Source organism: Poecile atricapillus, chromosome Z (genome assembly GCF_030490865.1).
Source record: "Poecile atricapillus isolate bPoeAtr1 chromosome Z, bPoeAtr1.hap1, whole genome shotgun sequence".
NCBI lineage: Eukaryota > Metazoa > Chordata > Aves > Passeriformes > Paridae > Poecile > Poecile atricapillus.
In genome coordinates this window covers 110596759-110668847 of record NC_081289.1, presented here as the reverse complement: position 1 = coordinate 110668847, position 72089 = coordinate 110596759, and the positions used below count along the sequence as shown (strand labels likewise).

The 72089-nt window shown below is 37.9% G+C and overlaps 2 protein-coding genes and 1 long non-coding RNA gene across 9 annotated transcripts in view; all 3 read left to right on the top strand.

Annotated features, from left to right (window-relative positions):
• Window positions 1-10977, top strand: part of CEP78 (centrosomal protein 78) — a 23571-nt gene extending 12594 nt beyond the window's left edge. For 5 of the 6 annotated variants that reach the window (XM_058827674.1, XM_058827673.1, XM_058827675.1 and 2 more), the window contains 5 exons: window positions 773-916; window positions 5462-5539; window positions 7240-7406; window positions 8748-8901; window positions 10149-10977. In XM_058827674.1, the coding sequence (XP_058683657.1) occupies window positions 773-916; window positions 5462-5539; window positions 7240-7406; window positions 8748-8901; window positions 10149-10676 (1071 nt within the window). In that variant the 3' untranslated portion in view covers window positions 10677-10977. The remainder of the gene's footprint in view (window positions 1-772; window positions 917-5461; window positions 5540-7239; window positions 7407-8747; window positions 8902-10148) is intronic. The other variant, XM_058827676.1, reaches the window with a different exon arrangement.
• Window positions 10978-15411: 4434 nt separating this feature from the next.
• PSAT1 (phosphoserine aminotransferase 1) lies at window positions 15412-31549 on the top strand. The gene is made up of 9 exons (XM_058826638.1): window positions 15412-15563; window positions 17781-17841; window positions 18691-18760; window positions 19859-20064; window positions 21511-21683; window positions 22705-22874; window positions 26507-26635; window positions 29132-29269; window positions 29886-31549. Exons 1-9 carry the CDS (start codon window positions 15504-15506, stop codon window positions 29989-29991), a joined length of 1113 nt encoding a protein of 370 aa, XP_058682621.1. The 5' UTR covers window positions 15412-15503; the 3' UTR covers window positions 29992-31549.
• Window positions 31550-39902: 8353 nt separating this feature from the next.
• On the top strand, window positions 39903-47022 carry LOC131573805 (uncharacterized). 2 transcript variants are annotated; one of them, XR_009276262.1, is made up of 4 exons: window positions 39903-42142; window positions 44177-44277; window positions 46244-46318; window positions 46826-47022. It is a non-coding gene; the product is annotated as an uncharacterized LOC131573805 (long non-coding RNA). The 2 variants fall into 2 exon arrangements; XR_009276261.1 differs by lacking the exon at window positions 46826-47022 and having other exon boundaries at window positions 46244-46623.
• The last annotated feature ends 25067 nt before the right edge of the window (window positions 47023-72089 follow it).

Genomic DNA, 72089 nt, shown 5'->3' with positions numbered 1-72089 from the left:
TCTATCTCTGGATCTTTTGGTTTCCCAGTTCTGTGCACTAGCTGAGTTGGAGTGTAGGCACAATCCCTCCATAGGCATTCAAAATAGCTAAAAGCATTTTTCTCTGAAGGCTTTGTACCATCTTTTCTGTCTTGGATTTGGATTATATATACTTGTTTTTGTACCTGCGAGCTGCTGTAGTAAACCTACCAGGAGAAGAAAACCCCATCTTTCTTCCTTCTCCTTTGGATTTTGTTTCTAACACAGAAGGATCTGATGGCTGCAGAAGCCACCAATTATCCTCTGCTTGGTGTAGGCTTCCCATTGACTGCAGTCCTTTGGGAAAATATGGGCTGGCACAGGATGCTCGTGGGCAGCAGCTCCTTTGACCCATCCCTCAGCTCTGACACAGGTCTTCCTTGGCTGGAATGAGGGTATTGGCACCTCTTCCTGCTCCATGGTTTTGCCTCCACTTTTTCTCACTCTTTTTGTTCCTGCTTCTTTTGTCTGTCTGTCTTGCATGGGGAAAGCCTGGCTGTACCTTGCAGGGGCTGACTCTACTGATAAATCCTCACCACAAATACTCAAGATAGGCACACACAGGATTGGATTTTTACTGTTTTATACAAATTTATTTCAAAGTTGTATGGCTGGGAAATGTGTATACATGGTAAGGGACTCTGGGAAACAACTGTATTTAAATTAAGCTTTTGATATTATTTAATCTTTGATTTTTGCTTTTGATTTTTGCAATGCTATGAGTGGACATATTTTTCTTTTCTGTTGTAACTAGGGAGGAGTTCCTGTGAAAGTGACATTAGAAAGTACCTCCACATCTGAAACTGAAGACACAGAAGATTTGGAGTATGTTATTCAGCGGCCTGATTTGGCAGAATCATTAGATAAGACAGATATAGCACAGTATCAACAGTTACAGGTAAGGTTCAGTGCTTTAGACTTGATTAAGGCAAATTACATCAATTAAACCATGTTTTGTTCAGAAACTTGTAATTTAACAAATAACCAGTTTTGAAGAAGGATTTCAGAATAACTTAATGCAACTGCAGTATGTATAATTACTCTATTCCAATCTTGAGTCATGGTGTGCAGATCTTTTAATCGGTGGTATTGCTTGTAGTATTTTTTTCAAGTACTTCCTTTAAAAAAGTAATTTAATGTTATGTCTAGTAGCTAAAATATAGTAATGACTGTTATGTAAAAATATCTGAAAGTGTTTGAGTTCCATTTTATATTTGAGCCCAGTAAATTTTTTCATTTGCTTTTTATTATTCTACTTCTTTGATACTTAAGGAACTTAAGAGTAGTGAAACAGACTATTTCTACTAAGGTCTTGACTGAGAATGTTCTTAGAAAAGAAAGGGGTGGAAAAAAAGATATGTATCAGTGGCTCAGTAATGTTGCTGAGGTAATCTAGCACTATTACAAGGTAACACCCTCAGGCAGAATAACTGAGTTGTTTCTGAAGTGTTAAGATTTGAATTCTGTTTGGAGAAACGATAGATTACTTCTGTAAGTAAGATCTACAGTCAGTCTGGGTTTGCTGGTTGTTGTCAGAGCACCCTAGTGGGTGAATGTGCTGTTTACATGTGTAAATATTGGACTGTGTACCTGTCTTTGTGTAAGAGGAGTGAAGTTAAGCTTTAACTTGCTAGGTATAGCAGTATTTGGAATGTTTAGGGTGGGATAGAGTTGTGGAAAGCAAAAGGACTGTACAAATACTTCATAAATAACTACCAGCCTTTTCATCTAGGTTCAGGAAGATTTCAAGGTTTTCACATGCTGGAACTTAAAGTTTTGTAGCAACTTTTGATGTTAGTGTGCAGTGTATTGACATTGCACTGTGTCATGGCTTCAACGCTTACCAAGAGCATTGTGTCTGAAGTCATAGAATTCTGTATCATGTGCAAATTGCTCCAAAAACCTCTATGTAGGAACTACTGTGCTTGCAGAAATCTTTTGATGTATTTATTTTTGGTGTTTGGAGAAGGAAGAATATTGTATTTAGGACACACGGCAGAGGCAGGCCATGTGCTTTGTGCTTTGGGGAAGGGTTGTAATATTGACTTAATATGTCAGTATTAGCTGTAGTACTACATGTGGGGCAGCTGTAAGGAAGGGACAATTTGTGATTAAGTTGAACTTCCTTGGAGGAAACGTATAAATTCTGGAAACCTACCCAAAAATTTTGATTTTTCTGTGCTTGTAAAGGTTCAGATTTTTCTGACTTCCTGAATTTGAAGACCAAAATACTTTTATAGGCAATGGTTGCTTATAAGATAGTACCATTTAAGCAATTTACACCTGATTTTGTGCCTCACTCATTGTTCCTGTTAGCCCAACACAAAGCAGGTTTCACATTATAGCAGAATCAAACTATCAAATTGGCACCACTGAATTGTCTATTTCCCCTCTGTCAATTATTGCCATTTCATTTGTTGCTTCAGTTTTTTTCTCTTATGCCTTTTTTCAGGGTTCTCTGATCATAAGACTGTCATTAAACAGCTGTTACTGCACAGCAGCTTGTGAAGGGAGGTGCTTGGAGGAGCTGATCCAACTGAAAAGTAGTCCAGTATATTTGGTGGTAGCAAATACTTTCAGTAAATGGTAGTGCTAGAATAATCATGGGAATGCAGAGTGGGAATAAACAGTAAGAGGTGGGAATTCCTTAAACTGCTTTGTCAAAAAAAGCTGTCCAAATGTCTCTTGATGTGACTGAATGAACAGACTTTCACCTAAGTATGCACATCTTTGAGAATTTCTCTACGTCCTTCTGCTCAAAAAGGGGCTTTAAGCATACTACTTACTGAAACAAGTACTTGAGTTGTCATAAAAAAAAAGACTTAGCTAGTGAAAGCCTAATTTTTGCTTAAATGAAAAATAAGAACTGATAAATATTCTTTCCTTCCACTAGAGGGAATCAAATGTCACAGTTGGTTTTGATGAAGTGTGTAGTTGAGGTTACTCCCATACTTTTAAATTTTAACTAGGAGTTTAAATGGAGAACTTCACCTTTAATCTAGTTAACAGGGCAACTCTTTCTACATCTCACTACTTTGCGAATTACAAAGAAGTAGAGATTGCACTATAACTGTTCTTTTTAAGTGTCATGCAGTCAAGTAGAAAAACATAGCTGATTAGTTACTAAATTTTTAAAATATAATTTAATTTTTTAAACTTCAGTTTTATACCTCTGTCTAGTGTTGAACAGATATAGTGCTTATGGTAATTCTGAGGACTAGCTATATTTTTAGTATTTAGTTTAGTCGCAAAAGTCTATCAGTGCTGTCTTTCTGTGCTATAATACTTGAAGGCTTAGTCTTGTAGCTTGGATGTACATTTTTTTAACTCTGATATATTTTAATAACTTTCTCTGCTAGAGAGCACTGGGGCATTGTGTCAACTAGAGAATTTCTTGAAAGCAAATCAAAGATTAAAGTGTACATATACTTCTAATATAATGGCTGGCTTTGATACTGCTTATGAGAAGATGCAACCGCAGTCTTCAGTTTTGTTATGAACTCAGCCTGTAACCATGAAATACTATGTACATCTTGAGTGTGAAAAGTCAAGTTTAAACAATACTGCAAAACATCTAAATTTCTATTTAAGAAATCATGATCATTTGGTTACTGTCTAAGCCATTGACCTTTGACGTTGCAAACCAGCAATTTGAAGAAAAAGGTCAGTGCTTTCATCTTTAAAATTATGTAAAACCTGTCCACAACAGAAATACTATGGTTTCTAAAGTAGAGTTCCTACTAGAGTTCCTACATCCCAGAAACTTCAAAATAGAAATAATAATATGTATGCACCTGCAGTATAAACGGAAGGGTAAGAATTCTACGAAGACTGTGGTAGCTGTTACTGTTCTTCAAAGCTTCAAAGCTAGGTTGGCAGATTTCAGGTTGCATGTCAAGTTGTCAGTGTGGAACATTATGGTTTCTACTTTCTGTGCTGTGCTTCTGTGTCTGTTAGAGGTTTTATAGATCCCAATGACTTCCACATGTTAAAAGGTAGATGGCAGTAAGATTGTGGTATTTATGGATGATTCTTCTTAGATTTTTGGCTCACCATCCTGTGCCTGCAGGTTAGATAGTGCTAAATCTGTTTTGATGCTCAAATGTGAGTACGATGAAGATATGACTAGCTTTCTATTTGAAGCGTTTGCTTGGTTGAGGCTAGTCTAGGGATTTTAGGAGTGGGCTTTACTGGAGTAGTGACAGATCCATAATCATCAGTTTGAGTGATTGTTGCTAGGAAGGGTATGTATAGAGAGTGTTCTAGAACCTGCATCTTGGATTCAGTTGCAACAGTACTTCACAATTTACAACATCTTTGCATTTGTAGAAGGTTTCTTTTTACTATATATTTATGTATGTATTCTATAGCACACCAGTCTTCTTAGCTGATTGCTTATATGAAGTGCAGTAGTATGCACTTGAATAAGCTTTTGCTAGTAAACAAACTATTTCAAACTATTTGAATCTTTGATTCTCTTTAGAAGTGGTTGATACAGTATGTACAAAAAGTGGTGTCCTTTTACAGGTATGTGCTTGTATACAAAGCAAAAAGGAGAAGTTTTTTATACTGTTTATTTGTATAGTCTAACCTGTGGAAAATAGAATAGCCTGATAATTTGAACAGTTTTGACCTTTTGAACCAGAAGATTATTAAGGTGTGCAAGAAAAAAAATTCGTGTTTGTCTTTCTGGTTCAGATGCTGTAATTAAAGATGATAATGCTCTATTAGGATGCAAGAAAGTGTGGTGTTGCTAATCCTGACTACTCTTACTGAAACTGAGCTTTACTACTTAGACCAAATAATTAAAATACAAGTTTAGGCATCTCATTAATAAGACTCAAATATATTTATTAGGTGTTTTGGGTTAATTTTTATTCTTAGTTCAACACTAAACTTGGAATTGTGAAAAACTTCTTACTGAGAAACTAATGAAGCTGATTAGAAAGTGTACAGTTCTTACCTTCAGAATTTTGTATTCTTACTTTTGAGAGTAAAGTTCTTCAGAATTTTGTATTCATACAGCTGTAAGAAGGAATAAAATCCTGGATAAAGAGTATACTTGGAAAACCTAGATATGGGTGTTAGGGATTTCTTATTAGAGCCAAAATTGAGCTTTTGATAATATATTTGGTTAAAAATGATGCTTGAAAAAGTGAAGGGAAATAGAAAAGAGCATACATTCTTGATGGTTATGTCATAGGATAAAGAGGTTTGGGCTGTAATTTCATGTGATCTATTGCAATCCTACAAATCTGTTAAGTGAATCACCCTTACTTCTACTCTGTCTTAATATTTTGCATCCTAGAGTTATGTACTGATAGACCTCTGTCTTGTATTTTTGAAGAATATATTTGGAATGCTGTTTGCTAGATGGCTTTTTTTTATTGCATGTTAGTCTGACATTTTGAGATAAATCACTGTAATTTACCTGTTTTGATAGTTGGAGCTGGAAGAATGCATGGAAAAACTAAAGGAAGAACAGAAAGCTAGAGTAAAGGTTGAGGAACGATTACTAGAGGTAAAGATACTTAACTATTAATGGTCTTTACTTTTAAAGGAGGCACTTGCTCAGAGAATCCACTTGCTTAATTAGGAGTAATTTTCAATGACCACTAATGTGGTAGCTTCCAGAATTTCAGTTCAAAGTCATGTGGATCGTTTACTGGTCTTAAGGGCAGTGATGAAATCTGTGTTTAGTAATGTTTGTTCTACTGATACTGTTCCAGAGCCTTGAACTCCAGCTCAAGCTACTCTTTCAATGTGTTTTATTCCTTTTCTGAAACACTTATGATCTGGGGCACCCTGATACTCATTTTTCTCAAAGTGATTAAATCTGTTTGCAGTGTGTACACATAGATAGTTCTTTGTCTCCCGACTCACCATGACTTGTGCTGAAGAGCTGTATGTTGCAACTGTTGTTCAATTGGATTTATTCTGTACCTTTGATTTTTATGTTTTGTTTCTGCAGGCAATAACCATATTGGATGGTTTTCTGCATGTCAGTTGTTGTAAAGTGCAGTTCAGCTTTGACAAAACTGAACAACTTATAACAGTTAAATTGCAAGTTCTTATTTCCCTCTGCTGTTTCTGACTTAAAAATATTCTTCTGCATGAATAAGCTGAATTTCTTGTACCATAGTTGTGTTTAAGGTAGCACATAGATTTGATCCTTACATGTGATTTGGAGGGGAGTGAAAGTGGTGATACCCTTTGAAATACGAGCTGCAACTGATATCCCACAGTAGAGGGAGTACAGTAGATATTCACAGAGGACTCTGCACTTCTCAAAGACAGATTGTAGCTCTTTTGTGTGACTATCCCCATTTTCCTCCAATGTGATGTGCACCAGTGGGCTCTGCTGGGTTAGATCCTTAAATGCTTTTTAGGCTAAACACCCCCTACAGGGTATCTTTCTCTATCAGGCTAGGCTGGTTGGATTTAGACCTTGTCCCAGGAGGTGGAATAAACCAAATAGCATTAATCTCTAATTAGTTGCTTATTTATCACCTATGGTGCATTACACAATCTGTAGTTTTTTTGTCCTCATGTAAAAAATACAAGACAGAAAGCCTGTGGTAGTACTTGACTGCGTAGTTGTAGCCTTAAATGAGTGAGTTAATGCTTGCACAAAACCTTGTATATGCTGCAGTTATCATGCAGTTTTCAGTTTCATTGTTGATTTGATTAATGGTCTATGTCAAGAAAAATTGAATCATCTTAAACTTTCAGTTTTGGGATGCACAGTGCAAGGGAGAGATAAGAGTAGTATGCATTCCTGCAATACAGAGGGGTGAATATAAGGAGGACATTGACATTCATTAAGGTTTTTCTACTAGTAAAATAAATTCTTTGGTGTTAACATGTCATATAATACATGCAAAGTAAAAGGATAAGAAAGCTAAATTTTTCTGCTTGTAGTTGCTCTGTAACATCCTGTGCATCGCTGACAGTACTGAGCCAGTGGTCTTGAATGGCTGCAGGAATATCTATGGTAGCATAGAAGTGTATCTGTGGATAAGCAGACCTGCACACAGCTCATGCAACAGTGCTCTGAAAATGTGTGGTACAGCAAACTCTGCATCTTGTTCTATCAGTTATTTCAGATATTCTTCTTTTTGATGCTGCTGTTTAGGCACACAGAGGTGAGGTTTGATATTCTGGCGTCTTTTAAACTGAAAATGAAAGACATTTCTTTTTTTTTTTTTTTCCCTTGCATAGCTGGAAATTGAAAATGCAAGATTAAGGAGTCTAAATATCTCCCTATCCAAGGTTCTTCATTCACAGTCAGTAACCAGCATGATTTTGGAAGATGAAGGTGTTCTAGGCAGCATTGAGAGCTCTTTCCAAAAGTTTCATGCTTTTTTAGACCTCCTTAAAGATGCTGGGTAGGTTGTCACTTTAAATGTTGCTATTTTTCCTAAGATCTTTCCAAAATTATCCTCACAATGAAGTGTGCTACCTGCTACCCCGCCAGATTTCTAGGTCTGTACTTTCAGAGAGCAAAGAAAAATAAATTAGCTGTGTACCTATTGTTTAGTCTTTTCCTAGTGGCAAAAGCATGATCTATGTGCTGTTCAGCTGAGTTCATGCATCTGTCTTTGGGAAAGGCTTTCAAGAAGCCTTTTCCAAAAGAGTAGAAAGCTCCTATTAAAGCATGTTTCCAAGTCCTTAGTGAATCACCTTTGGCTCTGAGCATTCCCACAATATGAAAGGCTCAAAATGGAGTTGAATTCCCTTCAGAAAGTGTCCTGTTACCTTATGCCCTCCATTCACTAATTGAAGTATGAAAATACAGATGGATGAATCTCCAGCCTCCAGGAGGTGGTGAAATGGCCATCCCTGGAAGTGTCCAGAAAACATCTGGATGTTGGTGCTTAGGGGACATGATTCAGTGATGAACTTAGCAGTGTTAGATTAATGGCAGGACTTGATGATCTTAAGAGGTCTTTTTCAACCTTAATGATTCCATGACTCAATGATTCTAACTTACTGTAAAGTTCACCCTGAGGCTGTTTTCTAATTTTGCAATGATCAGTTTGTAGAGTTGCCATTACTACAGGAGTTTCAAACTTCTCAGGAAGGGAAAAATGCATTTTCACTATATGAAAAAAATTTCTTCATATGGGACCTATATCTATTCGTAGCAATAAGAAGCTGCTCTGAAAGTTACAGAATCCTAATCAAGAAGAATGCTTTCTCAGTAAGCTTCTATATATCATATGCTGTGCTATTAGTTAATGACTGCAACTTCTCTCTTTTTACTGAGGCTTAAAACCCACATGTGATTGGTTTGGCCAACTTCCAAGCTGACAGGTGACCCAACATAATAGTATTTGTGAAGCTTGTCATCGACATGTTAGAGATTATGCAATTCGGAGATGTACACCAATTTCTGCTTGAATGACAGAGTTTTAATCTTTGTTCTGCCTGACATGGAGTCTCATAGTCAATATGCTGCCCTGACTTCTGTGCTAACTAAGAGAGCTTCATTCTCAGCCTTATAACACTTGTTTTGAATCTGTAGGCTAATTTGTGCAAAAACAAGAAAATACTTTCAGATGAAAAGTACTTGTTTTCATCTTGGTTAAAATACTTTGAGCTTCACATAAAATAACAGGAAACTATGTTCAAAGCTTTAAATAAATTCTACTTCTGATTTTGAATGTTCAGTCTTTCAAAGAGTAAGAATAGTTTGTGTGATTTTCTATTAAACGTTTATTTTGCAGGCTTGGACAGCTTGCTGTAGTAGCTGGGATAGACCAATCAGATTTTGGTATTTTGGGGCATCCACAAATGAATTCTACTCTCAGTAAGCCTGTGAACATGGTAATGGAGAAGTCTTTTGAAGAGGAAAGACAGGAACATACTGAGAATAGCAAAGTAAGTCTTTAGAAGGAATGCTAGAGGCAATTTTACTTGATACTCTTTAATGTATTTTTCAGCTGTTAATCGCCCTCTGTAAATGTGGTAAAATGAGAATTTTACCACAACTCTTTGCTATGGCTGCATTTATACAGATCATAATAGTTCAGTGATTAATGTAATCTTCTAAAGTGTTTACCCCTTGTAGCACAAACTGCAGTATATTATAATGTGTTAAACTTTGATGGTAATTGTGTTGTTTCCTAGTCTGAAATAGGAAGTTCCAATAGTGGTATGCATCTATTCGAATTGGAAAATACCATGATCAGGTTTTTCAGAAACATTTAATAATGAAACATAGTGTTTCTAAGAAACTTCATCTTACAAGAGAGGCTTATACAATGTACCTTCTGGAAACCATAAATTATGTTGTAAATAATTGCAGTGTTTATGTCCAGTCCTGATAGATTTTTCTGTAGCCATGACATTAGTTTCAGGCAACTACAATTTTGTAATTGTAATTTCTAAATATTTCATAAGTAAACCACCCGGATTTTTCAAAGGAGATATTAAAGCTCCTGTAACAAAGGAAAAAACACAGGCTTTTTTAAAGGCTGTTAAAAATTTAGATACTGGCAGCCTATAGCTATGTCCAAGTTGAATAAAACTGTACTAAGAATCACTCTGCATTCCAGTGTGTGTTTCTTATATCCAATGTCTTCTCCTGTAACTGTTCCAATTTCCTCAAGAGCACATGAGCTCTTTAAATATAATGATAAAAATTTGGGGATTGTTTTAGCACTGTGGAGAGAATTTTCAGTTTTGCAGTTTGAAGACTCTCATTTTTACCTCCTAGTATTGGTGGTTAGCTTGGATTCTTGTAGCAGCTAGATGATGTGGTATAGAGTGTTGAGACTACACTTCTGTGAATTGCTAGTAAACATAAAGAATTGCAGGTGTTTCAGAATGATAGATGTGATTTAAGTTTTGGGTGCTTTTATGTAACTGACATATCCCTGTAGTATAAATTTCAAGCTAGATGTGAAACTGGTATGTGTGTGCCCTGTGTCATTATCACCCTAGTTATCTTCAGAAGCCTGTTCTGAAAGGTGATAAAGATCATGCAATTGCTTTTACCTCTGCATCTTACCTACATTAGGTAAAGACTGTTTTTCTCTGCAGACCCCGGTGTATTTGGCATTTGCAAAACTCCTTTTTTTTTCCTCTAGTTCTCTCAGTTTCTTCATTGGAATCTTCTGTTTCAGAACAGAGCTGGAGATGTCCAACTTCCTCCTTCTGGCATGTTTCAATCCCAGATGGTTGTGAATAATGCCTTTTCATCACTTAGAGAAATAAGAAAAGTTCAAGCTGCTGGACAGCCGTATCAACCAGGTTCATGGAAGGAAAATGAAGCTCAAATGATTAACCAAAATAAAGAAGATAAGCCTAGAAGTACTACTCCAGTACTATCTGAGAGGAGAGTCAAACAAAACGAGCAAGCAAAAGGACATCACTCAGCAAGACAGTTGACTACCAGTCTGCATTCATTTTCTGATTCCAGTGTACAAATCAAAAGTGATGATAGCAGAATATCCAGCGGTATTCCTGGTGAAAAAAGCCAAAATTATTCCTCTAAGAAATACATCTCTGTAGCAAATGAAACAGCAACTCCAAGTAAGGGAATGAGAGGAGACAAAAGTAGACTGCAGGTAGTAAATTTTAACTCTGGAACAGATACTGTAGGATCTGGGTCTGAAATACAGGAAAGTATACAGAGTGTTGCCAGCATTTGAAATGGTTCTAAAATGTTTGAACTGTTTTTTACACTTGCAGGATTAGGTTTTGGGTGTCTCAGTATAATGAGTAAGTTTTTTGTAAAGTTTTATAGACTTAATGACTTTTTAAAGCATTGCATACTGCTCAGTATTCCTGTTTCATGTTTCTATTCCTTGTCACTAGATTTTTGGTTTTGAAAACACGTGATACACCTAAAATGGTACCCATCAGTTTGTAAAACATATAAGGCATTCTTGACGTACGGATTTCATTATCACAGATTTTTTTTTGAGCTAATAAAAGTTAATTTGAGTACAATCTTTTTCTAGTGTTTATTTTCAGTGTATTCCAGTGGGAGTGCAGAAGTGATTTTGGGGCAAACATCAATTCCTGCCTAGTGTGTGGGTATGACATTCTGAAAATTAGTGTAAGTTTCAGGGTCAAAAATGAGCCCAGAAGCATCTGTATAATACACCTTTAATACTACCATCGTTAGTGCTATGACTGCAGATCGTAGAATAGCACATGTTGGAAGGAGCCTCTGGAGGATAGACTAACTTGTTGCCCTCAGGACCTAGGGAAATGTAAGAATGTAAAACTAAGAGAATTACAATTGTTTTAAGACTCATGGTATTTACCTCTGGCATCTTGTTCTTGTCCTTGTGCTCAGGCAGCTGGTTTAAAGCTTCTGAGGTAGAATATACTTAATACAGACAGAAACTAGGCAGGATGATTTAGACTGATCTGGGGGAAAAAACAGCCTCTATTTTTTACTCAGTCATCTGCTATGTGATTTCTGGAACACACAGGATCTGTAGAAATTCCTGACTCTGGTTGCTTGACAAATACCAAAAAAAAACTCATGAATCCTCAAATTCAATCCTGCAGAGCAAATAGCACAAGATTACCTTAGCTATTGCAATATTGCACAAGTAATTGCACAATGAAGTATGTTCTTTGTACAGACTTCGTCACTTCAGAATATTAGAAGGTAATACATTAATCTGTTATTTTTTATATATTTTCCCAATTGCTTGTCTAATTCCTCATTCAGTCTTTGTGATTTTGGTTTGACTGAACAATTACATGCAATCTGTATATTCATTCTGTATATTCTCACTGAGAAATGCTTGATAAAAGTATAAATTCAGAATTGGTTTATTTGTGATGTTAGGAGTTAGGAATCTGTTACTTGGTGCTAAAAATACCATGAAGAACTTAGAACAATTTATGTATTACATGCCCAAAAGCAGGTGATACTAAGTACCTTGCATGTTAAATACTTGCTTTTCAATATTTGCATTAAGAGTATGAATTAGGTCAGAAATCATCTTTGAAAGCAAAATTGACCAGGCAGTTTGCAATTTAGGTGGGCATACTTTTTTTCAGTGAGTTAATACTTAACCTTTTTTTTTCTCCTGTTAAATTAGAAACATGAAGGATTCTTCATGTTACTGGTGCTATGATATTTCACTCTGTGAGAATCTGTAGTGCATAACTATATATATTTTATATATAGTTAGATCCTAGGGGGAGAGGTATTCTTTTTAAGGCTATCATGAATACATCAGAAGTTTCAAGGTTTTTTCCTAATGATTTAAAAACTCATTTGCAAAAAGTATTTTACACTTATAAATGTATATTTTCTATATATACTTAACAGTATTCTAATAAAAAAATAAAAATATTTTTATTTTAAATTACTAAAAAAATAATTTCTACTCTGACTATAAACTGTTTTATTCTGTTACTGTTAATATTTTATATAATTGTCTGTGTTCTTGTTTGACATAAAAGCCTGAAATCAATAGGCCAGCTATTTGCTAGAGAACATGCTACTGTTTATTCGTAAAGCTCAATAATTTTTTCTCTTTTCACTTAGTCTTCCCAAGACCTATTCTTCACAGTTCAGAACTTCCATCTCTGAAAAACAAAATAGCCCCAAACCCTTATTTGAACCACCCAAGTGTAATGTTTCACCAAAATTTGCTTATCTCATTAGTTTGCTGGCCCAGACATCCCAAGCTGCCTCCTGAAATGCTTGCCAGGTTGCTGTGTAGTCAGCATTATTTGTCTTCTAATAATGACGTTCATTTGTCAGCCGTGGTACCAGACAGAGAACTTGTGTACACGTGCTCTCCTTGAGTGAGCTGATTCTTTTCCAGCAGTAGTCGATCATGGTTTTGCTGTCCAGCATAACCTGAAGTCAAAATGAACCGAATAAAACTTCACTGAAAACTCTGAAACTTCACTTACACTTTTAATTTTTTTTTCCCATATGTGCATCATAGTAAATACAGCTCTCTTTGCTTTTATGTTGATTACGCAAATCCATGTTCACCTGCAGGGACTGATTTGTGGCAATTGAAGGGTCCAAATCTCTGTCAAATTGTAGAACTCAGAAGCATTCCTGGAAATCATGGTTTTGAAAGCTTACATTGGGTGACCATGAATTGATAAGATTCTATGATGGAATTAATGTTTTTTGATGTAATTAAAACATTAAATCACAATTGATGCTAGCAAAATACTAAAATAGGAGAAATCTCAATCCAGTACAGACAAAACTGTAACACGACCTATACTATTTCTCTTTATTCTTTTCATCTGCAAAAGCATAATGATCCCTTGTCCGCAGCAAAAAAATTCATGTTTATACATTTTTTCCAGTTTTATATACTTACCATCAAAGCACAGTATGAAGAGGATTTTCTAAAGCTTCTAGGTGACAAGGCTTCCAGCAGAGTTGTCCTCTGATCTTGTGGGAGCTGCTATTTTTCACTTTTCTGGTCAGGATGAGACTTCTGTGAACTAAAAACTCCAGTACCTGGTATTTACACCAGTGCTCTGAGCTGATACCAGCACCAGCTTGCCTCATTTCTATTTTTGTTCTCTAGTTCTTCATGCCAGCATTTGAAATACTTTTTTAACTCCGAAGTTTTAATTTCCCTTGTGGTTCATGCCACACAATTAGGATTCAAGATTGACCCTGGTTGGATGTTGAAGCATGTTTTGTAGTAGTGGGCAGGCTTCCTGACCCAATTCCCCAACCTGCGCTATTTCTGACTGCTTCTACCAGACTGGAGTTGGAAGTTGCCTCTCTGGGCCTATATAGGTGCTTTAGATTTAATACTGGAAAAAGCCCATATGAGTAGCTTGTATCTTTTGATCTTACTTCTGCTTGAGACATGAGTGAAAATTATTTCTTAGTCACATCTATGTTGCTACTAAGCATTTCAGTAGAGGTTTCTATTTAATGATAACTAATTTTAATAACCAGAAGTAACATAGTTGTTGTGGGTGTTGTGGTGTGAGACATACTTTAAAGATACCTTTGTGTTCTGAAACTAATGCATCCAGCCTGTGATGTCTGTGAAGTTTGCTATCTCTTAAAAACTGAGGCAGTTTCTGGTGTCTGAAAGCAAGTTTGGTAGGTTTTTCTTAAGCTGTAGCAATCATTGAAATGAAAGTTATCTTTGCTCTAACATCAACATCTCTGTTCACAATTTTTTAAACAAAATAACTTCCATAAGATGAAAATCTTTCAACTAAATACCAGATCAGGCTGTGTCTGTAAATTCTTTTTGTGGTTCCAGGTATTGGCTGGCTTGACAGAAAAAGGAACAAATTCAAGGTGCCAGTATTTCTTCAGCTGAAACAGTTGGTAATGAAAGATGGCATTTTATACCCATCTCAGTATTCACAAAATAATGGACATCAATAATGTCTTTTAAAAATCCAGATTTCTGTACAGATGATTAATGTTGATGATAAACTTGGTGAACATCCATGAGACTAACATAGGGTCAGATTACAGGAAACACTGGGCAATCTAGTGTGTTCAAGAGCTGTGCTTTACACAGCTACATATGAAAATTGTGAATCTTGTCCAAGGTACCTGGAAATTATGGGACTCTGTAATGGCCATCTGTTTTCAGTTATACATCATGGCAACTTCTGGGAACTGACTTGAGCAAAATGTTTTGCCCTGAAACAATCATAAAAAAGTGAAAGAGCTAAAGTCTCTTTCAATTACAACAGTTTTGGTGTAATACCTTTGTTTTCAATTAACCAAAGTACCTGTGGAAGGAATGCTTTAGTATTCAGGGATATTAAAAAGTACTTAAATGTAGTATTTTAATATTTAATGAAAGAGTGGGTTGTTTTTGGGGTTTTTTTTGTAACTAATACCTAAAAATAATCTTAAGACACCTAAGTATAACTTTTGCACAAATTACTTTAGATTTAATGAAGAACTGTTGGATTTCATGAAAAGTAAAAAGATACCATGGAGCACATTAAAAGAGTGAAAGAGTGTATCAAGCAGTTGTGTCTGTGCACGTGTGTGCGCGTTTGTGTCTTCCTAGGTGTGCCTGTGTGTGTGCCTCTGACGCCCACCCCCGCCGAGTCGCGTGCGCTGCACCCGCCAGGGCTCGCTGCGCCCCCGGCGCGGGGCGCGCCGCTGTGGGGACCCCGCGGAGCGCCGCGGCCCGGCCACCCCCTCACACCGCCCGGCCACCCCCCACACACCGCCCGGCCCTCCACTCACACTGCCCGGCTACCCCCCCCACACCGCCCGGCCACCCCCCACACACCGCCCGGCCACCCCCCACACACCGCCCGGCCACCCCGCTAACGCCGCCAGGCCCTCCCCTCATGCCTCCCTCCACTCACACCGCCCGGCCCTCCCCTCACACCGCCTCCCCTCACACCGCCTCCCCGCGGCCACGCTGCCAATGGGCGGCCGGGACGAGGGTGGAAGGTGCCGGGCCCCGGCGGCCGCGGGTTTATAGCGGAGGGGTTGACGGTGTGGCCGCAGCAGAAGTGGTAGCATCGGTGGAGCAATGGAGGGCGGACGGCAGGTTGCGAACTTCGGCGCCGGGCCGGCGAAGCTGCCGCGCTCCGTGAGTAGGGGCCGGGCTGGGGCACGGCGAGCCTGGGTGTCCTCGTCCCCCCGGCTCCCCGCGGGATTCCGACTGCAAAGCGAAGGCTGGGGAAACTAGTAAATAGTAATTACAGAAGTTTACCCGCACAGCGCCGAAACCTCGTGTCTTCTCCTCCGGCGAACTGCAACAATAAGCTTGTATTTTTGGTAGCGAGCTCGAGTATAGTTCTCGGAATACTCTATAGGTTTTTTTTTGTTTATTTACTTTTTTTTTCTTTCCCCCTGTTGGATGATATGGCACCTATATCATTAGTTATCATTAGTTTTGGGATGGGAAGTAGGACCTAAGCGCACACTCTGTGGAGTGTGAGATTTGTCAGTTGATAAATAGCATGGTAATTCCCTGAGACGCCTTTTTATAAGGAGTTATAGTGAGTGAATGTGGTGTACACTCAACCTTCTGGAAAGTTGCATCAGCAGCTATGGATTATCCAGTTACATATGGAGAGGGGTGGTTTCTGCCGAACTGTACGTATCTGACTTTCATTTTAAGGGTTATCTGCTGTGGAAGTTTTGGGTTTTTTTTGGTTTGTTTTGTTTTGTTTTTTTTTTTGTTGTTGTTGTTGTTGTTGTTGTTGTTTTCTTCGTTCCCTTCATAGTATTCTTCGTTATTTTTATGTGTTAACTTCTTTAAAAAAAATCTTTAGATGAACAGATTTGTTGCGGAGCAACTTTCTTTTTTTTTATTTGTTTGGGTTTCTTTCCCCTTCTGTCTCTTTTCTCGAGGAAATATCCTTTGTGGATAAGGTTGCAAAGAAATTTGTTGCAATGAAATTTCTTGTTCTGTGTCGGGCTCTAGATTCCAAAAGGGGCTCTCACAGGCACTGTCGCACTACTCAGCTCTCTGACAAGAGACGGCTTAAAACTGGATTTAAGATTTGAGGAGTGCAGGTGGGCACAGCTGAGCTCGCTATTATTAATCTGTTTACCCTCTTGAAAATGCAGTGCTCTTGTGTGGACTGGTGTATCACCTCGATGGTTTGTTTCTCTTGATTGTGGGCTGGTGCTGCCCATAAAGCATTCAGACTCCGTGTGGCAAGAAGATGGAGCAATTCATAGATTATAATGGGTGTCATAGAAGTCTTTTGTGAGGCATGTGCAGATTTTCTAATGAAGAATGTTACTAACAGGATTGGATTTTATCAAGCAGTTTAGCAAGCATTACTCTAAACAGTCTGTGTGTTCACCCATACTTTTTTTGCCTCTTTCTCTGACATGGATAAGTTCACTTATAAAATGTGGTGGTTAAAGCTTCACAAATCTTAGTTGACCTTTTGGTAGCCAGCTGTTACAGTTGACAGGCCATGCAGACACCTTGTCAGCAAGGCAGATTTCTCGTTCTCGAAATTGCCCAGAGAGTGCAGTTTCTTGTCAGATCCTAGGGTTCATGCACACAGCATTGGTTTGGTGACTGTTGTACTGGGGCTCCCTCTTCTCCTGCTTCTTCAGGAACAGCCAAGAGTGTTCTGGCTCTCAGACAAGAATTTACCAAAATCAGAAGCTGCAGATCCAGTGGTTAGAATCTCATGCTACTTTGTTGATATTCAAGAGCTAGGGGAGAAGGCAGAAAAAAAATGGATGTCTGAAGCACTACTTGGCTAGGATTTTAGTTACCTGTTTTTTTTGGTTGTCTCGAAATTTTCCTTATTTCTTAACTCTCATCTTCCAAAAGTGTGGAAATTAATTTTTTGAAACTAGTCATTGTCATGTTTGCTCAGTTTAAGGTATGCAATTCCCTTTCTTGTTATGTTTTCTTCAATACTTTGGTTGTCCTATTTGTACAAGTCAAGTGAAAGGACACAGAATGAAGTGGTGGAGTGGGTATTTAGAATGCTTGCTTAAAAAGTGTATGTATACAAACATTAGATGTTCAGTAAGGGTTTAGAGTTCCATTCAATGCCTAGAAGTTGTTCAGAAATCTGGAAATGTAGCATTTGAAATAATAACTTAAAACATGGTTTCCACAACAAGCATATGATATAAGTTTGCTATTTTATGAAAAGCCTTAAGCTTCTAGATATAACAAAATTGTGTTAGTGACTATACTTCTGTTATTCTCACTTAACAAATGTCAAGTTATTGCAATTGGGGCAGCTGGCATAGGCATGATGCATCAGAAACCCCACAGAGTGGAAAGTTCCCTTAATTTATTTCTGGATTTTTTTTCTATTGATAGGTATTATTAGAAGCACAGAAAGAATTGGTGGACTACAAAGGACTTGGTATAAGTGTTCTTGGTAAGACTTAAAAAAAAAAAAAATCTACATTTTTCATGATTTTGATGTTTAACTGAATTGTTTAATAAGACTTTCTGATCTTGGTATTTTACCTCCATTTCTAGTACCCATGTGTCTGTATAGATGTGTATAGATACCATACAGATATATAGCATCCTTCCTAGTAGGAAGGCAGTGCTCTCCTGTGATAAGGAGGAAGTGTCTTCTGTGCCAAATGGGTAGCTCCCTGGCTTTTCAGCCCCAGTTGCACAAAAGATTTATGCACCAAGACAGCGAGCATTTTATTAGCCTACAAAACTGATTAGTTGCTAAAAGTAGAACATGCAGCTGTCTCTTCACAATTCAGATTAATGTTTAAATTGTACATTTAGACATGGAAGACAGCCTAGGATTTAAAAGGAATTACTGTGTAATTGTCCTTAATGTTTAATTAGCTTTGCTGTGTGAAGAAGCCTTGCTAAAGGTAAGAGAACAAAACAGACTCCTTTGCTTTATTATATACTTCTTACAGCATAAGCAGCAGAGATGGTTCTTAGCATGAGGAAAAATGAAACCTTTCTAAAGACTATTTTTTTGCCCGCAAATGTGGTTGTTCCTAGTTGTAATAAGGTTATATGGGTGCCAAATGTCAGTGAACAGTATTTGCCTGTATCTGGACAAGACTGCAGGTATAAGTCTTCTGTGGGTATTTAGGAGTATTTCTGTACTTAAAGAGGAGTAGGAACTGGGAACAACAGCCTTCAGGCATTTTGGGTCTGTAGTGTAAAAGGTTTACAGCTTAACACAATTTTAAAATCAAATTAATGTATTACCACCTTGTTTCATGTTCTTGTCTCTATTCCACTGAAGAAATGAGCCATCGGTCCTCAGATTTCACAAAAATTTTAAATACAACTGAAAACCTCATGCGTGAATTGCTGTAAGTGAATTACTTTCTGCTTATTTTTGTTATATGTGTGCTAGTTGCATCAGTAATGTCTAATGTGGAGATCTTTCCCTGAAAGCACCTCTTTGATGGTGTTTTTCATGCATGAAAGCTGTGTATCCTAGAGTAATAACCTTGGGGAGGACACTGATCTTCTGTTTGATTCTTATATTTTTGAATGTGACAAAGGGTTCTTATTGGGTTAAAATTTATGTTTTTTATATATCTAGCTGAGTTTGTTTTGCAGTTTTGATTTTTGTCACACCTTCATAGAATTCATGAAGGACCTATAAGAAATAAGTGCAAACAATAAAAGTAAGTTCTCTAGTGGTATAAATGTGATCTGCATGTTGTCCATAAGTCCTATTTTATTAACAAAAGCTCTGTGGGTCAGTGTTAGAATCACTGATCAAGAGACCTTTTCCTATTTGTAGAATGACACATTTTAAAAATTTTGAAATAAGTATATAAGGGATTAGAATTACTCTTCTTATAGCAGTTAATAATATTGGTCATTTAACACAAACACTTGACCCTCAGTTATAGGCAGAATCATTGACGAAGGGATTTTAATGAATAATTTGGATATGTAATTTTTGTGATCGCATGAGCAGCTCTTTATTGCACGTTCTCTGCATTTATGTTACTGTACTGTTGCACTTTCAGACTGAAGGGTCTCAAAGCTGAGTGCTACTGTAAGCATTTCTGTGTGATGTTCTTAGCCTGACAGAAAAGTCATGAGGCTAGCAATAGATAAAATTAAAAGCCAGGATTAATTGTGAAGAATATCTCTCAAGTTTGTGTGTACAGCTACTTAGGAGTGAGTTTGTTTAATGCAGTCCCAGGCTTGGGGACAGAAAGCTTTTTTCCCAGCAAGTTTTTATCACTAAAATTCATAGTATTTACTCTTAAATATTTAAGTTGTTTCTCAAGACCAGTGCTGAGGTAAGTTGGTGGGACTTGATCTAAACTCTAGGCAGAGTCTTCTAAAATGACAGCGTTCTTTCTCAGTCACAGTTAAATGCATAGTATCAAGTTGTATGCATCCTATGTCATCTGGGAATAACATAAATGGTTATTTCTTTTATGCAGAAATATACCAGACAACTACAAAGTTATTTTCCTTCAAGGAGGTGGATCTGCTCAGTTCAGTGCAGTCCCTCTTAACCTTATTGGTTTAAAGGAGGGAAGACAGGCAGATTATGTGGTTACTGGAGGCTGGTCAGCAAAAGCAGCTAAAGAAGCAGAGAAGTATGCCAAAGTAAATATCGTTCATCCCAAATTAGGAGCCTATACAAGTAAGTTGATGATTGCATCTATCCATGTGAATGCTTAGCTTTTTGACTTGCTCTGAAAGTGGATCCAATGTAGTTATTGGGCTGTTGAATGTTAACTAGAGTTGACTGCCCAGCACTCAAAAGAATGTCTGCTGCATCTCTCCTTGTCCACCACTGGGAGATTTATTAAATGGTTTAACAGTTTCCACCAGGAAAAAAAAGGTGAAATGGACTGAGCAGATGCCAGAAAATAAGTGGCAAGAAACCAATGTCTAAGTAGGAAAAGTGGTCTGGGCTCTCTCTGTTCTTTTAATATTTAACTGAGTTCTTAAGCTATTCACAGGGATATTGTGAGGTATTTCAATTTCATGTACACTTGGTAATGAGATTGCTGTAAAAGTCAGAAGCAGGTCTGAGATTTTAACCTTGTTTACCGAGGATAGGAGAGACCTGAAATCTGTTACCTCCTTTTAAATTTCCTAAATTATATTCTTTCCCACCACAGTGTCAGTGAATATGCATAAATAATCTTGGAGCAGGAATACATGAGATGTAGTTTCTATTCCTGCTAGTCTTGTTCACTTTTCTTCCCTCTGGTCCAAATTGCAACACTTGAACTAAAAAGAGTGGCAGCAAGAAAGACAAATAATATCCCCATATAAGTTAGTGTATTAAGTGGTGATTAAGGCACTTACTTGGAAAGTAAGTTTATATTCTGTGGTGCACAGGAAGGAATTGAATGTAGGACTTCCCAGTCTTGGGGAGTGTAATTAAGCATTCTGTAGCTGTAGATAAGAGGAGAGGCAGTAAATAAAGCTGGAGGCAATAGCACCATCTCCCACCCCTCCCTTCACCTCCCATTAGGTCCCAGAGCAGAAAAGAAAGGGAGAGCAACTATTTGTTCTATGCCAAATCTGTTCTGTGCTGTCAGGACATGCCTATATATTGCCTGTTGACAGAGGAAATCTTAGTTTTGTAAATCAGTTGCAAAGCTTAAAATGGGAGAAAGGTAGGTAATCTTGTGTTTGTTCAGCTTGGGCAAGACTTAAAAGCTTCTGAGATTGCACAGAAAGAGAGCTTTAGAGAACTTTGCCAGTGAGAATTTGGATGTTCCAGTGGTTCCAAAGGCAGCAAGAAGATTCTTGGGCTCAGTGTTTGAATTCTTCTGAAATGCTGTTTTGAACCCTCTAGGGCAGTAGTTTGTAGTCTGGAATTGCAAACTGGATGAAAATAATTTGAAGAATAAGGGGTGAAAAACAAAGGTTTTGCAAAACTTAATGATGGCTCACCAGAGAACTTTGGCAATGCATGGGTGTATTGGCTTTGGAGGTACATTATCTTCCTGGTAATAGCATGATTAATAGTCTATATGGCAAAATTGTTTTTGGTTTACACTTAAGTTTCTTCAGCTAAAACTGCATGCCAAGAAGTCTTCAGTGACCTCTGGGTTTATTTTTTGTTTCTTAGGCATTCCTGACCCAAGCACGTGGAATCTTAATCCAGATGCATCTTATGTGTATTATTGTGCTAATGAAACTGTCCATGGTGTGGAGTTTGACTTTGTACCTGATGTCAAAGGAGCAGTCTTGGTTTGTGATATGTCGTCAAACTTCCTGTCCAAACCTGTGGATGTTTCCAAGGTAAATAATTGGACACAGTGACCACACATAAAGCATTTTCAAAATTTAATACAGTGAAGCACCTCGAAATGTCTGGATGGCTAGAGATGCTGAGCAGTGAATTATTGATTGGTTTGTTAATTGAGTATCTGATGATGGATTGAAGTGTTGAAATTTCAGGTTTGAGATTTCAATGTGTATTTGTTTTCCTTTTTCTCATAAAAACATACTTACCTAACTATGTTGAAATAGTTCATGTAAATAGCTGCCCAAGATTATTTAGCTACTGTGTGATCTTCACTGACGAAGAAAATACCTGCTAAAAGAAAATAACAACTAAAATAAATATCTTCTAAATCATATTTATTCTGTAGATAGTGTATAGGTAGAGCAGGGTACTGTGAATCAGTTTTTTAATCCTGCCTCTTACATGAAAAATCTGTAACCCCTTTTACACTCCTGAAGTTTCCTCTGCCTCATGATTATGATGTCTGTTTCATATATAGTACAGAGGCAGAACATAGACAGTTGCTATGTTTGTAAAGTATGCTGTGAGTAGAAGTGTTTCTGACTAGTGAAAAAACATGTTTGACCTTTCTTACCTGTGTGTAGCAAAAAGGAGTAGTTATTTATGCGTTCAACTTGGCTTTTCCTGATCTGCCTCTTTGAACAGGTGGATTTTATGATGATTGTTCTGAAATACCAGATGGGTTGAAAATACTGTGAACTTTGTAGGAATTTGTTTTTAGTAAATTTGCTTGGAGTAGTGTGAAATTGCAACAGGCTGCCTTGAGAATTGTTTGCAGCTATTAAATAAACATTTAGGAAACTGTTGTGAAATTCGTTATGATTATCTTCCTCGGCTGAGTAGCCGTAAGTGCACTTTGAAATCAGAACTTCTGCTAACTCTTTTAACCTACAGCTTGCTAATTTTCAACACATTCTCTGTTCTGTTCAGCTGGCTAGTATACCTGGGGTATTACTCAGTAATAAGATCCTCAAGTGAATGCATGTACCAAGATTTTTCTTCTTCCTTTTAAAGTTTGGTGTCATTTTTGCTGGTGCTCAGAAGAACGTTGGCTGTGCTGGAGTTACTGTTGTAATAGTACGTGAGGACTTGCTGGGATTTGCACTGAAGGAATGCCCTGTTGTACTGGATTACAAAACACAGGCAGCAAATAGCTCATTGTATAACACTCCGCCATGCTACAGGTAACTCGCCCTGCTATGTGATATCCCTTACTCAGAAAGCTGTCGCACTGCCATCTGCCGGTCTTATCTAAAAAAGCTTCCAAAGTTGCGTATTTGCCCTCAAGCCACTGGTACGTTGGAGTGTTTCTCGTGATTCCTGTGAAAACATGCGAAGTGTCCAGCCCTGTGACTAGCAGGCTTTGCGTTGACTAGTGCGACTTAGCCATAGAGGATGTAGCTTTTTTCAAAGTAAATATTATATGTCATACCTCCATTATAGAAGTTGCAGGATGCAGTTCTGGTTTACATGAGCACAGCTCTAGTCAATTCATGGTGATGTTTCTCTCATTGCAAGGAAGTAATTTGGCACTAAGACTTGCTTCTTGATCACTAAATACAGTTTGATTTAATTTCTTCCTGACATTGTTCTCAGCATTTGACCCTCCAGATTCCCACACACTTTCTTTACTGGAAAATGGTAAATATTATTGTGATTAAAGTTTTAAATAATATAAGATATTGCAAGAATATGTATTCTTCTAATCTTTAAAAATATATCTTGTTCTTTGTACATCTTTCACCACTGTTTGTTTTGAAATGAAACTGTTGAATTTTTTTAAAAGGCATTTTAGTGGTTGCTTTGCTTTGCTTTGCTTTTTTAGTGGTTGCTCTACTCTTGTAAAGTTTTGCATGATTCTTAGACTGCCATCTCAGTGTTTGGTTTGGTATCCAAAGATAAAATTGATCTATCTAGCAATCAAAATCATAAAATTGCCATGTACCTGATGGTTTCATTATGCAAGAAGCAGATCAGACTTCAGCTTGCTTTTTAAAAATTGCTATCTTCTAGCTTCTGATAACTAGTGAAATGATCCTTTGCTAAAGAATGTTTAGGTGTTGAGCCAGTAGCATGTACCCATTCTTAACCTGAAGAATTTTTTAATCAGTGTCCTCTGAAATGATTATTTAAAAAAAGATCTTCAATCTGGGTATAATTTTTCCCCAGAAGCTTTTAAAATTACTTTGGAAATAAAGATTGCCTTTTCATTCAGATAATTTGATAATGCAGTTCTATACTGATGTTTAGTCTCAGCTCTTATAGCTTCTGTGTTCTAGAATTGCGAAGTTAGGTTGCCTAATGATCTCTGAGACATATTAAATGTATTGTATGGACCTAAAGTTCCGTGATTCCTTTATATAAACTCTATAACTTAATTCCATCATTACAATTAGTATAATTTCAAATTTTATTGAATTTAAGTGTCTGCGAATCTGCTGATTGTCATAAGCTGCCTATTGCAATGCCATGGGAGCAGCTATCCTTATTAACAGAACAGTGAATCTTGTGAACATTTGTTTATGCCAGATTTTACAGTGCAGAACTTCCCCCAAATTGTGTGCATACCATACAGTATGTAGTGCTGTAATTATGTATTCTTACTGGCAGCCCGTCTGCCCTGTTGGCTGGGCAGTGAGATTTAGCTACATACAGTGTTTCCAGATTTTGGTCCAATCAATGTAGCTTTGTAACATAGGCAATACGTTTGTCTTTCTTTTCCAGTGCTTGATGAAACCTCTATTTCATGATCAATTATTTGCCTGACTGCCAAGTCACACGTACTGTTTTTGGACACCGTATACTTGAATATGCCAGGCTTTAAATCCAGCCATTGATGTTTTCCAAGTACACAGCTATTTCCATTTGAAAAACTGAAGTTCTACTTAATCTCAATACTTGGACAGTGTTGTTCCTCTGATTTGAAATGCAAAACAAATCAAATTCTGCAGCCTTATTTTAGCCATTGCAAAGAACTTCTGAAAAGAAGGTGCTGCTTTAGCTGTTACTCAGTATCTGACAGTAGCCTTAACAGAGTAGTGGGTGGTTAAGAGAACTGAAAATAAAGTTGAACTAACAGTCTTTCTCCTTTTTCATCACTGTCTTGCCAGATTAAACTTCATGCTGCAGACTCACATTGGAGTACACTCCAGAATCCAGAATGTAACAGACTGAAATGTTGGCAGGATGCACATCTGTTTGGCTTGGCCTTAACTGCCTGTTCCAGTTTAAGGAACTGGCAAAGCTTCTCAGTTCTCTTTTTCCCTGCTCTTTTCCTTGCACTTGTTAATAGCTTGCTGGCAAACAGGCAGGAAATATTAACTGAATTTGCAAAAGCTACTTCAGCAAGATGTTAAATTAAATTAAGGTGATGCTAATGGCTTTAACCTCATGGCACTACATAGTTGACTCTTTGACCCTAATCTGTTTAGCTAAATTTAACAATGAATGTGCTATAAAAATCTCATTTGCAAGCTCTGAAATGCATTTCACACTTAAAATTGTTCCAGAAACATTATTTTAATTGACGTAAAAGAAGGATAAAAGGTTTCAGCTGTCTGGGTTTTTGTGAATGACTCTAAGGCTGACTTCTAAGATTTCACTTGTGCGAAAAGTTTTGCTCAAGGAAGTGAGGGCAAGAGGTGAATGTAGCCCTGTATATTTGCTAGGGGCATAACCTAATACTTCACTTAAATTCTTTACACTGGAGTAGCTGATAGTGTGGTGTCATAAATGTGACAAGATTATGCTCTCAGAGCTGTAAGGTACTTGCTATAAATGGCAGTCTGTAACCTTGGCTATTCTGCAGCCTTTCTGAAGTGTTCAAGGATTTGGTACTGGCATCCCTTTAGAAATAAAAAGCAGCAAAATTTAAAACGGCCTCCTGCTAGATATGTGTTAGGGAAACTTGCAGGCTGATGTTCTTTGAGCACTCCCTTGGAATCAATAATGAAGGGATTCATAAGAATGAACTTGTTGGATATAGGCCATAAAAACTTGTGAGCAGGTTTTTATGTAAATTGTTGTAGTCGTGGGAAATGTCTGAACTTGAACAAGCTGAGTTTTGTAGCAAAAGCACAAAGGCAAAAGGCCTCAAGGATTTTTTTATGTTGCACTTAGTAACTAGCATTGAAATTCTTGGTCTCAAGCCATGTGATGCCAGTAGGCTTCCAGATCTCTGCTAAGGACTTGACTGGTAACAAATAATTAAGTGTGATATGTCATAATTTGTTTTGCCAAACTTCACTGTTTGTGTGGGCAAAAGGTGTTTGTAGGCAGAAATAGGATTAGAGAAAATATGGTTAAATATCTGGCATGATAATGTATATGTACATGTATTTGAAATTTACTCCTGTATTTTTGTTAGAACAGCTGCACAGGGCAAATGCTATTAACTTTTTTGCTAAATCTGTCTCCTTCTAGGCAGTTGTGTAGTCCCTCTAGGCAGGACCTGACAGGCAGTTACGTAGGCAACAAGCTGGCAGTGCATGCAGCATGTCTGGGGATATCTTTGGGAGCCCTGCAGGGCTGCAGGAAGCCTGCAGGACATGTCCTTCTGTCATACAAAGGATTAAGCTGGGTCCAACAGATAATGTGTGGCATTTGAATTTCAGGATATTTCATCTGTGTCCAGAAAACATTGTCTGTTTAGAGTTGCTGTGACTTGTAAAATAGTCTAGGTTTTGATTTTTTAATGTTAAGTGCCCTTAAATCAAACATGGCATTTTGTTGCTGAAGAATTTTATGAACTATTAGACAAGACTTAGGTTTTTCCTGTTTGAATAATTTCACTGAAAAATGTTATTTCCTTTTGCAGTATTTATATCATGGGATTGGTACTGGAATGGATAAAGAATAATGGTGGAGCTGCAGCTATGGATAAACTTAGTTTAATCAAGTCACGGATGATTTATGATATTATAGACAAATCTAACGGATTTTATGCGTAAGTTGCTGTGCTTTTCTCCTTTGTTCAATATTTGCTACATAACCAAACATTCATAACTTTTGAGAGTTTAATTGTATTTTTGAAGTCACCTTTTTTGCGGACTTCTAGAGATACTATTTGTGCAAACCATTCACTTGGTAACTGCCCAAGGTTAAGTATCATTCCAGTAGGAAGTTATTTCAGTTTACCTTGTGTGGATCAGTAGTGAACCCTACAAAAAGCATATTCTAAAATTAATTAAATGGGGGCATGGGAGAAGAATATACAAAAAATAGATACTCAGATTCTGGTTTGTATGCGTACTGAATCTCTTGGGGAAATACAGGCCAAAACTGAGAAAAATTGCCTGTAAGAAATTGTACAGGCACCTTTGCATTCTATTTCCCCTACCACCTTCCAGGAGTCAAAGACTCTGCTTTTTCTCTGTCAAGCAGAGCATTTTATTAGCTAATTATGCTAAGTTCTGAAACACTTCCTGAAATAAAATAGAAAGATCAGACCTCAAAATGGAATACATTTCCTGTACGTACTTCATGCACAGTTTATTTTCTTCAATTATTTTTGCTGCCTTTCCAAATCAGATTTAACACTCTTGACTTCTACATAGAGTTGCAAGGTGTTTTTGAGCTCACAGGACCTATGCATAGTTAAAACCTGATACTGTAATAATTATAATATTTGTCAAGCTCAGACTACTAATTGACCATGAAACAAAATACTTTCCTTCACCTTCAGTGTAAAAGCAACAGTGCAGGGACCTAATTTATCTTCAAGTCAAAGTTAAGATAGAGCAAATTAAATTTGGATTTTAAATTAAAGCTGTCTGCAATCATAATTGGTAAGGATAAAGTTTCATCATAATATTTGATACATTCTTCTTATCCATTTAGTTAATGAGAACAACTCTGCCTTTAGTATCATCATGATCAGGATTGTGATCCTACTCCAGGGAAATCCTGGGGGTTTTTCATAAACGTCAGAAAGCAAATGAAGCCTTGAAAAAAACATTTTGTGACAAACAGAAATCTATATCTGGCAAGTTGATCTGTAAGGCAGTGAGTGGGAAATGCGATGCAAATTGGATGGTAAATAGTCAGTTGGGAAAGCAGAACAAGCTTCACTAACTGAGCTGTATGCAGCTTCCTAAGCAATACAGTTAAGACTGTGAATTTTTTAATTGTATCTATAACTAAAAGGAAGACTTAATTTGAGGCTGCCTTCCCAGCTGTAACGTGGCACTTAATCTGTGGCATGCTTCCCTGAGTAAGCCATGTGACAAGCCATTTAGCAAATGGAGCCTTTCTTCCATGAAGTGCTCTGTGCCATTTGTAGTTTGTTTTTCAACGTCTGTGCACTGAGTGCACTACTAGCATTAGTAGCAGCTGGATATTCTAAAAACTAAAGCATGGCTGCAGTAATTCAGATATGGGAGTGCTTAGAAGCATAGGCCCTTTTGAACATTATTTTCCTGGTTGGACCTGAGGTAGAAGATTTGCACAGGCAGGTTTTATGGATCTTTTTATCTTTTCATCATGGAGACATCTGGACAAAAGAACAAGAGAGGAATTAAAAGGAATGGTACTCATTCTTTTCCAAATAGTGTAATAATAGGTATGAAATTAACATGCAGTTTATGAAAACTCATTTATATTGAATGCCTGTAAGAATCTACATCACAGCCTTAGAAAAAAATTAATCTGAAGACTTCATATCTTCATTATAAGTATAAACACTAAAAAAAAGATATTTAAATCTTCTCTTCCTCCCCTATAATTTCTTGCCTTCATAAAATTATTGAAGAGAAACTACACATGTCTTGAGTTTTCCACTTTGGATTAAATGGGATTTTAGGATATTAAGGAACTGCAATGCATCTCATGTAATGTTGTGGCTGTGTATGCAGTGAAAGATTTGTTCTAGAGTACCTCTTCTCTACTTCATGATTCCAAGTAATGCTCATTTAGAAGATGGTCTGAAATCACTGACAGAAGTTTCTAATGTCTATGGAAATTTACTTATGCTGCATTCTTATACTTCCTTTAGTTCTGTTTAGCTGAGTGTAATTCTGGTGGCACTTTCGACTAGTTGAGAAGTGTCAGTCTTTGAAGAGGAAGAGAAGAAACTGTTTTAGACTTAGTCAAAATTCCTCACCTATCCTAAGTAACTACTTTATTTATTTTTCTTTTTTCTTTTTTTCTTTTTCTTTTTTTTTTTTTTTTTTCCTTTAATTTGGTCTGTATACAAGCCTCATGTTCGTTTCTCTGGCACAATTTTGCGTATGTCCACAAGGGTTAATAAGCCTTCCACTTTACCACTTCCATTATTATACTTGGTTAAAAAAGGAAGGTTGCTATCTTTCACAGAAAGTAATGAGAATTTCAATTATAAAGGATTGACTTTGGTTCCAAACAGGTGTGATTATTTACTTGCTCAAACTGCATATAGCTGAAATATAAATTAAGCACAAAGCATTACATTCTGCAACCTTTTTAGATGTCCAGTGGAGAGAAAGAACCGAAGCAGAATGAATGTACCTTTCCGCATTGGCAGTGTCAAGGGTGATGAAGCCCTGGAAAAGAAATTTCTTGAGAAGGCTGTGGAACTTAACATGATATCTCTGAAAGGACATCGGTAAGTACTAGTCAAGTGAAATCTCTGTCCTGTGCAGGGTAAGCTATTACTGCAGTGGTACAGCATCAGGCATTGTGCATTGACTTGCCAGCCTTTCTTACGCATAAGCTGTTCCACATACTGGTTTGGCAACACTTGAGAATAGCAGTCCAGAGATTGTAATCTGAGATTGCTGGTGGCTCAGCAATCTGTTTAGGTGAAGTGGTGGGTTTCAGAGAGCTTTATCCTTAATTCTGCTTTCTCCTGCAAATCTGTCTCTTTGCAGATGCCAAAGAAGATTGAGGTCAGATTGTATCAGTGTGTAAAGCCTCTCAGGTCGCTTGTCTACCTGGTTGCAAGAGTTCTTTCCCATGTTCAGTAGTGTTTGTGGGATTAGTTTTTTGATGTCATTGGGCTACAGCTTTGGAGCTGTAAATAACTAATAAATACTAAGCCTCTCTAGATTGCAAGCCTGCCTTGAAAAATTAAATATTGCTTCTCATGCACATAGATGTAAATTTTTATCATTTTGGAGTAGGAATAGATTTAACTATCTGTGACTGCTACTAATGTCTTTTTTAGAACATACAAATCTTTCCCGTTTTTTTTTTGTGCCCCTCTCCTATTTTCAATTCAGGTCTGTGGGAGGAATCCGTGCCTCTTTATATAACGCGGTGACTGTAGAAGATGTTCAGAAGCTTGCAACATTCATGAGAAGCTTCATGCAGATGCATCAGTCATAAATGCCCATGGGTCAGAGCCATGCTGCACATCCATGAAATTAAAGCTAAAGGGTTTTAACATTACTGTGGTACTGCACAGCTGTAGCGCACAAGTTTTATTTTCTTTTAGTTCCTGTAGTCATTTTAATTAACTGAATGGGACAGAGGCCCAGTCTTGCAATGATGTGGCATCTTTGGCTTTGCTGAAGGTGAGGATCCCCAGACTGATCATGATTGATAGGAAAATTTGAAAATGTGTGGTTAAAACATTAATAACATTGTAAGGTGCTATGGATTTGAGTCTGTTTCTGACTTCTATTTACAAGTGACTTCAACAATGCCTCCTTTTTACTAAAATTCAGAAAGTATAATATGTCATAAGCTCTCTGTAATGCTTTACAAATACTCTGTGGGTGCATAATAAAGGTAAACTAGCACAGTCTCTAGGGACATCTAGTTGGTTTATGGGGTATCTTCCAGGAGTGTACCACCAGTGGTATTGAGAAGTTAACATCAGCATTCCTAACTTGAGGCTCTGGCCTTCAGACCAATGGCCTTCTAGCTCCAATGCTAGAAGTACTATCATAACCATTGCAAGTAATTGTGAATAAAGTCTGCAGGACTGGGCTTTTCTTCCTATCAACATTTATTACTTTAAAGCTAAGATTAATGAGTCTGACGAAATAAATTTCTAAGATGTTTTTTATTTCCCTATGCATTTTGTATATTAAACTCCTTGTTTATTAATGTTATATTCTTATTTTGGAGCATGCATATTTGCTGCTGCAAGAAATCTGCTTTTCATTTCTTAACGTTGTGCCAGACTGGATTGCTGTATTACACTCAATGGGCCTGTGACTTTCTCTGCACTGACTTTGAGCCCAAAGTGCAGCAGACTTCTTTGTCTGGTGTTCTTAAGTGATTTCCATGTCTGCTTGCTCCAGTATTTGTTTTACCTTTTCATTCTTTCAGTTCTGTAGCCTTTTATATGTGGAACTTTGTCCAACTGGAGTAAATAATAGTCTTCTCTGCCTTTTCCTGATGCTACAGTGTACTTTTGGTCCCACTTTCTCACTTGGTCCTTCTACCTTACTGCAGACTTTGATACTCTGGGCTAGAGAGGTCACTCATTATGCAAAGATTTTCAGAAGATCCCCTGTTAAAGAACCCTTGAGTTACTTTTTTTTTTCTCAGCTTGTGACTTTACTGCAAATGCCCATATTTTGACCTTAATCTCCTATTTTAACTTGTGTAGAAACTACCTGCTACTGTCAGAGTGTTTAGCATTACTACAGCTGGTTTCAGACTAGACTCTTTGGCACACAATGGGGATTTCTTTTTATTTTTAATTTTTGTGTAATGTCAGTACAGTGGTAACAATTTATTAATGATAATGATGTACTATCCCTTTGTTGATAGAACCTCAGAGCAAGTCAGTGGAATGTTCTAGGGTTAAGTTACATTCCTATCTGAAAAGTCATCATTTTAAGACTGCTGTTTGGAGATTTTTGTCAACTTAGTGTAACTCAAAGTAAGTAAATTATGCAAAAAAATAAAATTTAATCATGTCATGATGTAACATGCCATTGTGTCTGAAACTTATTGATTTTGTCACTTTCAGGATGAAAATCAAGACTAATGTGTGTTAGAATTTTAGATTCTGGTATACTCTTTTTCCCTAAAAAGCAAGCTTCCCTCATGGATGTTTTATTTCTTTCCAAGAAGAGTCTTTCCAATAGAAGCCATGGAAACAAAACTACTATTATGAATGCTTAAAGAACCCTTTTTGCAATGCCAATTATGAATATCTGATTTGGATTCCATATTAAGCTCTTTAACTTTTAAAATTTATTTTTCTGAGTTTTATGTACTTGCTTTCAGCTGTAGCTCTGGTTTATCTCTTTCCAAAAAATAGCCAACCTTTCTATTTTATAATAGACTTGCATTCTCTTAGCAAGCATGCTTTTTTGTGTGCTTACAAAAACCCTTGCACTGATTTGTGCAGCTGATTCATGAGTCCAGCAAGGAACCTCTTGCTGGTTCTGAATTGTGGCTAGCATCTTGTCAATTTTTTTAACGCAGTAAGGTGTTAAAATCATGTTGAATTAAAATACAGAGTGACAACTGCATTAAGCAGACAGCAGTTGATTGAATATCAAGTGAGGGGCGTACAGGAATACTGGGAACACAGAAGCATGTCCTGAATGAATTATTTACTTGAGGTTTCTTTCAGACTAATCCATGAAGCAATTCTAGCCTTCCAAGCTGTTTGTCTGTATTTGGGTTTTGAGCCCTTGTGGATAGCAAAATCCTGATTCCCCCATATCAGACTGGTAGAAGGAATTTTAGGACCTGTTGCTGAGACTCCTGGTCTTTTTTTCTCATCAGCACTTACAAGCTGGGTCAGTAATTTCAGTGTTTGCAGCAGGGCTCTTTTGGTATGATATGAATACTCCAGAGACATTGAAAGGTGTTAAAATACTGGTTTCACCTGAAAGAGAGGGAATTATAAGACGAGTTCTTTTCAGTTCTTTCAGTCTTTCAATTCTTTTTCTAGTGAATCATCTCCCAGCTCTTGTGTTTAATTTCACAAAAGCACATTCTAGCATTCTCCTTTGTAGTATAGAAGTCTCTGGCCAGTGTCTTTCCCAGACCTAGCCTAAAAAGAGAAAGCTGGTGAGAAAGCTGCAAGCTCCCACTGTTTCTGCTGTGTGCAGTGAGGGATGCTTTAGTCCAGGTGCCAACTGTCTTTCAGGGAGGTTCCTCTTTCTTAGAGATTCCTCTAAGTTGTCTGTGATAATAACTTCCTATGGTAACTTCATCTTCTGTAAACCAAGCAAGAATTAAATAAGAATTGGTAGTCTGGATTGCCACATCCTTATTTAACTAGTAATTCTAGTGGAGAGAAATTATTCATACAGGCAGCAGTGTGGGGAGTCCTGCTCTTGTGTCAGGTGATGCTCTATATTTTCATATGTTTCCCTGTTTCTGTTAAAATTAATCCCATTTTTTTCTTTTCAACTCTTAACTGGCTCAATATTTTTTCATACACCCAGGGATGTTTGGATGTAAAAAGCTTGAGCCGATTCCTGACATTCAAGTAAGTGTTTGGAATGAAGCAGGAATAAAATGCATCATATACTGATGTATTAGTAGTTGCAAAGCTATGCTGAAGGTTTTACTAGGTCTGGCACTATACTGATGTATGCTTAATTTTCACCATATTTCCTTCTCTGGGTAGAAAATAAAATAAGGATGAACCTTTCTGTACTTAATAATGATATACCTAATTAAAAAGTGAAATGTTGCAAGTTTTTACATTAAATCAGTCCATTTAACTGGAAAGATGATTCCCCATTCCAGTCAGCAACTGGACTTTTGATAATTCAAAACCAGAATTCATGAAAATCTGTGATAAATGCCACCCTTTTAGGCTAAAGAAACTAAGAAGCTTCAATTACCAATGGATTACTGAATGTTTGGAGGAGCGTGATCAAAGAGATGCAAGGATAGATTTATTTTTTTGTAAGTAGCTAAAGAATAAATATGTATTTGATGTAGGAAACCCAAAAGCTGTACAGTTTCTGAAATCAGAGAAATTTGGAATTCTATCTCCTACCTTTACACTATGCAAAAAAGGCAAAAATTGTATATTTTGATAAATGGATTAATTAAAAAGTGATGTAAAGAAATCATGTGAGAAAGTGGAAATTCGCTGAACTATTATATTATTGTAATATATATATTATTATAAGAGAAATTAAACTGCTTAGAATTTTTACTATAATGAACCAATCTAGGTATGATTCTATGTTGTAGTTCCATGATGTAATCTGAAGAGATTTGAGAGATGTATTGCTAAAACTAGGGATGGTAGTAACAAACTCTTAACAGTAAAATTTAGTAAATATTCTTCCATAGTGTAAGTAGTAGTCTTTGGAATTGAAACAACTGTATCGAAGTTTCAAACTCTGGTGCTAGGTTTTGAAGCTTGGAAAACCAGACCTAAAGAATTAAAAAAGCTGGAAAACTTCTGGGCTGGTAGTGACCTGTCAGTATAGAGTCACACTGGCTTATAGCTTTTCTTTCCAGGGCAGCCCCAGTCTTGCTGCTCTTGGGCACATTTTTATCGTGAAGACACACCTCTGGCCTTAGCGTTAGACATGTTAATGCTTGATCACTCTGTTAATATTAATCACTGTGTTGTGATTGTGCTTTGCCTGATGTCACAGTACTGAGTTGTATTGTCAGGTCTAGTCTCTCAGTACTGAAATAGAAGGTTTTGTCTGTGGAGGTATTTTAGTAAGCCACCCAAATGGTATCTCTTCCAGTTTGGTACCTCATGGAAGCTTGTCTTCAGTTTCCTAAATCTGTCTGGTGATGTAAAGTAGTTTGGTGCAAGACAGGTCATTGCTGTGGTGCTGTGTGGTGTCCTCAGGTGTGGCAGGAGAAAGCTCTGGTGTCAGTGTCTATCACCCTATGTGCTCTGTGACTTCTGAAGGAAGCATCAGACCAAGTTAGTGGTGAGGTATGGGCAAGGTAAATCTGAGTGACAGCTGGTGAATAGGAGAGTATATTGCAAGGTTTAGAGTTGGTTTGTGTAAATTTAAAGGAGAGGAATAGAAACAGAAGAAAAACATTAAGAATATGGTAAAACATTAAGTTGTTATTTTGTCACCTATTGGTGTACCAGTTAGAGCCACTTTTAAGAGGCGGCCCTCTGCCTTGCTTCCCTACCCTCTTTACTTCCTCTTTATTTCCAGAAGGAATACTGCTTATTTTGTGGCTCTATCACTGCTATCACCATAAGGGCTGTAGCAAAAGCCTGGCTAGATTGGGAAGCAATGCAGAGCTGACGTATGTCAGTTAAATGTCAGGATTGAACTACACTCTCACTTCCCCTGCACACCCACACAATGTACCCGCAATGTATAATTTACTTGATCCGTATTGTAGCGATAGCTGCAGATGAAAAAAATTCTCCATTCAATTACTTCTTTACATCTCTGTTACAATCTGTTACAATAGAAGCAGTCCCATTGTGTTCCAGATGCCCACCAGCAGTAGTTTTAATTACATTGTTCCTCTGAAACCAGATTGCTTGTTTGACAACACTAGTCAGAATCTTTAACTGGCAGTAGAGTGTACATTTCAGTAAGTGAAAAATAATGCACTGTATTACCACCAAACCTTTAGTTCTTTAATGCAAAATTCACACATTTTTATGTGTAAAGTAAGCCAGAATATTACTTCTATCCCTACTACATTTGACACAAAGACAACCACATCCGGAATGCTGATGGTAGCTCTCTGCCAAGTTTTGACTGGTTTGACATCTCACTGCTGGTTGGTAGATGCTCTGAACTGCACCTGAATGAAAAAAACAAAATTTTGCCCTTGTGGCCCAGAAGGCCAGTGGTATCCTGAGATGCACAAGGAAGAGTATTGCCAGCAGGTCAAGGGAGATCATCCTGCTCTTCTGTTCAACCCTGGTGAGACACATTTGGAGTGCTTTGTCTACTTTTAAGCTTGTCAGCACAAAAAGGACATGGAGCTGCTGGAGCAAGTTCAGTGGATGACAACAAGGTGATGAGGGGACTGGATCATTCCTCTTAGGAGGAAAGGTTGAGGGAGTGGGGGCTGTTCAGCCCAGAGGAGAGATGACTGAAAGGGGACCTGATCAATGTCAGTAAGTAGCTGGTGGGAGGGCATCAAGAGGGAGGATCCTGGCTCTGCTCAGTGGTGCTGAGCAATAGGACAAGAGGCAATGGGCACATATGGATGCACAGGACCTCCCATTTGAATACAAAGAAGAACTTGACTAAGCACTGGAACAGCCTGTGCAGAGAGGTTGTGGGGTCTCCTTCACTGGGAAAATTCAAGAACTGTCTGGACACAATTCTGTGCTTTGTGCTCTAGGATGACCCTGTTTGAGCAGGAAGGTTGAAACCTACCATAGTGCCTTCCAACTATGTCCATTCAGTGAGACACATGTAAAGGAACACATTCCAAAAATCAACCACAGATCTTTTATATTTTAAAAGATACTATGTATAGGTGAATATTAGATACCCTTGTTTTATGAAATTTTAATTTGTGTTCTGATTGTGTTGATTCCCATGATTTTATATATACCCTTAAATGTGACTTATTTATCCAGTATGTATATAGGTCCACAGTTATTCCATTGACACTGCTCTGGGGAGACCTTACTGTGGTCTTTCAGTGTACAAGGGAGATTATAAGAAATACAGAGCAAGACTTTTTATAAGGATTTGTACTTAGAGGACAAGGGGATAACTGTTTCAAACTTTAAACTGAAAATGTTTGGTTTAGATAGGACATAAGGAAGAATTTTTTTTATGATGAGGGTGGTGAGGCACGAGAACAGGCTGTCGAGAGAAGCTGTGGACGTCCCATCCCTGGAAGTGTTCAAGGCCAGTTTTGATGAAGCTCTGAGAAAGCTGTTCTAGTGGGAGGAGTCCCTACCCACAGCAGGGGAGTTGGAAAGATTATCTTTGAAGGCCCCTTACAACACAAACTACTCTGTGATGAAGCAAGCATCTTATTTTGGAGAAATGCTAGTGTAAGTCTTAGTTCAAGATTTGTACCACCATCAGTGTGACACCTGGCAAAATGATAGCACTTTGTGTGACAATCAATGCTCAGAACAGGAGAAATGAATAGGGGCAGTTCACAACACAGAATTGCCATGGCTCCGCAATACTGAAATAACACCTTCAAATATTGAGCCAAAATCCTGCTGAGCATTGCTAAACCCTTACTGAAAGAAAATGAACAGCAGTGGAAGACTATCTACTGTCTGACAATCTACTGTTTTGCCCAGTATATTTGCTTCCAGTTCTTACTTTCCTAAAAACTTTGTTTATACAATTCAGTTAAGATTCTTAAGATTTTTAAAATTCTCAAGATTTTCTACAATCTCATTCCTGGTTGTAGAAAATACAGAGTTTATTATATTAAGAATGGTCATAAATTACTTAGGTCATAAAGAATTTACTTAAAGGATCAGATGTCTGTGGATGTAATATGAAGCAGCACACAACTGTGTGGCTCTCCCCATGCCTGTGAAAGGAAGGATACTTTGCAAAAAGGCATCTTTTAAAGCAGTTTATTTCTGGAATAAGACTGAACCAGCAGTAGACAGAAAGGGTATATCTGTAGAATAATAAAACTGTATTCACAGAGGAAGATGCTAGAAAGACAGCCTAAACAATCTGGAGTGTTTATGATATCTTTCTAGCATCTGTCTACTCATTATCTTCTGTGTTAACCTCCAGAGAATGTGAACGGCTCCTTGTAATGTCTTTAACACACAAAGAATAACCTTGTATATCAGTCTGATCTCAGTCAGATTAAACCAAAGAAACAGGCTAACGATTTAGAAAATGTGAAAGGTTGTGAAAGTTCTCTGTCCTAAGAGAAACTGATGGGAAAGATCCACAAGAGCAGAAGGGGGTCAGTGATTTACAGTATCATGCTTCTCCTTGCTCTCTGCTGAAGTGCTTGCAAACACTCTGTGTGTCTGTCTATGCAAAGGGGATAGAGCCCTACTCATAAGTATAAAGCAAATGGTCCGTGTTTAGGAGTGAGTGAATTTGGAAAATTCAGTTCCAGGCAAGGTCATAAAAAGTCAGAAAATGCACATTTCAAGGCCTAACAAATGTACATGTTGCAGAACAAATTGTAGTTCAGGTTGCGAAGAAATCTGTTTTGTGGACAATTAATAGCTTAGCCCAGTTAAGTTCTGTGTAGAGCCGAGGTCAAAGAATACAAAAGAGAGTTCATAAGTTGCACGAGAGTGAAGTGCCAGATGAGCAGTATTTCACTTGAATCAGGGCATCACCAGAGATGGGCACAGCTCTGATGTGACTTGCAAGGCCTAAATTTCTTGTCTCAGGTAACCAGTCTGGCTCACAAATGGGGAAGATTCCAATCACCACAGGCAACTGGGAGACAAGTTGCTCTACATCCCTGAGAAATCATGACCTCCTGGTACTGCAGCATGGGATTGTGAAAGAGAAATTTATTTCATGTAAGTATTTATTTAAAGGGCAGTGAATTGGTTCTTACATGTCTGACTGATTACATTTGGATTATCTTCAGGCTGTTTTACAGAATAAATTCATCTAGCAACCCACCTCAAAACCCTGTGATATAAGGGAGCTTAGGAGCTGAAATGTCCCAGACTGCTGAGTGTGGGGGTTACTTTGAGTTTATTCTTAGAGTGATGCTTACCTTATGATTTTTTTTTTTTTTAATCTGTAAGGGGTATTATCTCAAAAATTCCAGTCCCCATATTAAGTTACTGCAATACTGTTAAAAGCTCAGTTCTAGAAAGTGGTGATTATTCTCTGAAAAGAATATAATTACTGTTAAAATGTAGGACAAAAGAATTTTATAACCCTCATTTCATTACTTATGCTCATTTAAATGATTTGGATTACTTCTATTTTACATTTCTGTTAAAGAGAACTGATACCAGATTGTTCGTTTTGGCAACAAAATGTGAAGTTCTAGGGGAGAAGCCAGAGACCTCACTGGCAGTGGGCCTTAGAATGTCCTACTCCAGACATATTCTGAGTTATGGAACTTCTTGAATCTCTTTCCCCATTCACACCTTCAGTCAGGCAGGATAGCTGGCTGAAGGTGATGTGCTACTGATTACAGTATATCGCAGGATACTTTGCAATTCATCACAGAGATAACAATGCTCCCAAAAACCTTGCAGCTGCTCTCAATACTGCTGCTGCCACGTTTGGTTCAACTGAGTGGAATAATGAGGATTAATGAAGGGAGAGCAACACAATCATAATTTGGTTGGCCACACACTATGTCTCATGCTAGGGTAAAGAAGAAGTAATTTCCATTGGTTGAGGGACAATAAGCATAAAACACACTATAAATTACAGCTGTGCTGCCTATGACAAAATATGGTGCAGTCTTCTATTATCTTATTATGAAAAACATTATTCAATAACAGGTATTTAAGACAGAAGTAGTTAGGATTCACACTTGAGACAACATTCTGAAGATAAGGGATTCAGAAACTGAGCTGGAAATAGTAGCAAAGATGAGAGGAATTGTTCAGCTGTTTCTGAATTCCAGGAAGAAAGCAGATCTGTTTGCAGTAAGGAAGAAGAGATGACCAGTGTTACTTAACTGGCAAACCATATTCTGGTGCAGGAGATTTAAAAGTCCTTACTGTGAAGTAAGCTCAAGCTCCTTCCCAAACTTGGGCATGCTTTGAATTTTTCAGAAACCACATTGGTGGCTTACGCCCCCAGAGGGTCTGCCCTTTGCAGGGAGATAGATCAAAACAGTGTAGGAGATATAAGGCTCCATGGCTGCAGTGTGGGGACATGGAGACTGATGAAGTGAAAAAATGAAGGAATGAGTGCGGTGGGTGAGAAGTCATGGCTAGGGTACCAGTGCTGGCAAATGCCGTTCTGGCTGCTGGCTGTTCAGCTGGGTGTTCACAAATTCAGTGCTCTTGGAGAGGTGCTGCTTTAAAGGCCAAAAATTTAGGTGTGTTTCTTCACAGAGCTTTATTAAGACAGGGGAATCTGCCATCAATCAAGGAGTGAGAAACAGACAGGCTCCAGCCACATGCTTCCTACCAACCCCTCCACGGCTCAGGTGGCAGCAAGCTGAGGGTCCTGTAAAAAAACTGCTCTCCAGAAGTCTGTGGCCCTGCAACCTGGTGGCACTTTAGGCAAGAGCTGTGGAGTAAATGACCTGATTATTCTCTTGCTGATGCATGCATTTTTTCCTTTGTTTTCTTAATTATTTCCTAATCTGTTATGGCTGGGCATAAACTGACCAAAAGATGGATAGCTCAGCTTGGCAGCTGAGGGCCTCTTATGGCTGTAGCAGCTGTTTTGTGGAGAAGTTGATGCATCTCTGTGTCCTGTGATGCCCATCTTTTGCTTTCTTCCCTTGGACAATAATTGAGAATATGCCATGAAGTCACCCAAAGTCTTGAAACTAAGCATATGGTCATTGATGTAAGATATCTTCAAATATTTCAGCGAAGCAAAGCTCTAGACAAGGCTGTGTATTTTATTGGAGTCACTGAAAGTTTTTTCAGTTCCTTCTTCATAACAGATAGTAACAGCCTGCACTGTGGTTACCTGCAGCTGCACCACTACTCTCACTCTAAGGGGAGTGTGTAATGCTTAAGCTCAGATTTTCCTGAGGTAATGTTGAGTACTGCTGGAAATGTAACTGTGTGAATGATAATAGACTTTGACATGTTACTAATAGTGATGTAGATCTTTCTGATGCAGCATATTTTCCAATATGCTGCATAATAACAGTTTAGTTTTCTAAAATACTGTTGAAAAATTTAGCTCTAGCACCAAATGAGTTAGTTCAGGGGGATTCTTTAATAGGTCATTAATGAAGTGTTTAGTGATAGAAAGTAAAGGCTGTCTGCCACACAGTTATACTATGTTTCTGTTACTAGTCTATCAGACCATACCTTGTAATATCTTACCGCATATATTGGGAATAAGTGGATATAAATTGAATTTTTATGACTATGGGAACTCCAAGCCAGTTATCTTCTCATCCAACATATGGTAGCTATGAGGCTGAGAGATCAGGTTAATCTGTTTTGACTTTGTTTCACTGTAAAAATAATGGTTTCATTGACAGATATGCGTAATCATGCAGTATAAGACTTGTAACACAAGTCTTTCTAAAACTTACCAGCAGAGCTACAGGCTACCAAGTTTACTGTAATTCCAGTCTATTGTGTTCCAGACCAGAGGAGGGAGCTCAAGTACCAGAGCATGTAGAAATGATCTGTTTTAGGGGTTATCTCATAAAGAGACCAACCTCAGGTTATCCTTCTCCTGTTTTCCCTCAGCCTTGTAACTTTTCTCTAAAAAATCTTTTTTCTATTTCTCTGTTTCTGCTGCATCTCTTCTGTATTTTTCTTTTTATTCTTGTATCTCTCAGCCTCCTTTGGACTGAATCCTTTTGGGATCCTCCCTTGTGGGGAGCCCTGCTTATCTCAGTTCTTATTATTCGAAGAAAACTCCTGAGCTCGTTAGAATCTTGTTTCTTGGGTTTATTAAAAGGTTGTCACAAAATTTCACAGGTCTCTCCAGCCTGGCTACACAAGGTTATATCTTTGTAATCAGGTACATTTCTTTCTTCTGATGGTACAAACAAGGCCTTGTGGCACACTTTGTGTCTGATGCACAAAATGGCCCCGAAATACACAATTCTTTTATCTTTATACCTATTTTTACCCAATTAACAATAGACACGTATATTATTTTTCTTAATGACCCAATGACCCATCACCTCTGTGATGCACTGCGACATTCTCTATCCAATCACTTACTACTACCCAAAAACCTCTAGGAGAAGAACATGAAGAAGAAAGAAGAAGGGACAAGGGACAAGACCCTAAATCCTCCATCTTGTCTCCTGTTCTCTAAACTAACTTTTTCACCCAGTGATTTAAAAAAACTTTCTAATCTACACACACTTTTATCTTTTTCCATCTAACTTTAACATTTATTTCCATGTATCACCATGAAAACATGCTCATGATTTTCATATTATATGAAATTCAGTGTTTTTCTGGATCTTATAATTAAGTATCAGAAACAAGGGCACACACTCTGTATTCCAGACTCCAACAAGCCTCAGGTTACCCATCTCTTGTTTTGCAGGTTTGTGCTGTGAGACAAATATCAGATTGCCTGCATTGCAGGTACATGGAGTGCTGGGACATTTTTTGTGAGTAGGGCAGACATAAGATAGGGCTGAACAAGTGTTATGCTCAGACTGTGGGATCTGAAAAAATCAGGGTGCAGTTTTGTACTAAGGGATGCTCTGCAAACTGCTATCTTTGTATCATGCTTCTTCCCATGTTAGGCTCTGATTGCTAAGTCCTCTGATTGTCTACTTGTCACTCAGAGAAGGCATTCAGGCTTTAGGTTGAAATATAGATTGAGAATCTTTAGATGGACATTTTGGCGTGGAAATGCTGAAGTGGCTATTCCATCACTGTCATAAGGCTCCGATTTGGTTTCAGATATCCTTTTTGTCTCCCATTGCTGGAATTGTTGAAATAAGCACCTGCTGCAGACAACAACCTAGCCCTCAACTTCACTTTCATGTGCTACTCAAGGTATGTCTGATATTTTTGATAGAGACTAATTCCTTTCTCTAATGTCGAAGTGAAATGATGGCACTTGATCTCTGAAAGACACAGAGTGACAAGTTTCATGTCTGATGGCTTCTATTAGAAGGACAGCTCTCTTGGAAGTGGTGTTGCTCAGCAGGACTAATTTAGAGTGGCTTTTTCTCACAGATTTATGTAACTCTCGTAGTATGTTTGTGGTGCAGCTGTTGCTGATGTTGTAGAAGAGCTTCCAATTCCCAGGCAGAAACTGAGGAGTGGGACAGCTCTTTTGGAGAATCTGTATGTGTACTATGGTCCCTGACTCCCTAGTGTGGTACCAGACATGGGGAATCACCTATTGCATATCATAGCAATAACACAAAATTAAAAAATAAAAGAAAGAAAATTTTAAAAAGTTAAGGGATTTGTTATCAGTTGCAGTCTTTTGCATTATTATTCTGTAACTCATCCTGTACAAAATGAGCTTCTAGGCCAAAGAGAAATAAGGAAAGAATATGGTGAGGCTGAAACTGGACTAAAAATTCTATGCTTCAAAGCACTCTCTGTTTTTTAGAAATATTAATTTTTTTTTAATCTTGTTTACTATAGCTAAAAATAAGCGATATTTGGAAGACTGACTGTTTATGCCCTGGTTACACAGTCCTCTGTCATTTGCTACTGTTGATTTTTAATTCAATCCTGTAGTATGCCATAGTTATATTGGCTGTGTGATATTGAAATGCTCTATAAATATTGATTAGGTGTTCTAATAAATCAGTCTGATTGTTCAAAATATTTACTATCTTTCTTGTACCTGTTGCAACACCTCTTACAGACATAGATAGACCTTTGAATGAATCCTTAGCCATAAGCAAACAAGATGTTATCTCTATTATACATAGATGGAGTTTTTTTTGTGTCAGTCTTGAAATCCTTTATAGAAGAATTTTGTTCAACAAAAAATTAAAAGACATACTATATACATAACTATTTCTATTTCAAGTATAAAACTGCCAATCTGAGATGTAAAAATCCTGATGCAGTGATAGTAAATGTTTTCAGAATTGCAATGCTGGTGATTATACAATACTTAAATGTAAAAGATCACGAGTCTGAATTATAGAGGATAGCATCATTGAAGTGCCCTGACAGAGCTGGAAGTTTTCAAATGCTTCAGTTTAGGGAATGGGTGCCATAAATTAAAATAATCACTGTTTTCTCCCATTTTCAATGAATCTAAGATTTTTTTTTTCCCTATCCTTTTTGGTTTTTTTTTAATTTATTTTTTAATTATGTAAAATTCTGGAGACTTGCTCAGTATAAATTCAGTGATGGCTTTTGGAGTTCATGGTGAGACTTGTTTACATTTCAAACTTATGTTCTTTGTAGAGTTTTGTTACCTCTGACAGTCTGTGACATTACAACTTACTGATTAGGTTTATGCAGTGTTTGTAATTATGTCCTTGTTCTGGCAGGAATGTGGCTTTTATATTTCTTGCTACTGTATTTCACTCTGAGTTAGTGTCTGTCTTGGATGTATCTAACTATTCAGAAAATCTGACACCTAGTTATGAGGAGTAATAGCAAAGCAATTCTCTAGTGTGAAATCCCAAAATCTTCCTTTCTGAAATCCCCCTTCAAAGAAACACAATTTTTAGTTTTTGCTTTGTGTAACACTTCTCATTGCTAAATTGATAAATAATTAGAGAAAATACACCTTGATTTTTTCTTTAAGTGTCCTCATTTCATTATGTGTTCCAACCATAATACCAGCTACGCATAGTCAATATGTTTGACTTCTTTGATAGCACTATAAAGCAGGGATTTTAGCTTAACTTCAGATCTCTCTGTGCATTTATGATGTCATAGTACGAATAATTATCACATATGTAGTATTCTATTAATATTTTTAATTTAAAGATTTCAAAGGTATTTTCCTATACAATTATGTTTTTTATATAAATGCCCAATTAATATTACACCAAAAGGAATGGCTTCAGGGTAGAGAAGGAATTATTTATTTTTTGTATTTGAACACAGGTTTTGCTGTATGCTGAAGAATCATTTCTGTTGAGAAGCACTTCGGTGTCATGAAGTCAATAAATATACCTTTCACATTGAACTTAACAATTTCCAGCAATGTGAGTACTATTATAAAAAAAAAAAAAAAAAAAGCAGCGCATAAAGTTTTTAAATATCAGAGAACAGCCTTTGTGAACCAGATAATAAGACAGAAAATCACCAAAATGCCAGGAGGGCAATTTGAAATGAGAAGGCTGGTTAGGAACTGAATTGTAATTTGGGCAATAAACCCTGTTTATGATAGTCTTCCAGTCATTAACTGTGTCTGTTGCCAGAGGAAACTGGGACTATTAACTTCCTCTGACTGAACCGGAGGGAGAAAGCAATAATTTCTTTTACAAGCAGAAGGAAAGGTTCTGCTCAATAAAAAGCAATTAAACATTTCCTATAAAAAAGAATGCTCAGGAGACCTCATGCCACTGTCAGTGTGGCTATCAAAAGCTTCCCTTTGGCTCTTTGAAAGATATTCCATGTTATTTGTGTATTTATTACATCTCTGCAATTACAAACTTGACTGAAGACAAGTTTTGTTGAGGTGAATGATTCCACTGAATGACTAAGGGTCTAATGAATTTCCTTCTCATCCCAAGCACGTAATCTCTAATCTGTTTTCAGAGATGAGAACTAAAGAGATATTCCTGTGCACTTATCTTGCTTTGAACAAATAGAGATGACTTTCTAATTATTCAGATAATTTCTTTCTGCCTCTTTAATTAATTTTGAACTTTTTTCCTCAGTAGGATATTTGTTGCTTTACTATCTTGAATCAGTTACTTGTTCAGGAAATTAGACTGTATCATTATATGCTGTATAAAGAAATGTTTCCTTTCAATCTCCTGAGGCTACAAAAATATTTTGGTGCTATTATTTCTGTTAAAAGATTTTAATCTTGTGATCCTTGTCTGGATCATAGCATTCTGTGTACCACAAAAAGAAGAGAAAGAAAAGTCCTTTTTGCATGGAGCTCAGAATTGAACAGTAGTGAAAGTTACAAAAACAGCAGACATGGCTTCTAGCTGTTAGAGGAGTAGCCTGGGAAGAGAATTACTTCATTTTCATAATATACTGGTATTGTTTAGCTGTATGAGTAGTTTTCACTCAAGGAAAAGGGTAATAAATTATTGCCAATTACTCCTTCAATTTATCATTATCAACATATAACAGTCATATCACTTTAGCAGTTCGTAAAAATCTGGTATTTCATGGGGTTTTATTAGTATCTGGATTGCTGTACAAAATGGCTTTCAGAGGAGAGAGTCTGCATCATTACACTGCTTCCCATCCATCACCAGCTGGCTATCAAAGGATACAGGAGTAAAGCAAACAATGAAAATTACTGCCCACATGCTGGTCCTCTTTCCACCATGGTGTCTGCAGTAATTGAAAGCTTGGCTTGTGTAACTGCAGCTGAATTCATGGAACATCTATTGCCAAACAAAGCATTCATATTACTGCTTATTTCAAAGCTAATTTTCAGTAATGTTACTACTCAAGACTATTATTGAGTGGTGGGTTAAGTACTTTAACACTTAAGCAAAATCATCTCTGAAGGCCAAAGAAAAGCTTACTTGACTCTACATTTTGTCTAAGATCATTCTATCACATTGCATTAGAAAAGGTGTATTGCAAAAGTGTGGGAGCTCTTCCTCACCCCACAGATGAATCACCCCATCAGTATCTGTGTTCTTGTGACCTACTTAGCATTCACCCCCTCAGGACAGGTTACAAATCCAACTTACATGTTATTGTAGTTGCATTTGCCTTCTGAATAGTAGAAAATGGAAAAGGAAAAAAGCAAAGATTCAAGGAGATGAAATATATTCAAATGCAGGTATGCTATAGAAGATAAGTGCTGAGAAATCTCTGTGAACAGGCTTTATTCTAGCTCTACTACACTGCCTTTCTCTTTAGCTAGGTAAGAAAAGGTTATAGTGAGAAATACTCCAATGTGCTCTCTGTCTCCCTATTGGAGGGATTTTCAAAGCCATAAAACTAACAACACTATTTCATTTCTCCTTGAAACAGGAATGGTGATAACGTACCAGGGTGATGGGTTACAGCTTCAGAGAGACATGTGCCATTCTGCAGAAGTCAGTGAAGGTACAGGTTTATAGAAAATCAGATCATAGACTGCCGAATAAGAGATAATTCCAGTAACTGAAAGAATGGAAGGATTTGAAAACTGTTAATATTTTCTATTAGAGCAACTGGGAAAAAATTTAACTCCTCCTTTGGGTCAAAAATGTAAGCATCAGGTAGACTTTTAGAGTACAATCCCCAAAAGGTTTGTAATGATTTAATGTATGCTAAGTAATTCACAATAATAATAAGAGTGTGCAAATTTTAGATAATTATTGGCTCTGTTATACCAAATTATTTGCAGTATTTTTGGTTAAAATAAAAGATTCTTTGCCTAAAGATCTTTTTGTTCAGTTCCTTTTTATATTACCAAACCAAAGCAAGAATTATCTGCAAGATTTTTGTGATCTCTTGGGCAGGCAGGAAGTGGGAACAGAAATTATAGCAAATATATCCAAGCTCTACAAAAGGGCTACAAAAGTAATTCTTATTTAAAAAGGTATTTTTTAATGCTTTAAATATTTTTAGAACTGGATCATCTGCCTCAGCTTATTGGAAAGGAATCTACCAGGCTTGACTTTGAGGTGTGTGTGTGGCTGAAGCACATTTGAGTAAAGGGTATGTTAAGGTCTTCATTCTGCTTTTGGAAAGGGGTAGACACATAGCAGCAAAGAGAAGTGGAAGACTACAAGCCATTGCTGATGGCATAGGCTTACAGCAGAGACATGTAACTTGACAGGTGTCATGTTGTCACATTGTGGGTTTATCCTAGACTCCCATCAGACTGAAATGATGGCTTTTCTTAAAAATCTTTTTATGCCAAACACATGGATGGTATCTGTCCATATGTATATTTTTTTTTTTTTTTTTTTTTAATATTTGGAACATTCTTCTACAAATTTCTAAGGGTTGATACAAAAAGGTGTCTATTATTTGGAAACACTTTTTCTACTGCCCTGGTGGTTCAGATATTCAAATATCAGATGCAGTGCATTCCAAATAATGTGACTTGGTTTGGAAATTTGTTCCTTTGCAACAAAGAGAAAGACTGCTCTACAGATTCTCTTAAAAAGGGAACACATTCAGCACTAGAAAATGTAAAAATACAGCAACACCCCACATACCAGTAATTTCACAAAAACAGTTGTCTTGGCTGTTGCAAATGAGGAAAAGGAAAATAAAAGAGAAATAAAGGAAAAATAAATGAATAGATTTTTTTATGACATATTTGAGGGTCTTTCCCATGTACCAGCATATTTCTTTTAAAGAAGTCTCACACTACTTAATGAGTGAAGCATAGATGTGTGTGTGCATCAAAAATGTATGAAATATCCACCTTAGCTCCATATAATCCCTTTGGAAATAAAAACAGGCAACTTTACTAAAATATTGCAAAATTTAATAATTGATTAGTTTAAGATTTAATGATATGCTTCATCTATGCATTAATCATTCTCCCCCTTCTGATGTTAATGCTTTAGAAAGTCATTGCTTGATGACATCATGTAAATTTGGTAGTCTGACAGTCAAAAGAAAGGTCTAGAGATCTTGGATAAGTTTTTGAAAATTAGTATATTGCAAGTACGAAGAAATTTTAGATGCAGTATCTTAGGAAGGAAAAAAAATCAATCATAAATCTCAAAGGGAGCACATTGACTTTGTTAAGTTGTTTGCAATTTTTTCTGACCTGCTTTTATCACATGGGAATTAGCCTTTATCTGGGAAGTATTTACTTTATCTGAGAAATATTAATGTTGTTTTACATATCACTTGAGTTAATAAACGATTTTAAAGCAGTGACTGTAAATACTTGAAAGAGAGCTTTGTTTTCTTGTCGAATTTATGTTAACAACAGTCTGAACACAGGAGGGAGACAAAGACTTGGTTAAGATGCAGAGATGTGTTTAAAAGCTAAGCTTCAGGAAAGAAATGGGTAGAGAGAATACAGCTGGTGATTTACAAGTATTACTTTTTTTTTTTTAAATTTAAAAAAAAAATTTAAAGATTTAAACAATCTTCTTATCATATGCCATATTGCTTTCTAAATTGCCCCCTAACATTATTTAGTGAGAAGTAGTTTACCCTACTTCTTTTTCCTTTATTAATTTCTTTAAGTGTGATAATTTCTTAGCCTATTTCTGGAACTGATATCATGGATAGCCATCCCTTGTCTATGCCTATAGCTAATATTGAGGTATTTTTGCCAATAGAAAAATTACAATGAATCACATAAAAGTTATGTTGTCTCTGCAGATTGTACCACTAATATTTAAGTAAGATGCACTTATTCTTCTCTTTCTTTTTTTTTTCAGTTGAGCACTATTTGCCATGTGCATGTAGTGTTTTGCAGTGCTTTCTTTTGTTTGAGAGCTCTGAGCAAAGACTTGATATGATAAAGATTTTAAAGACTCTTCCAAATCGTCATGGCATAAAAAAATCAGCAAACCATGACTGCACAACTTTTACAGTCTTCTGTAGTTTGCAGTGAGAGCAAAGCTGAGAAAACTTGCTTGATAGCTGGGAAACTTAAGCCCTGTTTCCCTGCAGCAGAAGTACAACCATATGCCTGGCTTTGCCAATGTGATCTAGCCATATCTCTGAAGAAGCCTATCCAGAATTCATTTTCCTTGTACACATGAGGACTGTCTGCTGAGACTGAAGGTCAGCTCATTTTTCTGATTGCTGATATGGTTTCCTACTTGCTGAGAGGTGAACTGAGACTGCTTACACTGTCCAGCAAAGAGTCAGAGGATGGACTTTTCATTGCAGTCATATAGTAAAGAAAATGAAACTGACTGGAAGTGAATCCTATCAATTGACTTAAGATGGTCGAAAAGAGCTGGATATGATAAGGCAACAAAGTAATAATAATGTGGACAAACTTCTGAACGGTAGGAGTGGTTTTCTATGTGGGCTTTACCAAGTTGGTTACCGTGTCCTTGAAGTACTGTTTTTGTGCTTGGTATTTTCTCACTACATTTTAAAATGAAAACACCAATTATTCCTGACATTTTGGTATACTAAAAATGTGCAAAAATAATTCCAAGGACTTAAGGGTACAATTAAATTCAGGGGGATGACAATTTGGGTAAATTGGTCAGTACTACTCTATACTCTAGATATCAATTCAATTCTGGATGATTTTATATTTTTCTCTCAGATCCATAATCACCCAGCCTTCTTTGCATTGTTATGAATTGTAACTAGGAAATCAACATTTCCCAACTGCGTCAAGGAGCTGTCTTTCTTCCACACTTGAAAGTAATTCATAGTGACAAGAAATATAAAGAGATAAGATAAAGGACTATTTTACTGGACAATTAAAACCTCTTGAAACATGGCTAACTTCCATGCTATTAAAAATAAAATGCAAGCCAGATGTTTAGTGTAAGTATGTGTTTGGACTACACAGATGCAGCATCTCTGTGAGTTTTAGATCAATAAAACAAACTAAAAATAATTTTTTTTTGGTGTAGAGAAGTTCATTGTACTCTAGTAGAATCATAGACTTATAAAATCATAGAATCGTTGAATGGTTTGGCCTGGAAGAGTCATGAAGATGACCCAGTTTCAACCCTCCTGCCATGAGCAGGGCTGCTCAAAGCCCCATCCAAGACCCTAAACACTTCCAGGGATAGGGAATCCACAGCTATTCTGGGTAAGAGAAGCAGCATCAGGAATTGTTCCTTAAATAAGAACCATATTGATTGGAAATTGATGGTGGATCTGTTGAGCTATTTTAATAACTATTGCTACTGAGACAATGGATAACCAGAGCTCATATCTTTAATATATATAGCAAAATGAGCTCTCAGGCAATCTGGGAATAGCTACTTGGGCTATGTGGCAAAGGCAGTACTATTCTCTCTACAGCCTGTTTTGTAAAATGAAGCAACTGCAATGTCAGCTCTGCATTAGATCTTTGCTGGCAATAGCGATTAGCATAGCACAGTCTGCTGGAGTTTTAGACGGCTGGGTTCTGAGCAGCTAAAAGACCTTAGCCATAAACAAGCAGGCAGAACTACAAGAAAACCATTGAACCAGTGGGAAATTTTAAGCAAAGGTAACTGTAGATACTTCCTTCCTGCCCACCTTCCTGCCTGTCTGCCTAGATGAGATGATGGTTCTGAGCTCTAGCTGAGACACTTGAGAAATGTTAAAAAAGTCACTTTGGATAACATTAGCACTTCAGTTTCTCCCTTTACTGATGCTTAGGTCTCCTTTCTTCATCTGTAACAGTATCTTTGGTGCCATGTGCAGGAGTGCTCACTGCGCTTCTGGGGTACCCTGCCTGCCTGCAGTTCACAGTGGTGACTGGTGAATCTAGTGGGCAATGGGGGTATCTGCTTAGTCTGGGCTTTCACCTCATAGAAAGGAACGAAAGGAACAATTGGTGACAGGATATCACACTGAGGATGAGTGTTACTGACTGTAAAGATCACTGTCACTATTCAGAATGAATTAAGATTTTGTTTTAGGGCAGCACAACTAATCATGTAGAGTGAAGAGGAGATTAAGAATACTATGTTCTGCATTATAGCAAAGATACTTCATAATAATAAGCAGAGAGACATTAAGGCTGTCACATCAATATCAATGATTCCGTCATGTAAACCCTGTCAGCAATATTGCGTTATTTAGAAATATATAATACTCCACACAGAGACTGCACACTAAATATGCTTGAGAAAATAAATAAAACAAATGCACAGCAAGATAAACAAGATGAGCATATCACGTGTTAGCATTGATTCAGTAGTTTTTAGGTTTCAGCTCCCCGGGAAATGAACAAAAATGTACTAATTTTAAAACATCTGACATATAGATACTTGAAGTGAAAAGACTTGTAAGGACCATATCTTTCAAGAAGGCATGAAAATGGGGACTGTTCTGTAAAAAGGATAAAAAAGGATAAGGCTCATTTATGGTCTCTAGCTGGCAAAACTATGTGACTACACATCTGCTTGTTTATTTCAGCCTGATCATGCTCACATTTAATGATAAAGGTTGAAAATCTGTGGATGTAAGGGAGCTGCTTACAGGTCTCGATTCTAGAATATTTGGTGGGCAAAATAACTCAAATGATGACACTAAGGTCATGTCTCACTGAAAGCCAAAGATATCCATGACAGATGGATATTCCTGTGGTTCAAGTGGGGATGGAGATAATGTCATTAATTTACCTTAATTTGTTAATGCTTTGCTCATGTTTTCTTTGTATCTGCATATGTTTTCCTGTTCAATGTCAATAGAAGAGGGAAGGCAAACATTAAATGAAGACAAGAAAGCTGTGCACCTAATTTTTAAAAGTAACTTTGTGTGCTTGTGCACAGAGAAAGAAGCAACTTTGCAAGTACTGAATGTTACTTGATATTCCTTGGAAGTACTTGTTTTTCTGTACAAGTGGCAGAGGTGCACTGTGAGCCCATTTTAACAGCCTGATGCATCTTTAACACATCAGAGTTAAAACTTAGTAAAAACTTGAAATTATTGACTGCCAATGTATTAGAATCATCTGCACAAGTTTTATTATGTTTCTACAGATACAGCTTTATAATTAAAATGTTTTGAAATATTAAGTTTATGTATGAATTACAAGTATTATTTAATAAACTTGCTGGTCTTTTTTTTTTTTTTTTTTTTTTGTTTTGACTCATTAGACCATGTATTTTCTTTGACTAGAAATGACTGAACTAAAGCAATATCATGCAAGAAATGATAGACTCAGTAGGACTGGCCTGAATGAGATAAAGAAGGAAAAAGGAGCTCTGCAATTACAATTGACAAGTTGGTTTAATATCCAGTGAAAGAAGAATGCAATTCAAGAGAGCTGGATTAATTAAGTAATATGGCAAAACAAACCATGGGTTATAATAATTTTTCAGTATGCCGCAGGACTTAGGGAGGCCTGAGGGCTCAGAGTTCAACTTCTCTTGACACAGGAAGTGCTGATATCTATAATGAACGTGGGTGTCAAGAAATAAAAATGTATTATATATGAGGTACATAATAGAAGTATATATCTGACAATTTCATACAAAATACAAAGAAGGTATATTTTATCTCATAAATCTTACTATGTGAATATCTTATATTTACCTGTATATACAGACTAATAGATTGCAGTGACTATGGAATACTGGCTAAAAAAATGGGGGAAAAAGATCTCAATGTCTAGTATAATCAGATATAAAACAATCTGAGGAAAGAAACCTGTAAGTGGTCTGGTGGAAGTGTGTGAAATAAATTATATGACTCAGTTTGCTTTTACTAGAAATCTGCTGATGCCTGGGGCATTATAAAAATCAATCAGACAGGTGAAAATAGAAAGTGAATGACCAATGGATGGTTTAACAAATTTGTAAAAGTTTCATATAAAACCTGGAAACCCTCAAAATGATTCTGTGTAAATTCACATGCCAACTACTAAAAGACACACAGCTCATATCCTAGAAAAATGACAGGTTTAGTTGACTGACAGACTGTTTTGAAAGTCCCCTGCAGCCCAGCATGTGCAGGGTAAGAGTTCTCACTGTAGCGCAGTGTGAGGAATGGTATGAAAGAGACAGTGCTGTAATACTCTACAGAAGATGGAAAGAAGATGGAAAAAAGGTTCACTTGTCATGGTGAACTTAGATGTGGCAAAGTTTTGTTAATTACAAGGCCAAATCTTTTTCCTGATTAGAAGCTGGTCTTGCTTGATCTCTTGAGGTGGACCTGAATGTCTGATGAAGGATCATCAATTTGTGGCAGACCAGTGGACCTGCATTAATTTCTATTGACTGATGACAGTGAAAAGCAGAACTATCAGAAGCAGCCTGATACAGGTTTGAGAAGGATACATCTGTTGATGTGATGAGAATTCTGCTAGTGAGTGTCCAGGAAGCACTCACACTGAGGAAGTCTTGAGGCAATCCTATAGGCAAAGTTTGCCTGTGTGTACAGACCATGGGCACAAGTGATAATTTTGTTCTTCCTGTCCAGACTAGCAACTGCCCAATATTGTTTTTCACCAGACAATGAACTGTGGATCTGCTTGATGCAGATCATGCTTTGGATGCATTTGGAAGCAGGTGGGTCATGAGTACTCAGGTGGAGGCTGACTCCCAAAGGAGAATGAAGGGAGAAAGCTGGCCAGTCCCTACAGCTTTGGAAATACAGTCATTTACTGAATGTGTAAAGGTGGACAAAGGCGAGCTGTGGCGAGGGAAACTGGTAAGTGACAATGAGAAAATCTTTTATCAAAGTGCAGGCAAAAGTCACCAGAGACCAGGATTTCAATAACTGGCTTTTTGTAAAACCAAGTGGAAGGCAGACCTGAAAAAAAATACAATATCTGAGCGACAGTAAGTAAGGTCTAATGGTGTCCACAGACAGATGATGTGAGCAGAACTGTGCAAAACCATGTATTTCCTTTCAGAACAATAAACCCCAAACATATCAGGGATTACTAATAACGACAGGAATCTGTATGAAATGTTGACATGTATAAAATATCCTTCAATAGAAAATGAGCACAGCTTGAAAACTCTCATTGAGTTTTCAGCTTGAAAACTGAAAACATTTGAAATGAGTAAAGACACAGAGACAGTTCTTACATCTTGAGGAGAAAAGTTGTACTGAATGGAGAAGAAGGTAATCAGTCAAAGCAATCAGGGAAAGCATCAGAGCAGGAAATTATCAGGTTATGCTTTGGAACCAGTGAGTAAAGAACAGCTAATATCAGAAATAAGCTTAGCATGGAAGACCAATATAGTAATTCTGCTGATTTAGAGGACTTAAATTAGAACATAAGCCCTAATTGCTAGATATTTGTGGCTGTTACTTACCATAGAGTAGTGAAAGTTGTTGTTTACTGCCTTAATAGGCTAAACCAATGTAATTTTGTGTTAAATTACTACACTAGGTACAGTCCTATTTTCATGAAATTGGTGGCAAAGCTGTGAAAGAAGGTTTGAATTTCTGAAGAAAAGCACTAAATCTCAGAGAAACATCTCAGCCTGGGCACTGTCCTAGGTAATAAAGTAGCAAAAAATTGTGTCTGAAGAAGGTGCAAATATAAACAAGAGTCCAGTCATTACAGTGTAATAGGGAAACCCAAAGAGCACATCTGTACATATGTATGCCTAATAGGAATTGTATTCTTTATAGTCAAGTTACATTCAAAAAGTAATCTACTTCTTCAGTCCTAGCATGATATACATTACTGCTCATCATAAATGAAAAGCACTTGCAGATTCAAGATGAGGAAAATGTTGCAAATTCTGCTTTCAAATTTAGAAATTCAGCATAGGACTATCTACTCTTGCACATTTTAAGCTCCTCAAGCTTTCAGTTAATCTCAAAGTATGTACATATGTACATTCACACACATGCAGTGTAAAACAGATATGAAGACTACAGTCCAGCTTTTTTTTTATTCCAAACAATGTAAAAATGCCAAATGTTTACATATGTTGGCAGAGTACCTTATTATAATAGTGCTTATAATTATGATTATGATGTTTAGAAACATCATTTATGATGTTTAGAAATCAATTTAAAATAATAATCAATTTAAAATAATATTTGAGGGCAAGCTTTCTTGAATAAGAGTGAGATAGATGTTCCACAAATCAACAGTTTCAGTGCTGCCCTCTTCACTTCTCACTTAAGAAAGTCTTGCTGAACACACACTTTCCCATAAGAGAGACTGTGAGGATAGTGCTACCATGCTCCTTCCTAAGCAGCCTGAGAGCACTGCACGGTTGCAACTATGCCAGAGACGAACACCAAGATGATTGCATGAATGGCCACTGCAACCTATATTAATATTTTACATTAAATTTTATTAAATTGAGAGTGACCAATAAAAACAGTAGCAATAGGAATGTGCACTCACTTTCTTTCTTAAAAGACAGATGTATGCTGTGATCTCTAGTTTCTGTATGACGCCATCATGCAGAAAAATTATCTGCATCATGAAATATTTTACTCTTGATATGCTCAATCTCTGCTAATGGAATTTTTTTACATATATATGTACATATATATATGTCTTTGTGCAGTTCATCTGCTACACAGGATCACCCAGGAAATGTTTGCCAAAATATAACCAGTGGCCAGAAAAGGAGAATATCTTATTATAAATTTGTAGTCAGAGTGTAAGCAGTACCATAGGCCAAGACTACATTAGATAAATTTTGGAGCAGTTGTAAATGTTCTAGACATATATCTTATTCAGGCATTTTTGTAGAGATATTTAATTACAATGTCGTGTCTATCTTGTTGCAATTCAGAACAAGCACTTAGATTGGTCAGATACCTCTATTTAGTTTCTTCTGAAAAATACAACTGAAAACTAGTGAAGAGTTATAAAACAGTATGCATTGGCATGGAGGAATTTCAAAAATAACTGTATTTACTGTTAATGGATTGCTGCTTCATAGTCAGCACAATTTTGGAATTGGCACCAGAAAATAGTTAAATGTCACAAAGCATACAATATGGGACAAACAATGGGTTTGATTATCTGCATCTGTCCCATCCTCTCCAGTGAAGGTTTCAGAAATTTATGCAATTTATACACATAGGATTTGTGTACAATAATTTGTAAACATATTGTTGACTTGACACAATACTTCTAGACTTACAGAAAAGCTAAGATGTTAATTGTATATCACTTGATTACAAAGTAAAATACCGCAATGAAGATTTGTAAACCCGAATCAGAAGCCATCCAACATCTTGATAATGAAGAAAGCAGTATTTAGCTTGCATGTGACTTTTGGTGCTGTGAAGTTTATGAAGAGCTTCATAATCCAGATCTCTGGGAGCACTTTGTGAACAAGAGAAATCATAGCAGTGTCTGTATGATCACTGCGAGCAAACACATCAACCAATCTGTGCATCTGAAGTCATGTCTGAAATACCATGATTCTCAAAAATTAAAATGAAAGTAATAAGATTTGATGGTATTATGTTATACCTGGCTTCTATTTTTCCTGCCTTGAAGGTTGTTGGAGCAGTAGGAAAAGTTGTTCTCCGCATAATAAGTGGAGATAGAGATGAAGTATATTGGCCCAAATTCCCGGTACTTCTGAGATAAAAACAACAGAGGAAAGCAAAATGAATGGAAATAATTAGAAAACTACATCATTAATTTAGTACTGGTTCATGATCTACTGTTTTAAGGTCTTAGATCTCCAGCTGCTTGTCAGAGATGTAGTCTGAAATAAGAGAAGCAGCTTGCATTTTCTATCATTCTCTCTTCTTTTAAATGTGGAAATCTGGCAGCTGTGACCATCTAGAATGTTTATCCTACTGCTTTCTTTTTTTCCTCTAAGTGGATTGCTAAGGAAGGCCTGGCATTTTGGGGCTCTGAGATTTGTTCTCCTCCTACTTAGATAGAGAGTTCTAGCTTTGCTCACTTGTAGGTGAAAGTTAAGCTTGAAAGTCTCAGGCTTTCAATAGTGAAAGAGGTAGTGACTATTTTGTGTGTAGGGGTAAAGGTCAGTTTTAAATTTTCAACCAGTATGTTTATGTAGCAGTTTGGATTGTAAAACCTTTGTCAGAAGTTCTGATCATGGGAGCTGGGCAGAAAAATATCTGTATTACTGATTGCATGCAGCACATACTGGGTTTGAGTAGCAGTATACAAACTGATGTATGCTCATTAACCTGTTCCATTACTTTAAGAACATTTTCTTTTTAACATCAGTCCCAAAAAAAAGTCACTGCTTTCCAAAAATCAAAGTTGGTATCAGTAAAAATTGATATTCTTTGCTTTTATTAAACAAGCTAATACATAATCTGAATTAAAAGCCCAGCCTCTCCATGGGAAAATACCTATTAAAGATTTTGTCTAAGGGGTTTAATGAAGTTGTTTCAGTAGGTATTCTTTCACAGAGAAGGGAAGAGTTTACTGTGAAAGAATTGAAAGATCTTTTGGTAAGAAAATTCCATCAGATACTTTATTAATAACAAAGGGTTTCAGAAATTCCAGCAGACATAAGGTCAGTCTGCATAGGAAAAAGGTCCCTTTCTAACACAGTGACTCATGTGTCCACTTACCCACTTACTCAGTATTTTTTGATCCATGTTCCAGCACAGCCCAATTTTTGAAGAAGGATTTTTAAAGCCACTCTTAAAGTAAGTTGCATTAATTTATTTAGACTCTTTTCCAAACCTCTTTAGGAAATTCATAGGACATCCCCAAATATCTTGGCGCCGTCCCCACCCACCTCATTAGAGTGGAGAAGAAATTTTGTTGGGGAAAATGTGCTAAAAGTGCCAGAAAAATCTGCATGCGAAGACTGGTCTCCAATAATTAGCAAGTAATAAGAAAGAAATCATCACATATGTACAAATGGCAAACTGAGTCATGCCTCAGCAATATGCTTCTTTGCTATGATTGAGCAGGCCAGTTCATTTGCAAGGCAGTAATTCGAATGGTGTAAAGGGAGACCCATTTATTTGCTTCCCTCCCCCCTTCCCCCTCCTCCAGCAAAAGACAGAGCATTAGTTAAAAAAAACAAATGAAGGAAAATTCCCCAAAGAACCTTAGCAAAGAACAAGAAAAACATCCATTGTAAACAGTGGGTTGGTCTTCTGACAGGCTTTGTTTGCAAATGATAACAATTACAGGTAATTTTTCATTTCAATTGGAAGAACAGGTATTAAAAAAAGGAGAGCAAGAGAAACAGAGAGCGAGTGAGATTTCCCAAGTGCCTTATTCCCTCACAGGTCTACAACCTAACAGGAGTGTAGAGAGCTCGGTAGTTTCTTCTTATTCCATTAAGTGAGATCTAATTGTGTCTCTTCTGTCTGTTGGCAGATGCGGTTTCTACATAACAACAGCCCAGAGACAGAGCTGCCTGATTAATGCCTCCAGCTGTCATATGCCCCATTATCTGTGCATTTGCATAACTTAATGGTTTAGGACAGGGGAGAGAGGATGCTTAATTTAATGTTTAGCAGGCCCTTGATAGCTGAATAATTTAAGAACTGTCAAGGGAGGTCAGTCTTACAGCGATTCAGCAAGACAGCCGTGATTTCTGAATATCATTAAAATCCTTACTTAGGATAATTTGAGGGGAAAAAAAAAGGAGAGGAGCATGCAGAAACAACAATGCCTGAAAGGAGGCCCTGCTTTTCTGTTAACTATTCCTGCCCTGAAGATTAGGAGAAAGACTTGTGGAAAAAACCACATCAATAAATAGCATGGACAAGAGAGAAAGGGGTTAACCCCATCCAAGCTCTCTCTCTCTCTTCCTCCCTCCCTCCTGCTCCCCGTCACTCCCCCCACCTCTCCTCCCTCCCCTTCTTCCCCCATCCCCCAGTCTTCTCATAACTGAAGGGTGGAAATACAGAATTCTCTTAAACTCATCTAAAAGCCCAACATGCTTTGAACCCGAAACACTCTCGGTTTCGCTAGATGCTAATGAATATTATTAAGCTAATCTTCCATTTGTTTTCTAATTATGTGTCAGAAAGCACTTGCAGTGGCAGCTGAGGCAACTGCCAGGGTGCATTTATTTATCTTCCAATCCTGTGTCTACTGACCGCCTATAGCACAGAGTGATTAGGATCAAATAAAAAGAGATTAAAAAAAATCGGATATTTTTGCAGCTTGATTACTGTTCTTTTCCAAGTTCATTAAGTTCTGCATGACATTTGACTCTATTTTAAGAACTGATAAAATGGAGTTACTTAGGCTTCCCTGTGAGGCATTCTGTCGTAGTACAAAAATGAATGAAAGAAGTAATCTACGGCTGGACCAATCCACTGTATTGGCTCTGGCTGAGATGAAGCTAATTTTCCCCACAGCAGCCCTTGTAGTGCCATGCTTTGCACTGGTGATTAGAAAGGTGTTGATAACACACCAGTGTTTTAGCTACTGCTAAGCAGAGCTGGCACAGCATCAGCGTAGGCTCTCCAACATTTCCCCTCATCAGTGAGGATGGACAAGATGTTGGGAGAATGCAGCCAGGGCAGCTGACCCAAACTGACCAAAAGGTTATTCCATACCATATGGCATCTGCCTAGCAATATCACCTAGGAGAAAGAGGGAAGAGGGGAGCAAGCATTTGTTATTACTACATTTTCCTTTTAGTGCCACCACTACGCATCTGGAAGCCCTACTTCCTGGAAAGCAACTGGACATCATCTGCTGGTGGGAAATAAAGAAAAAACTTTGCCTTTCCTTTGCTTCTGTGCACAACCTTTGTTTTTGCTTTATTATACTGCCTTTAACTTGACCCACAATTTTTTTCCCCCATGTTATTTTCTCCTTCATGTTCTACAGAGGACAGAAGTGATGGAGAAGCTTTGTGGGCAGCTTCCATCCATCCATCCATCCATCCATCCATCCATCCATCCATCCATCCATCCATCCATCCATCCATCCATCCATCCCACCTTATCTATAATAGCCAAATCAAGGACTTGCTCAAAGAGTCATGGAATCATAGAACCTTAGAATAATAGAATGGCTTGGGTTAAAAGGGATCTTAAAGATCACCTAGTTCCAATGCCACTGCCATGAGCAGGGACTCCTCCCAACATACCATGTGTCTCCATGTTCAGCCTGGTCTTGAACACTCACAGGGATGGGGCATCCATAACTTCTCTGGGGAACCTGTTCACCACCCTTACAGTGAACAAGTTCTTCCTAAATCTAATCTGAATCTACCCACTTTTCAGTTTGAATCCATTCTCACTTGACCTCTCAGTGCATGCTCATGTTTCTTGTAGATCTCTTCAGGTACTGGAAGGCTGTGATTATGTCTCTCCAAAAAAGCGTTCTCTTCTCCAGGATGAACAATCCCAGTTCTCTCAGCCTTTCCTCACAGGACGTGTGTTCAATTCCTCAAATCATTTTTGTAACTCTCTTCTGGACTCTCTCCAACAGTTCCATGTCCTTCGTGTACCGGGACCCCAGAGCTGATGCAGGGTTCCAGGTGAGGTCTCAGCAGAGCAGAGCAGAGGGGCAGAATCCCCTCCCTGGCCCCGCTGCCCACACTGCTCTGGATGCAGCCCAGGGCATGTTTGGCTTTCTGGGCTGTGAGTGCCCATGGCTGGGTCATGTCCAGCCTCCCATCCACCAGCACCCCCTAGTCCTTCTCCCCAGGGCTGCTGTCCATCTGTCTATCTCACAGTCTGTATTGGAACCAGGGGTTTCTCCAACCCAGGTGCAGCACCTTATACTTGGTCTTGTTAAACCTCATGAGATTTCCATGGGCACACTTTATCTTGTCCAGGTCCCTCTGGATGGCATTGTGTCTCTCAGATGTAGCAACTGCACCACTTGGCTTGGTGTCACCAGCAAATTTGCTGAGGTAACACTCAATCCCTTCATCTAAATCATTAATGAAAACGTTAAATAACACTAGTACTGATGCCGTTTTGGTTTGCAATTTTTCCTTTTGTATGTTCTCTCTATTCTTCACACATATATTTGTAGCTCTGTAGCCTATGATATAAATGGCTAATTTTCCCATTAGGCTTTCCCCTAGGCAGAAAGACAAAATTAATTCCAGAGCTACACATCCCAGGGGGTACAAGGCCCCTGTCCTATCTTGGTTCTTCCTGGGAACCAAGCCAGAGAACAGCTCTTCAAGATACATCTTCATAAACAAAGTAGAGCTAGCACCAAGGTGGAGGGCTCCAGAGAAGAAGCTTGTCCTGGGGCGAAATTCCATCATCATTTGTCCTCCTAATTGGTGCTCTTTTGTCAATTATGCTAATTTTCTAAACATACAAAGACTGAAGTCACCCTTTCTGGGTGGGCTTTTGTGGACACATTTCCATAACTGCCCCTGAAGGCCTTCAATAAAGATCCACTTTTATATTACCTCCCATATTGAAATTATCTTGAGTTTCATTTCTAGGCTGGAAAAGGCAAGAGTGCCAGCACTGACCCATGAGGACACCTTGTCCCTTATGTCCATCGGGACTCTGACCTATTGACCACTACTATCCAAACTTCTTCTCTATCTAACAGTTGAATCCATCTCTTTCTAATTTAGAGAGAAGGATGTTTTGGGGGACTGTGTCAAAAACCTTACAGAAATTCAGATCAATGACGTCTGTAGCCCTTCCTTTTTCCACTGATGTAGTTATCCCATCATAGAAGGCCACTGGATTGGTCAGGCAGAATTTGTTCTTGATGAGGCCTTGACAGCTGTCCTGAATCATCTCCCTGTCCTCCTTGTTCCTTAGCACAGCTTCTAGTTCCATGTTCCATCTGTTCCATGATCTTCCCAGGCATGGAGAAGTTGGTAGTTCGCAGGGTCCTCCTTTCTAGCCTTTTTAAAGATGGGCACAATGTTGTCCTTTTATCCAGTCCCCTGGGACTTCACCTGATTGCCAAGACTTTTTAAGCATCATGGAGAATGGCGTGGAAACTATACCAGTGAATTCCCTCAGGACTCTGGGATGCAGCTCATGAGGTCACATGGATTTATGTACCTTCAGGTTCCTCAGGTCTTGATAAGTGTTCATTATTTACAGTGGGAGGGACTTCACTCCAGGAGAAAGATGCTCTGCTATTTCTGTTGAGTACACTGCATTTGTCTGGCCCTGTCATCCCCTCTCCCAAAACTCTGTCCTTCCTGAGATCTGGCACTTTGAAGTTAATAGATTTAGGATTTAAACAACTTCAAAACACAATGGTTAATGACTCTGTTAAGAGCACTGTTTGATAGGTTCAGTGTAACTTAGAGGAAAGACGTGTTTTACATTTACTGAATGAGCCCGCTTTTCTGCTTGTGGTAAGCAACATGACTATCTAGCCAGCACTTCGGCCCCAAGCATTTCTTTTTGCATATATTTCTGGGAAACCACATATTTTTTGGCTTTACCCTCTTTCTTCAATTGCTGTCTGTTCTGCTTTGCCCAGTTCAGTTCACCTGGCCCTAACAGAAACCCCATTGGGTCTACCTTGGGTTCTTTGCGTGGATCCTTTTTGTAACTAGCTTTTTGGCAGAATGTGCCTTGCTTTAGCTAGCCAATTCTATAAAATATATGAACAGCTTATTTGATTTCTGATTTAATTTCCATGGTATATAGGCAATTGCAAATGTACTGATGATAAAGAAAGAATCTGTAAAACCACCAGAACCTTATGTCAGCATGTTTGTACACACAGTCTATATGCATCTCTACACACAAAGCTATGTACATACAACTGGGTGAGTTACCTCAATTTTCTCCCCCCATGTTCTTAAATCAACAGCTCAGAGCACCATCTGACATTGGAGCACCTGGTGTTTCCCTGAGATTTAGAAAAAGGTGTAGGGAAAATTGAGTTGGACGATTACATTGAGTTGAAGGAGAAAAATTGCTATGGCTGGTTGGCAGCTGCCCAAGATTTTATAAGGGATTGAATACCTCCTATCTTTGTGCCGTTGAAATTTCCTTCTAAGCCATTTTTGTCTTGACATTTTATAAATATGGACAAGCAACAATTGTCAGTTGAATTAATTATTCAACTGGTTTAGCCTGTAGATAACAACCTGTGTCTTCACTGGACAGTTACACTTGACAATGACATTTGGTGGGGTGGGGTAGTTTGAGTTGTAACAGCATGGAAAGGAGAAAGAAATCTGCTCCTCTGTTTAGTAGTCTGTTTTTTCTTTTTTATGATCTCGCACCAAAAGGATGTAATACTCAGCAGAGCAGGATGAGTGGTGTGTTCGTTGGGTGTTGAGAGGTGACTTTTATACACAGAACTGATCCATGGTAGGAAAGTCATGGATAGCTCTGGTTTGTACTGTGGAGGAAAAGAGAAATGATGCTGGCTTTTTTATTGTTTGTTTCTTTAGCTACATTACTGTTTCTCTCTCCCAGAAAGCAAGATTTTTTATTTTTTTTTTCACTGATATTTTTAATATTTTATTTTCTTTCCAGTTGCTTTGTTTTAAAAGGGGAAATTGAGAACCAAGGCTGCATTGTGGAGCTCAGTTTCTGAGAGGTAAATTTCCATAAGGTTCATTTTTGGCCACTGCCTTTTTGTAACTTCCTAGCAGGGAATTGATTAGAAGCAGTGTGAAGCTGAAGTAGAAAGTGGGATCTTCCATTTGGTGGAAAATTGTAGTTCCAGGTTAGAGAATTCACTTTTAAACATGAAGTCCTGCTCTGTTTGCCTTATTGCTATTCTATTCACTTTTTTTCAGAGACTGGAAGCCCCCAGTGACAAGGATGTCCATTTCTAGGCTTCTGCTAACAGAACAAGAATAAGAAAAAATGGGAAGGAAAAAAAATCCTTATGCTCACTAACATAAATCATCACAGTAGTTCAAATCAGCACATATGGTATGGTAACATTGCCCATTGCTTTGAGACCCTCGAATGGAAGAACATATGGGCTTCTGCTGCATCAAAACACAATAGGCCTGTGTTTAGGACTCCACAGTGACCTGGATTCAGAACTTCCTTGTTTTTATTGGTTTGTGTGTCTGCATGAACATTTTTTTCTTCCAACACAGTGGGCTTTTTCTTTTTCTTTTTTTTCTCTGATTTCTTTGTTCAGTGACAGATTCCAATGGGTTGAGCAAGACAATGCTATGCCTGTGGTTTTTGCGTTTCACGTGATTGCCTTTGCACATTTTGCGATATTTACAGATTTCAGAAATACTAAGAGAATATTACAACTGGATGACTTAATCAGAATAAATTAATGAAGATAAAAAGTTTTTTGTTTTTTTTTCTGGTGCATATTTTTTGAATGATAGAAGTTTTTTTTGAATCGTGGAAATTACGATGTCATCCTGAGAATTTCCACTGATTCACTGTTGCTGTCCTGCAAATGTCACTCTGTCCAGTGGCTATGCTGAAAGAGCTGAAACACAAAATGAAAACTGTCATATCAGGGTCTTACAAATTTATTTATCTAAAGACTTATACACCATTACTGAAGTGGGCATAAAAAATACCCCTGAGTCTAAACACTTCCAGCACACTGATACTCGGTACTAAGTATGTTGGTTGAACATAGGTCCTTGCTTTTGCCACATTCACCGATCCCTAAAAATAATCAATTACAACCTCTTTCCACCACTCCCCCCCCACCCCGCCCTGGGAAAACATGCAAATCCTCTATGGATCCCACTCTGTTTTCATTCAAAAGATTCTCTTTCTTTTTGGTCATATGTTTTGGCTAGTCATTTTACTGCCCTCCTTGGACGACTTCAGGGTCCCTAAAATCCATTTGACTTACATCCCATCAGCTGGCTATGGGTCTTCATTCAGTTCATTTCTCAGGTGGAGTAGGGTAGGTGAGATCCTCCATTTCCTGCTCCCTTCTCAGAACAGGAGCAGACAGTTTGTGGGCTTTCAAAGATGGTACTGTGGTCTGCAGGTGACAAATGCCTTTGTACAACAATACTCCTCCTTCTTTTAAATTATCTGTTATGCATGCCTCAAAGCTATATCTAATCAGTTTTTTGGAAGTATTACAGAAGTATAGTCACCAAAGGCTATGCGTTCACGAAGGACCTTCCAAGCTCAGTGTAAGACAGAGGACAGCAGATGGATGTGGAGGACAGATGGGGATATGGTTATTAACACAATGATAAAGAGTGGTTGGCTGGAGAACGGTTTCCCTTTCTGTTCCCAAAGTGGACAGGTTTTCTCTGGCAGCTGGGGCTAGCTGGTGGGAATGAGAACAGTCAGAGGAGGGCAGATGTCTTCACATTGATGAGCAGGGAAATAGGGCATAAAACTCCCTTCAAGTGATAGCTCTTCTGCATCCAGGATGGGTTTAAATTGATTTTGCAGACAGGGGTTTTGAGAAGCACAAGGTTCAAATGGCAGTGGATGAATACAGAAGCAAAAGGGGTTGAAATTAATTTTAAAAGGGCTCAAACCAGGGCAAAGGGGTGCATAGGTGGATTGAGGCAGAAAAGTCTGGTATAACTTGCTAATAATATATGCATATTTCTGTCAGTTTTCTACAAGAAATATTGCTGAGCATGAACACAAGTTTAGCAATCTCACAAAGTTAGATTAGATAAAATTATCATCATTCCAGTGTCATGTGACTGTTTATTTTTTAACTGCCTCTTCTGTAAGTGCTATTGTTTTGATGGTCATGCTGTGTGAGTTCAAATTGAATTGTATTACTTGACATTACTTTACAGTAATAAGTAGCAAGTTGTTGTGTTCCACGGTGGGGAACTGCTAGAAGTTCTTTTAAAAATAGATGGTCAGGATCGAAATTAAGCCAAATGAGGCGAACATTGTATCTGAGAACCATTTATTGGAAACAAAAACAAACAAAGAGAAAACAACAACAACAACAAAACCCACCCCAAAACAACAACAACAAAACAACCCACCAAAATAAGAAGGAGTTAGGGTACTGAGGAGGGCCAGAGAGGCCAGAGCAAGAGGCAGCAGGATGGCAGGGAGAGGGAGAGCAGGCCAGAGGGCGCTCGGAGCGGGGCTGGGCAGCGCGGCGATGTCCCGAGGCGGGGCTGCGCTCGCTGCCGGCCCGGGCGCGGCTCCTGCGGCGGCGGCGGCGGCCACGAGGCGCGGGGGGAGCGGGCAGGAGGTGCGGGAGCCCGGGCAGGGCCGCGCTGAGGATGGGCGCTGGGCTGCCTCGGAGCCGGCTGCGCTGGGCAAAGGGGACAGGCGTGCTGGGAGGAAGCGGGCAGGGCGCTGCTCGGGGACACGGGGACACGGGGACACACGCGAGGGCGAGCGAGAGCCAGCGGGGGCAGGAGAGGCGAAGGGCAGGACTGCAAAGGCAAATTCACAGGGCCCCTAAGGAGTCAAAAGGCAAGGGCCAGAACAGCTCCCGGAGCTTGGGGTGCGGTTGGTTTTATGCCCCCGGCTCCCCACAAGCCTGCCTGCTGACAGGAGACGCCGGCCCAGTCCGATGTCCCAGCGCATCCAGAGCTGGAGACCTTTTGCCATCCGGCTGGAGAGCGTCTCTGGGGTACAGTGTCTTCCGTGCTCCCCGGCAGACTGCCACGAGAGACATGACCTGCTGGCCAGGAAAAGTCACCCCCGACACAAGGCTTTCCTGCATCTTCTCCTGGCTGCCTCCTAGACATGGACATGTCCCTCCCCCATAGACTGTCAAGTTCAAATAAATTGGCTCCTCACACAAGTTAAGTAGTTAGAATAGACCTGAGCTTTTGGTTATATTTAGGCAGAGAAAAGGTAGAGATGAGTATTTTTGGTAAATAATTGCTCCAAGTATTTCCCCCATTTTATTTTTATTATTTTTATATTTATATTTATATTTATATTTATATTTATATTTATATTTTTATTTAACTTTCCTTTTAGGACTTCTTTCTTCAGTGCTCTTTGTTGGAGTCTGGAATACAGAGTGTGTGCCCTTGTTTCTGATACTTAGTTATAAGATCTAGAAAAACACTGAACTTCATATAATATGAAATTCATGAGCATGTTTTCATGGTGATACATGAAAACAAATGTTAAAGTTAGATGAAAAAAGCTGAAAGTGTAAGTGTGTAGATTAGAAAGTTTTTTTAATCACTGGGTGAAAAAGTTAGTTTAGAGAATAGGAGACAAGATGGAGGATTTAGGGTGTTGTCCCTTGTCCCTTCTTCTTTCTTCTTCATGTTCTTCTCCTGGAGGTTTTTGGGTAATAGTGAGTCATTAGATAGAGAATGCCGCAGTGCATCACAGAGGTGATGGGTCATTGGGTCATTAAGAAAAATAATATACGTGTCTATTGTTAATTGGATAAAAATAGGTATAAAGATAAAAGAACTGCATAGTTTGGGGCCATTTTGTGCATCAGACATGAAGTGTGCCACAAGGCCTTGTTTGTACCATCAGAAGAAAGAAATGTACCTGATTACAAAGATATAACCTTGTGTAACCAGCCTGGAGAGACCTGTTAAGTTTTGTGATCACCTGTTAATAAACACAAGAAACAAGATTCTAACGAGCTTGGGAGTTTTCTTTGAATCATAAGAACTGAGATAAGCAGGGCTCCCCACGAGGGAGGATCCCAAAAGAATTCAGTCCAAAGGAGGCTGAGAGATACAAGAATAAAAAGAAAAATACAGAAGAGATGCAGCAGAAGCAGAGAAATAGAAAAAGGACTTTTTAGAGAAAAGTTACACTCTGCCTCACCTATCAAGGTCTTCTGCTCCTATATGTTTTTAAGTTTTGGACTAATTCAAGTGAGTCTCATAAATATGTGTAATTCTTGATTTTGAAACATGGGCCTGAGAGTTCTGTGAAAGTTGGCAGAATGGAAAGTAATTGCTGATAAAGACCTATTCAGGAGCAGACAGGAATAGGGAATATGTTTGTTTCTGTTCTATCCTTCCGAACCAGAAGGGTTTCCTTCAAATCTCAAAATTAGGTTTGGTTTTAGGGAAGAGTTCCAGTCAGCATTTGCTCTTCTAAATCAATTTCAAAACATAAATCCTGTGATAAATGCTTGATCTCCTGCATATAGATTAAAAAACACTTTTTTGATTCTGTCTTTTTCTGTCACACAGAAAACATGGGAAATACCACATTCATTTTCCTCCACTCACACATTTAGTGGAAGACAATGCAAACATTCTTCAGCTGCACTAGATATTACCTAGATGAAAATTTAAAAATAATTAAATTTTCCCTTTTGCCTGTTTCCAGAGGCAGTTAGGATGACAAGTTAATCATCTGAGCCCCACATTCTTCAACTCATCATAGCATATTTCTTCTGATGCAGCTGTCCATTCCATTCAAAGCAGGCTTTTTAAAAGGACTCTGGATATGTTGAGGATTTACTTCTCTGAAAAATCCCTTAGCCCTTTTCTTAACTAGCCACATATGAATTAAAACCCAGAAAGACTGCAGGTGTCCCAGAGAGGTGGCTATTAAGAGTGTAGCTGGAATGGCCTCAGTGCCCTGAAATCTAAGGAGACTCAGAGCTCTTGGCAGAGTGTCATGATTTCCTGTGACCTGGGGAAATCACTTATACTCCCTCTGTAATGAGGCTCAAGGCTCCTCATTTGCAAAAGAAGAATTTCTCTTTGCTTTAAGGGTCCTGCACCACTAATGACAGTGAGTGCTCAGCTTCTGAGCTGATGAAAGTCAGTCAGATATATGCTGGTAGACTTTAGCCTGTCTTGTGCCTTTTGTGGTACAATGGGCAAATAATACAACTTTCCTGTACCACCCACTGTACTACATATGATTTACAGGATCTAAATAATTATCCAGAGAATCATATTTTGTGATGGGACTGACAGTTATGAAGAACAGAGGTGGGTAAAGATAGTGTTTCAAGAGATAAAACAATCTGGTTCAAAGCCTTGGATATTTGAAAACTACCCATGAGCTACCCGTTCTCTTAGAAGAGAAGCTAGTTGCAATTTCCTGCTGCCTCAGCTGTATCCTGGGCTGCCCTGCCATCTGAATGGGGGAAGAGAATGATATTTCATATGTATTCAACTGTTGTTTTTATTTTGTTAGCATCTCCTGTAGCTGGCATAGAATGAAAGGACATCTATTTAAAAGGGTTGTTTCCCTTCTGAGGTTTTAATGATAAATGCACAGATTACAGCTAATTTTCTTCTCTCACAATATGAAATTTTACTTTTAAATGGACTCTTATGTTAATAAACTCTTCATATACCCTGGCAGTCTAACAATAGTGATTTATTGCTCAGCCATCAAAATAAAGCGAATATGTCCAAAATAATTTTTCTATGGAGCTGTAGCAGAAATCTCTTAAAAATGTTACACAAAATGGATGCTGTGAAGACTGGGCTAAAATAAGGGCTGGCTAGCTCAGCCTGAGGTGGAAGTATCTCTGGTCAAATCTCTGTTTCTCTGTCTTTAGTTTTAACACCTATCAGGAATACAATTTTGTCTTAAGTCTTCTGGTTTGTGTCATGAGTAATAGATTTTCAGTTCCCAAGGGATCATAATAATTAGATGTATTCAAATTTAACTCAACATTTAATACCTAATTTTATTACTGAATTCAGAGTTTCTTTTGAGTAGCTTATGTTGAAATCTAAAAGAATGGAAATGGAAACCAAAAAAATCCATCTAAAGGTCCAGCCTATGAAGTGACTCAATTTCTCTCTTCTGGTCAACAGTCTATGAGATAATGCCTTAAAAGAAAAAATTTCCGAGCTTTCAGCTTTACACAAATAGATATTGTAATGAAATTCTATGAGCTGTGAGGGGTTCATGTATTTGTTTTTACTGACCACGTACAAAGTTAGCTACATATGTGTATTCCTGTGCTGGCAGCTTCTGTTAACTTTTAATAAAGGTGCAAATGATTTCTTCAGATGTAGCTACTTGAACAATATTTCATTTTATATCTATGTGAAATGAGCCAGGAAACATGAGGCAGTTCTGTTCCCCACAATAATAAGGGTGACAGAAAAGAGAATAGTTTGCCACATGATTATGGGATCAAAAGAACACACAATGTGTAAATAAGCATGGAGACTGAATATTGCAGTGTCCCTAAAGCTGCTCTTACTTTGCCAAGCTGATACAGAGAAGCTGGTAGGCAGCTTGAGGAAGGCTGTGTTTTTGTTTTCTTTTGCTTTTTGAAACAAAAAATTTAAAAAAATGAAAAAATTATTTTAAAATTAAAAAAAAGAAAAAAAGTGATAGATTCCTGACCTATTAGACACTCAAGAAAAACTGCTGCTGAATGTCACCTGTAGTATTTCAGTTGTATCCTGAGAAGAATGTGGTAGGTTCTAATTGTGCTGGAAACCTGGTGATCATTTTTCACTATGAATGTTAACGTATAATTTGTGCCCGTACTGAATTTTTGAGACATGGTTCAATTAAAAATTAAATTGTTACCCTGTTACCTCCGTCAACACAATGCTCTGTGAACTACTGAAGTTTGGCCTCACTTTGCAGACATTAAAAGGCATTAGTACAGGCAGAAGTGTTTTTGTTCAGTTGAAGAAATTACCCCTCCATTTACCTTGCCCTCAAATTCAGGTCTGTGAATGCACTTCTGATAGGGGTGGAAAAATCCTTGGCTTACGCAACCAAGTCTGAGTGAAAAGTTCTGGGTTTAAGAAATCAAGTGCAGAAATTAAGGTCTTGCAAGCAATTTTATAGAATCAAATCAAGGCTGAGAATGAAGCCAAATTCTTCTATTGAAGAGAAGCCTTACAGTTTTTCCTGATATGTAGCTTTCCAAAGCATATTCCATAAAAAGCATTGCAATTTTGCTTTATCTGCAGAGTAAGAGGGTCTACATGTAGGTCTAATTACAAGAAGAGGGTCACACTGAGAATGCTCCTGGCACAATGTAATATACTGCTTTTTGCTCTCTGAAACTGTGCTGCTTATTTTCATTTGTATTAAAAATTGTTTCATGTGGAGGTATGTAGTGACCAACAAATACATGGTACAATGGGACATAGGGATACACTTGTCCTTAACTCCTCCCTGGCTGCATGCTTGTAGTCACCACAAGGAGCAGGACACTGGTTTAAACCAGTCTTCACTTCCCTACTGCATGCGTGTGTATCTATTACAAGCATGAAAAAACAGTGAGAATAGTAAATACAGTCAGAATTTAATTTATATTTTTCTATTGCATTAATGCCAACTACTAATTAACACTGATTAGTGTTAACTTTCCTCAGTCTCCTTCTAGCAGGGCACTGTGCACTCACTAGACTGTTCTTCGTTTGTAAATAACTTGTCGAAACTAAAGCAATTTAAAAACTCCTCCTCACTTTTGTCAACAGAAAAGATATCTGCTGTTATTCACTTTATAAGCCAGTCAAACAAAGCTGTTTCAGAGCCTGATCCAGAGTCCATGGAAAGACTCCTACTGGGTTAAACGTGTTTAGGATCAAGGTCTTAGCAATGGCAGCACTTTAATAAATCACAGTCTTGCAATCTCTTTGATGGGCTGCATACCTTTGTGCTTCTCTATGGCCTGCTAGCTTTAGGGTTTTCTTGGTTTTTTGAGGATTTTATTCCACCCAAGCAACCCTGACTTATGTTCTGTACAGCCTCACTGAACCTAAATAGAGTTTTACAGGTTGTGAGTCAGAACCGACTCTTATTGTCTGATGTTGTCTTTTTCTGATCCAAAGTTCACGGTCATGCTAGCTTGTCTCTTCCCCTCATCTGCTTTCAAAATTTCATTTCTCTTTTAATTCTGTGTTTCCAGAGCTCTAGCCCCATCACTCAGCTGCTAAATCTCTGTCTGTCTACTGGGCTGCCTTCTTCCTCTCAACTGCCAGATCTTTGCTGGTTCCCAGAAATCTTCTTTCCATCCTCAAGTGCCATAATGTATTTGCTGCTATTTAGTGAGTTAACAAAGATGGGTAGTCTCACAGTCGTATTCTGTCTCCCAGCATTCCTTGATGGAGAGCACAATAAATACAAGCCAAACCAGTATTTTCTTCTAAGGAATTTTAAACTCTTAATAGGAATGCCTTTCTATTTCTCCAAAATATATAGGTCCATATCCTCTGACAGTAACTTGAAAATGCTCCATTGACTTCAACAACTTTCACTATGACTGAATTCACACCTTAGAACTAATGGAGCTTGTCTTTCACATAAATCACTAGAAAGTAGTTAGATGTGTGGCAAATTCAATATCTGATGTCAAGTTGCTGCAAGTTCCCAAATTAGTGCTGATTAATATAAAATCTTATATTTGTGTTTGAAGTGAAATTAAAATTACCACTATCTAATGGAAATAGGTCTGTACTACATCTTCAGTGACAGTCATGAATTTAATAATCTAACAAACTGCTGGACGTGTCTACTGTGCCATATCAGTCCAGTTAAAAATATCTATATGTCAGGCACAAAAGCCTACTTA

Coding starts and splice junctions, on each gene's coding strand:
- PSAT1 (XM_058826638.1), top strand. CDS start 15,504: ATGGAGGGCGGACGGCAGGTTGCGAACTTCGGCGCCGGGCCGGCGAAG. Junction 17,842..18,690: donor ACTTGGTATAAGTGTTCTTG/GTAAGACTTAAA, acceptor ATTCCACTGAAG/AAATGAGCCATCGGTCCTCA. Junction 18,761..19,858: donor AACCTCATGCGTGAATTGCT/GTAAGTGAATTA, acceptor TCTTTTATGCAG/AAATATACCAGACAACTACA.